At 47.4% G+C, this 56,499-nt stretch overlaps 2 protein-coding genes and 1 long non-coding RNA gene across 4 annotated transcripts; 1 reads left to right on the top strand and 2 right to left on the bottom strand.

Moving 5' to 3' along the window:
• Positions 1-6,047: 6,047 nt before the first annotated feature.
• Positions 6,048-43,663, top strand: FGD1 (FYVE, RhoGEF and PH domain containing 1). Its single transcript, XM_055563483.1, has 18 exons — positions 6,048-6,478; positions 23,787-23,960; positions 24,266-24,443; positions 24,569-25,007; positions 26,292-26,381; positions 27,057-27,205; positions 29,105-29,261; positions 29,367-29,505; positions 33,980-34,038; positions 34,172-34,318; positions 34,720-34,812; positions 34,985-35,064; positions 39,041-39,071; positions 39,578-39,679; positions 40,039-40,164; positions 40,342-40,503; positions 42,073-42,216; positions 42,723-43,663. Exons 1-18 carry the CDS (start codon positions 6,172-6,174, stop codon positions 43,026-43,028), a joined length of 2,883 nt encoding a protein of 960 aa, XP_055419458.1. The 5' UTR covers positions 6,048-6,171; the 3' UTR covers positions 43,029-43,663.
• Positions 11,178-14,361, bottom strand: LOC129638798 (uncharacterized). The gene is made up of 3 exons (XR_008708020.1): positions 14,242-14,361; positions 12,474-12,645; positions 11,178-11,555 (listed from the first exon to the last, which is right to left on the bottom strand). It is a non-coding gene; the product is annotated as an uncharacterized LOC129638798 (long non-coding RNA).
• A 205-nt stretch (positions 43,664-43,868) lies between the features above and the next one.
• Positions 43,869-48,641, bottom strand: TSR2 (TSR2 ribosome maturation factor). Of its 2 annotated transcripts, none has more exons than XM_055563484.1 (5): positions 48,500-48,641; positions 48,247-48,337; positions 45,553-45,644; positions 44,824-44,997; positions 43,869-44,596 (listed from the first exon to the last, which is right to left on the bottom strand). In XM_055563484.1, the coding sequence occupies exons 1-5, from the start codon at positions 48,581-48,583 to the stop codon at positions 44,462-44,464; spliced, it is 576 nt and encodes a 191-aa protein (XP_055419459.1). In that variant the 5' UTR covers positions 48,584-48,641; the 3' UTR covers positions 43,869-44,461. The 2 variants fall into 2 exon arrangements, with proteins under 2 accessions (XP_055419459.1, XP_055419460.1); XM_055563485.1 differs by having other exon boundaries at positions 48,474-48,591.
• Between the last annotated feature and the right edge of the window lie 7,858 nt (positions 48,642-56,499).

The following is a 56,499-nucleotide window of genomic DNA, read 5'->3' as shown; positions in this document are numbered from 1 at the left end:
CTCTCTGCAGAAAATTGATCTTATCTCGTGCTTCAGTGATAAAAGCCATCAGACATTGTTCCAAGACCCTCCTCTTCCCACCACTGACTCTCTAAACCTCCCAGTATCTGTGTTCATCTTTTGTCTCATTCCTTTCTATTACAGTGAAGGGCCTGAGGACCTCTCCTTCTCTCTGAGGCCCAGTGCCCCAGATCCCAGCCCTCCCCCCCTTTCCCTTCCATTCTTTGCTTTCTCTTCTGTGTTCCCATCCTATCCCTTTCTATGATCTCTGGGTCATTCCCAGCAGCAAACAAGCATAGTCTAGTATCTCCCGTCTTTTAAAAAAAAGTCATTCTTTGCCCCTCCTACCATCACCTGAACTCTCTGGGCTCTGTTCCCATTCATAGCCATGTTTCTAAAGGGAATTGCCTACACACCTAGCTCCACTTCAGCAGAGCAGAGGGCAGTGTTTTATTTCCTCTGACCTCAGGAAAGGTCCTAAAACAAGATACCCTCCCACCAGCACTCTATTCAATTATTCCTATTTTTTAACTTTATTTTTCATGATAATGCATTATAAATTTTAGAATATACATGTCTGTACAGTTTGAATAAATTATAGAACAAATACCTATGTACCTGTACCCATCACCCAGCTTCAAAAACAGATCATTTCTGGACTTCCCTGGTAGCTCAGCAGTAAAGAATCTGCCTGCAAATGCAGGAGTCACAGGTTCAATTCCTGGTCCAGGAAGATCCCACATGCCGTTGAGCAACTAAGCCTGTGCATCACAGCTATTGAGCCTGTGCTCTAGAGCCCAGGAACCACAACTACTGAGCCCACATGCTGAAACTACTGAAGCCCTCACACCCTAGAGCCTGTGCTCTGTAACGAGAAGCCACCACAATGAGAAGCCTGCACACTGCAATAAGGAGTAGTCCCCACTCACCACAACTAGAGAAAATCCCGAACAGCAACAAAGACCCAGCACAGCCAAAAATAAATACATAAACTTATTTTTAAAAATCATTTCTGAATGACAAAACCCACCGTGTAGCCCTCCCCAATCACATCTCCTTCCCCTCCCTGAGACAACCACAGTCATTTTTCATGCCTTGCTTTTCCGTATGGTTTTACAACATATGACTGCATCCATATATTGTATAATTTTGCATATTGTTCAAATTTATAGAAACATATTCTTCCATAACTTTTTGGAATGAGTATTAGGTTTCCTGAGTTTCATCCATGTTGATACATGTAGCTGGAGTTCATTCATTTATTTCATTGTGGTATTCCATTGTATAAACGTGTCTCAATTTATTAATCTTAGGCTCTTGTTTCTGCTTCATGTTGTCAAACAGGCTTTGGTGAACACTTGTAGTGTCTCCCAGTACACACGTGCAAGGATTTCTTTAGGGGAGAAATTCTCAAACTTTCTGGTCTCAAGACTTCCTTTACATTCTTAAAAATTATTGCATACCCCAAAGAGCTTTGATGTATTGGCTTATACCAACTGATACTTGTTGTATTAGAAATTAAAACTGAGAAAATGTAAATATATTAATTTTAAATAAGCCCACTACATTTAACAAAATTAACATTTTTATGAAAAATAACTATATTTTCCAAACCAGAAAGAATGTAGTGAGAAGAGTGGCATTGTTTTACATTTTTGCAAATCTCTTTACTGTATGGCTTAATAGAAGACAGCTGGATTCTCATATCTGCTTCTGCATTCAATCTGTTATGATATATCACATTCACATATTTGCCTCTGGAAAACTCCATGCTTGCGAGAATGATAGTAAAGAAGCAAATAACACCTTTCTAGAGTTATGGTTTTGGCACCCCCACTCCCCATCCCTGCCCTCAGGAGCCCCAGACCACACTATGGGAACTACTGCTCTGGGATAGACACCTAAAAGTGCTGGTCCTAGAGTTTGTGCATCATTCAGCTTTACTAGAAAACGCCCAACATTTTCTAGAGAGATTGTATCAGTTTACACTCCCACCAATGGTGTATCCATTCTTTATCCATTCTGGTTTTCCTAACCCTAGTTATGTCTCTCTACCTGTTTTCAGTCTCTTCGCCACCTCCTACTTCATCAAACCTCTAAAGTTGAAATTCCCCAGAGCTTGGTCATGAGTCCTCTTCCTTTCTCTTCGTTCTGTCCCAGACTGACTTCTCTCATGGTTCTTAATGCTATCTCTATACTGCCAACTCTCATTTATATCTGAAACCATACTTCTCCTCTATATACTATATACCACTATCTGCCTGACTTCTTCATTTGGCTATCTCAAGGGCAGGTAAAACTGAACTCTTGATCGTCCCCTGAAAACCTGTTCCTCTTTCCATCTTCCTCATCTCAATGAATGACCTGGCTTCACATCACTAGATCCCTGGGAGGCATCCTTGATTCCTACCTCTCCCTCCCACCCCCAAGCCACCACACCAAGCCCTTTCAATTCTAAGTATCTTTCAAATCTATCTACCTCTCTTCATCTCACAGTCTACCACCTTAGTCGCACTCACCATCATCTCTGATTGCAGTAGACTCCTAATCTTGTCTATCTCCAATTCAATTCACAGCAGCCAAAGTAATCTTTTAAATATTAACTATACCATGTAAACCCCAAGCTTAAAAACCTTCAATGTAGTGTATTTCAGCATTTGCAGGGTGTGAAGTATCTACAAAAGAGATACTATTTCACCACGATTATAAATGATACAAACTGAAACAAAAGTTTCATGAGACATGCTTACCCTTCCTACATGATCCTATAATACATTCTGATATTTTCTTTTATCAAATTGATTTCAATACCTTCTTCAGTTTGACCCACATTTAAAAGCACTGCTTCAGTACCTTTTTATTGCTCACAGAATAAGATCTGTTCTCCTTACCATGGCCTATAAAGCTCAACATAAGCTGGTTTCTGCCAGCCTACTTCTTCAACCTCACATCCCATCCTCTTGCCCTCAGCTCTCTATGCTCCAGCCACACTGGTCTTCCTACATTCCCTGAGTATATCATTTCCCTTTCTTCCCAGGGTCTTCTTACTTGCCATGGACTCTGCCTAGGACACTTTTGCCTCCAGTCTTCATAAGCTAACTCCCACTTCACTCAGCTTAAATATCAGGATCTGCCTGACTCTGAGGCTAAATTGCCCCCATATTCTCTTTCCTATCACCCTGTCCTGGCTTTTTATAGTCTTATCAAAATTCGTAATTTTGTGTGTTTGTAAGTTGTAATTATGTATTTGTTTACTTCAAGTCCTCTCCAGCACCAGACTGAAATTCTGAGGGCCAAGTTTGTTCACCATGATCTTGTTTATATCTGTCTAATTCACCACTACATAAATAGTGCCTCACAGCGTGCCTGGCCCTAAGTGTGTGCCCAAAAGGCATTCATCAAATGAGCAGAGATCTGAAGAACAGATGAAATGGAATTGGGGAGATGTGGAGAAAATTTCTTGCAGATTTAGCATATGCAAAGCCTTCAAAGCTAGTCAGACTAAGGAGCAGTCTAAGAATTTCAGCTTTGACTCAAGCATGGAGTCTGGAAAGGCTAGTGGAAGTCAGATCATGAAGGGCCCAGTTTAATTTTGCCTGTTGAGGAAGGCAGCTTTCCTCTTGAGCTGGTAGGGACTCACTAAAGGGTTCTAAACATGAGAGTAATATGATTTGGTTTACCTTTTCAAAAGTCACATTGCCTACAGTGAAGAGACTAGATGCCAGGGAACAAGAATGAAACAAGCTATGACAGTATTCAGGTTAGAAATAGTGCTGGCCTAGATTAGAGTAGTGGCAGCAGAAATGAAGAGACTACATAAATTGGGGAGATATTCAGGAGATAATAATGACAGGACTTGGTGATTGCATTGGGGGTGGAGGAGAGAAAAGAGTCAGGGTATAGCTCAGGTTTCTGTCTTAACTAGAGTCATTCACTAAGGTAAGGTCAAAGATGGACAAAAAGGCTGCAGGGAGGATGCCATGAGTTGGAGAGAAGCTGAAGCTTTAGGTGTCTCCAGGGTATTCAGGTAGAGCTGTTTATTAACCTATTGAATTCATAGGTCAGAAGAAATAGCTGAACTTGAGGTATTAATTTGGGGGTCATCAGCAAATAAATGATAGTTGAAACTGTGGGAATGACTAATAATTGTAGAAAAGAGCAGAGAGAAGAGAGCTCAGGGAACACTCTAAAGAGCACCAGCTTTAACAGTCGGACAAGGAGACTGGTAAGTAAAAAGGAGTTACCAAGGAAGGAGGAGAAAACAAGAGTGTGGTGTCACAGAAGTGGTTTAAGGAGGGAATGTTCACTAGTGCCAAATGCTACCAAGAAGTCAAGTAGAAAAAAAAAAAAAAAAGGATAACCTCTGAAAAGATTCTATTGGATTTAGTGACATGGGCCATGGTAGACCTTCATAAGAGAGCAGTATCAGGCAAATAGAGGCAGATTGGAGTGGGTTTTAAAATAAGTGGAAAGTGGGAAAATTAAGACAGTTAAGTGCAGGTGACTCTTTTGAGACATTTATAGAGAGAAGAGAGGGAGGTGATTGGAGAGGAAGATGTTTTGGTAATTATTTTTAGAAGGAAGAGACCTGAGTATGTTTAAATGCTAATAGGAAGGAGCAAAGGACAGACTCGGTAGGTTTGGTAGCAAAAAGTCCAGAACTTCCTTTTTTGGTGACTTCTGTTTACTTTATGAAGTAGGAGGTGGGGTCATCTGCTCAGGGTCAAGGATTAGATGAAGAAGGGGGATTGAGAAGAAGGGACGTTAGAAATGGCTGTTGTGGAGCATGGGAGAGGGGGCTGTCGGGAAGGCACAGAAGGGTTGTGGATCAGAACGGAAGACCTGGTAGAAGCTGGGAACCATGAGTTTATAGTGGCACAAATCTGTGAGGTTGAACAGTTTTCTCCCGCAGTGTTTAGTTGCCTGGGCACAGGCATAGAAAAGATGGACAGTTGGGCTGATTCGAGGTTGGGACGTTGCCAGGCAGATGCGACAATCCTGGGAATTGAGGCTATTGGTCAAAGGTGGCAAAATGACCACGAGGTCTGATCTGAGCTGAGTGAAGAGTATGAAAGGCAAGTCCCCTATGAGCCAAGCTCTAGAGAAACTGGAACATTTGGAAAGGTTAATAGAAAAGAGATTGAGGATGAGCAGAGAGAGACAGACCTAAGATGGGACAGAAAGGCAGATTTGGGAAGGTTGAGCCCATTGAATTGCCTATGCTGTACCAGGGGGTGATGCGAACGGCAGGCTGAGCCGGAATTTTTAAGGAGGAGGGCCTAGAGGGCGGTCGTAGCGAGAATAGAGGCCGGCCCTAGTTAGGGGGCGTGGCCAGGCTCAAATCATGAGCAAGGGGGCGGGACCGGGGCAACTGGGTCCCAGCGCCGCTGTGGCTGTGGCTGCTTCAGCGACGACTCCCGCCTTTCCACCCCCCTTCTCCAGGCTCCTTCCCGCCCGCCACTGCGGAGACCCAGGCCGAGGCTGGGGAGGACGGTGGAGCCGGGCCTAGACTATTCCCCTGCCCCCGCTGCTGGAGCATCGTCTGGAGACATTGGCTGAGGGAGAGCCCCGCAGCCCGAGCGCGCGGCACACAGGCGCGCCCCCCGCCACCGCCATCCTCTCCTCCCTCCCTCCCCTTCCCTCTCCTTTCCTCTCCTTTCCTCCCCTCCGCCCCCTAGCCTCCGCTGCGGCGGGAGGAAGAACCCTTTCCGACCAGCCAGGGGAGCCAAGATCGATTCCCATTTGGGGAGAGAGAAGAGACCCTGAACTCGGAACAGACCGGCCACTCGCCCCTGGGCCACGGAAGTGGCTCACTGCTCGCGAGAGAGCCCACGCCGAGCGCTACCCCCCGACCCTCACTCAGCCGCTGCCGCATAGACAGCGCTCCCCAGCGGGCCCCCGGCCCCGCCGAACCCACTCCCTGCGCGGGGCCGGGGCCGGCGATGCCTGGCACCGCCGCGGCGGTGGCCGCGGCTACTGCTGGTACTGCCACGGCTGCTGGCCCGGGCCCGGGCTGGGGGCTAGAGTCTCCGCAGTGGGGCTGAGCCCGCAGCCCCGCCCCCCGAGCCTGAGGCCGCTGCTCCGCCGGGCGCCGGGCCTCCTCCGCCCGTGCCTCCGCCCCAGGAGCTGGAGCCAAGCGGGGAGCCCGGGCCCCGCGCCCAGGCCCGGACCATGCACGGCCACCGAGCCCCGGGGGGCGCCGGGCCTTCAGAGCCCGAACACCCAACCGCGAACTCCCCCGGCGCCGCGTCACCGGCCTATGCTGACTCGGACCCTGGAGCCTCGGAACCCGGACTGCCGGTGCCCAGGGGCTCAGGCTCGGCTCTCGGCAGCCTCTTGGATCCCCAGTTTGCCGGACCCTCGGACACCAGCCTGGGCGTCGCTCCAGGCCCCCGGGTCTTGCCCTGCGGCCCCAGTCCACAGCACCACCGGGCCCTACGCTTCTCCTACCACCTGGAGGGCTCGCAGCCCCGGCCTGGTGAGTGATTGAGAGAGAATGGGAGCCCCAGCCGTGGGCCTGGGAGCGGGTTCTTGTTCTCAGGGCCGGCTCACTCACCACAGCCCTTCGACTGTTCTCAACCTCCAACCCCTTCCCTCGCTCCTCGGCCTTCTAATTCTTTCAACCCCAGTCCCACCCCCACCCTCAACTCCCGCCTCCTCTCTGTCCACTGTGCCCTTTCAACCATTGCGACCCCCTTCTCTTCTATCTGCTGAGGCTAATGGGAGAGGGACCACTCTAAGAAAAAAGGGTAGGATTGCAAGGCAGGAAGGGGGATTTGGTTGGAGGAACCGGGGCTTGTTTGGGGGAATGGGAGAAAAGGAGTCTCCCATTTGCCAAGCACCTACGTTGTGCCAGGCACCGGGCTGGATGCTTTACATGGGTTTTAATTTCATCTTCAGGAGCCTCCTGTGAAGTGGATATCATTAGCCCCATTTTGTAGGTGAGGAAACTGAGGCTCAGAGAAGTTTAGTAACCTGTCCAAGGTCACACAGCTAGTATGGAGACAGGATTCCAAAACAGATCTGTTTGAGTCCAAAGTCTATGGTCTTTCTGCTTCCCCAAACTGAGCTTGGAGACCATGAAAGTAATGCCAAGCCTTCTGCTTATGTGATTTTCTCCTGTACTATTCAGCAGCTCTGGAGTATGAGTGGAAAAAAAAAGAGGGATGGTGGATTGATCCAAGGTTGGGGTTTTGCCAGTGTGTATGGCAGGAGGACAAGGGAAGGAGGGAGTGAAAGGTGCTGATGAGAGAGAAAGGTGGTCTTAAGAGGTGGACCTTGGAGATCAAGTTGGAAGGAAGGGCTGGAGGTGGTGATAGGTAGGGAGATAGCAGAAAGGTGGTGATGGTTGGAGGGGGCGATGCAAAAGCCAGTTGTAGCAGAGCTGGAGAGGTGCAGGACTACAAGATTGGTTGTGAGAAGTCAGGATGCTTGAACTTGGATTTGCAGATTGGAGTGGCTCTAGGTCAAGCTGGGACCACTGACCACTGCCTGGAGAGGCCTTCATGCTGCAAAGACCTGAGTGTCTGAGGAGTCCAGCAGGGCCTCCTCTATCTGGGAACATCCCATGTGGACCTGAGCCCAGGAGCCATGGAGGAAGAACAGTGCCTTCCACTAGGCAACAATGAAGGAGCTGTTGAGCCTCTGGGACCTCCCAGGGCCCACATCCCAGGCTCCTCAGATTTAGGGGACTGTGGACCAGCACCAGGTAGCATTAGCAAAGCATATAAGTATGAGCAACTTGTGTCCCTTGCTGCTCTTGTGACCTTGAGCTAGTCGTGGAACCTCAGGGGCTCCCTCCAAATGGGCTGGAGATAAATCAGCTAACAATAGGCCTTTAACACCCTGCCTGCATGTTGCTCCTGCTGACTTTCCAAACTCCCCTTGACAGACACTGTGTGGAGCAGGTTACTCACCCACTTTATTGCAGCACCTTCTTTCAGATCCCAAAACATGCCACAAGCACTCCCACCTCAGGGCTTTTGCATCTGCTTTTCCCTCTGCCTGGCAGCTCTTCCCCCAGCTCTCCACCTGGCTTGTTTCTTACCCTTCAGGTCTCAGCTCAAATGTCAACTCCTCTGAGAGACCTTCCCTGATCACTTTAGGTAGGGGCCCTTGTGGGTGTCCATCGAAGTTGCCAGTGCACTTCCATCCTTGCACTTGGTACATATGCAGTTATCTTATTCTATGTGTCTACTTATTTATTGCCTGTCTTCCTCAACTAGAATGTGAGCTCCATGAGGGCAAGGGGATTGTATCTGTTTTGTTCATCATTGGATCCCCAGCAATGGCATAGTGGCTAGCATACAATAGATGCTTAATAAATCCTTGTTGAACAAATGCCTAAACAGATACAAAGGGGCCACATAGTAGGAGCTCAGTAATATTTGTCTAAGAGAAGAACAACTGAACTCCTGCCCTCCAGATACTCTTGGTATGGGAGTCAGTAGCTGGGCAGCATCTGGGCCCCTGGTCTCTGGCCTCTGATCAATACACAGCAGTGATTCTTCCCACTCCACCAGTCCTTCCAAATTACAATCATAATACCCATCATGAATCACTCCCCTCCTCCCCACAAAAAGCAGCACAGATTTCCTACACTCTTTTTTCCCAATGAAGTCCCTGCCTTAGTAGTTTAGTTCAGTTGCTCAGTCGTGTCCAACTCTGTGCAACCCCATGGACTGCAGCATGTCAGGCTTCCCTGTTCATCACCAACTCCTGGAGCTTGCGCAAACTCCTGTCCATCGAGTCTGTGATGCCATCCAACCATCTCATCCTCTCATCCCCTTCTCCTCCTGCCTTCAGTCTTTCCCAGCATCAGGGTCTTTTCTAATGAGTCAGTTCTTTGCATTAGGTGGCCAAAGTATTGGAGCTTCAGCATCAGTCCTTCCAATGAATATTCAGGGCTGATTTCTTTTAGGACTGACAAACAGTATTAAAAGGCCTTAGTCATTGGTGGGTGTCTTTTTCTATTTTTTCACTTCAAGATGAGAAGTGGGAATAAAAAAGGTGTCAGGGAAGGACCTGACCTCTCATTCAACCATTCCTCACTAACTCACTGTAGGACCCTGGGTGAGTGACTTCCCTTCTTTGAGCCTCAAATTTCCTCATTTATAGAATGCCATGAGGAGTCTATGAGATAGTGGTTGCAAAGCCTGCAGAATGAAATAAAATTTAAAAAAAGAAAAACCTTCTGAAGTGGAGGCGGAGGAATTACTCAGGCCCTGGCAAGACAAGCACTGAGCCATGTGATTCACAGCAGCATGGGGCGTGAGAGCCCGCCTCCCCCACTGCCTGGCCAACCCAGGAGAAGGCACAAGTGACTTGCTTCTTTCTCTACAGGACTCGCCTATAATTGGCCCAAAGAGGGCAGGGTTGGTGATTGTAGGGTGTGTGTGTGTGTGTGTGTGCGCGCGCGTGTGAGAGAGAGAGAGAGAGAGAGAGAGTCTTAAGTTTCAATTAAAGGGTTGAAACATTTTTAGTCCATATGTTAACATTTCTGTGTGCCTCCTGGCTTCCTCCCTCAGACTGCTGAAGCCTTTATAGAATCACCATCCTTAGGAGCCAGCGGTCCATCCTGGTGGTATATGTGTGTGTGTGGGGGGTGCTTTTTAAAATAATATATTAATATCTTATCCATGGGAAAGCTTTGAATTGCTTCAAAGTGCTTTGTCTTTTAGTTACCCTGATTCCTATCCAGGGGTTGGATGATTGTTTTTATGCCCATTTCCCAGGTTAATAAAATGTGAGGCCTTATTGGGTTACTGAGATAACCTCTCTGAGATACAAGAGAGTGCTTTGAGAGAGTTGGAAAGGAGTTCCCAGGTATAGGTTTGTTCATAGCGATTTGGGAAGAACCCTACCCTCTTCCTCAGCTTTGGGAATATCTTTCTAGATGCTGGTTGGGAGATAGCTTGGGACTTGACCTTAGCTCAGTTGAAAGAGTTGCAAAGCATTAAAGCCTGGTGTTAAAGTGGGTAGTGGAAGGACTGAGTTGAGGGAGGCAGCAAGAGGGGCTGGCTTCTCCTGATTTGGAGCCTAGGACATCATCTGACACACTAAAAGTTAGAATTGGAGCTGGAAAGGTCCCTTGTCACAATCTGGTCCTGGATTTCCTTAAACTAGATGAAAATCAGAATCCCTTGTTGACTTTGAAAAAGTAAATGTGATTCCCAGACTCTACCTCAGAGCTCCAGAATCTTGGGGTTGCAACCCAGGAATCAATTATGAAAACTCCCCAGGTGATTCTGATATATAGCCTAGAATGGGCACCATTCTTGACCATGGAGACTCTGAGAGGCAGTTTAGCTGTGATCCTACAGTGAGTCAGTATCATTAGGATACCACATCAGCCTCTACTCTGACGTTGTTTTCCCAGGACCCTTTTTTGGCCACCTCACCATAACTTCCAACCCTGAAGGGAGGCATGGGATCTAAGCTAAAGGGAATGAGTCAACCTCTCACCCATATAAGCACAGACACTGGGAACCTCAGTTTACCCTTTATGCCCAGCTCTTGTGAATGGCTGCCATTTGGCCATTCAAGTTGGAAGGCAGTTACAGTTCTGGGACTCTGGGACAGAGGAAACCTTGGTATCAGCAGCATCCAGCACAAGGCCTGGCCCAAAGGAAGGGCTCTAGAAGGGTGTCAGCAAGGTTTTCAGAACTAGGAGGAACATGGAGGCAGTTCAGATAGGAAGTTCAGTATGAGCAAAGGCACTGAGACATGAGGCATCCTGGGACAGGGGCTGACATTGGGAGAAGCAGAAAGATAAGGCTGGTGAAGGAACTTTATCCTGATGGCAAAGGGGAATTTTGATGTGCTCAGATATGGGTGTTTAAGAATTTTCCATGGCTGTATGTGGAAGAGTGGATGGTAGGACCCCACAAGAGTGGGATCGGAGACAGGCAGGTAGAGATTGCAGTCATCCAAGCAAGAGGTGATGGTAGTTTGGATTAGAGAAATGGCAGGTGCAGAAGGTAAGATCTGAGAGGTATTTTGGTGCTAACATGGACAGATCTTGGATGTAGAGGCTGAGGAAGAGAGAAAAGTCCAGGATGTTTCTGAGTTGTTTTCTGAAATCAACTACAGTGACCTAGTAGATAGTGGTGGGGCCACCTACTTGCAAGAGAAGGAGCAGGTTTGAGGGAAGATACTGAGGTACATTTGAAACCTGCTGCATTTGAGAGTCCTGGAGGGACACCTGGGTGGATGTGGCCAACAGGCATTTGGATGTAGGGTTGGAAAGCTCTGAAGAGAGTTCTAGGCCAGAGATGTTTGGGCGTTTTTCCACCACCAATGAGTACCACCAGCCACACAGCAGCTCATGGGGAGAGTGTACATGGTTCTGGGGGCCAGTCCCATCCTTGAAGACATAGATAGTGAAGTCAGCAGTCACCTTCAGGTGAATCATTCATTACTTGCCCAAAATTTGCCTTAGAAATGCCATTTGGGATAGGGGGAGGAGCAGTTTTTAAAGTATATTTGCATAAAGCTGAGATCCATTTCACATATACCCAGGGTATTGGCTGTTGCACAGAATGAAGGGAGTATTCCTGAAAAGCAAACCAAACATTAGTAAATCCCTGTGACTCCCTCCATGTTTTCCCTGCTGAGGGCATCCTGAGAGGCCTTAGAGGAAGGTTGCTCATGGAAAGAAGAGAGGACTCCTGAAAGGAGGGGGCGGTGGGCTCTGCTGGTGGTTTTTGGAGAGCAGCAGTTTGAGATTCCAGAGGAGTGTCTGAGAAAGGACCCAGATTTGGTTCCTAGTCACCTGGGACCTCCCAAACAAATACAACAAAGGTAGCTACAAAAAGGACTAAAAGAATTGAAGTCTCCAATTGCAGATGGTTGGCGCCCCCATTCCTCCACCCTTTCAGGTTCCTCTGCCTCTAGGGGATGGCCTGGCTGGGGCTACTTGGTCCTTCAAGGGTGAGTGGTAGCTAACAGTGCCCCAGACAGATGCCAGCCATGGCTTTCTGGAGGCCAGTTAGCTAAATGCCTTAGGCAGATGTGGAGCTGGCCAGACGCTGTCTGGGTGTGGCTAGGACCTGTCTGGAAAGAGGACAGGAAGTGTAGTCTCCTGATGCCCAGCCTGGAAGAGTTAACTGCCCTCAACTGTAGAGAGCAGTCTTCCCTGGAATAGTGAGTCCAGCCTCTCCAGGGTCCAATACCCAGTTCCTTGGACCTGGAAGGCATGACATCTCCAAAAGATACCTCAACACAGAGGACTGGAGACAAGGATGAGGCTAGCAGCAGAAGGAACTCAGCACTCCTGATTCACTATGCCCTCAGGCTTCCCTTCCCACCACAACGCCTTCATTTCCCCATATGTAACATTGAGGACCTGTTCATCACATTCGTCTGGTATATAATAGGGCATCAATAAGTTCTTGGTGAGCAGATAAGGCAGAGTGAAAGAGAGGAGGGAGGAGGACATTTCTTTATTTAACAAACGTTTATTGAGTACCTACTTTTTGCTTGGCCCTCTGAGTTGCTGGCTGGACAACAAGGCAGGCTCAGTCCCTGTCCTCGTGGAGCTCCTTTCTAGCAGGGAAGACATGACAGGTAATTCCAAGCACAGATGCTGCAGGAACAGATGAGGAGGGGGCAGGCAGGTAAAAGAGAGGACACTTGAGCTGAGATCTGAAGGATAAATAGGAGTCCAGAGGTAAGGAGAAGCAGAAAAGCTGTTCAGGCCCACGAGAATGACATGTGCCAAAGCCCCAGGCAGAGGAGAGCACTTTCGAGGAACAGACAAGAGGCCTTTGTGCCTGGAGGGTGGGGGTGGGGAAGTATTCTCTAGCTGGGCCTTACTTGTCCCTGCACTCAGGAGTTTTGGAGTTCACTCCAGAGGCAATGGGAGCCCACCACCAGGCTGCAAAAATTGAAGGGGATTGTGTTTTCATAAGCTGGTTGTGGTGTGGAGAATACCTCAGGAGGACCCTGAGGATGGGAGGGAAACCGGTTAGGAGGCTGGACTGGGAAAAATAGCCTATGGATTCCTGCCCTCCGAAGAAGTTGAGTCTACAGGACTTGGGGTCTGGCTGGACTCAAGTGAGTTGAAGGAGCAGGAGGAGTCTCAAAGAAAGCCAAATCTCTGGCTTAGGGAACTGGGTGGCTGGAGGTGCAGTTCCTGGGGTGGGGAAGCAGGAGGAGGAGCCACTAGGAGCTGGGGTAGAGCTGGGGTTTAGAATGCACTGAGTGTGAGGAGCCTGGAAAAGGGGCATCTGTGTGGCAGTGCCCAGTCAGTGTCAACTGTGTCCATCTGGGCCCCAGACTAAGGATGGGAGGGTGAGGGGCACAGGTGTGTGGCTGAGGCCCAGAGAGGGAACTGAAGGCTTTTCCCATTGCTGTTGCTGGCAGCTTTTAGCCCTCAGCGGCACTTCCACTGAGAAGGGGTTAAATCAGGGAGGGAGGGCTCCTGGAGAAAGCGGGAAGGGCGGGACTGGCAGCACAGCCCCAAGAAGCTCAAGCTGGCACAGAAGCTCTTCTGCCTGGGCCTTCTAGGCCCTTGCCACCTCCCACGCTGCTGCCTTCAACTTCACCTTCACCTTCCCTGCTCCCCCTTCTGCAGCTTCCCGGCTCGCCTAGACTGGGCCTCCCTGCCTAATGCGTTCCAGGTGTAGCCACGGCCCCCTCCCCCACCGGGGACACAGGGGAGGGGGGCAGGGAAGGTGCTGGGCTCTTTCACACTGCATCTCTCTGGGACTTCAGGACTTTGAGTCTCCAGACAGCTTCTGTCTCCGGAGAACCCCTTTCTCCCATGTCCCTGGCAGGGGCAGGCAGTGGTGAGAGCCCCCTCCCCAGCTCTGCCACTTTCTACTTTCATGTGATCCTGAGCAAATCACCTCACCCCTCTGAACGTCGGTTTTCTCATATACAAAATGGAGTTAGCATCCTCACCTCCTAGGGTGGTTAGGATTAAATGCCACAAGTAGAGCACATTGTAGCCATGTTCAACAAGTGGCCCTGGTCTGCCCTTTTTGTCCCCTTTGCCTCTCTGGGCCTGCATCTCTCAGTGTCACTGTCTCTCTTCTGACTCGCCCCACCCCTTTTTTCCTGACTCCCTCTCTAGCTGTCCGAATTTCTGGGTCTCTGTAGTTTTCCTGTCTTTGTCCGGGCTCTCTCTGTCTTTTTCCCCTCATGATTTCTCTGTGTCACCAAATCTCAATTTTGACTGGGCCTCGGGGAAGTGGGGAGGGGGGATGGGTAAGTGTTGGGGGCTCTGGGGTCACACACAGCAGGGGTCAGAGGGGCCATTCCCCAGTGGCTTTGTCCTCAAGGGGAGGGAAATCCCAGCCAGCGTGGCAGCCCCAGCACCGGGTAATTACTGCCCCCAGTGCTCCCAGCTGCAGCTCCACTCCCTTCCCTTCCTGTCCTCTTAAGTCCCCAGCCCCTCCCTGGGGGTGGAGCTACCACTCCCAGCCTTCTCTGGCCTCAGGTCCAGAGACGCTGGGAGGAGTTGGTTAGGCCCTCACAGTAATCAAGAAACTAGAAGAGAGATAGGCTGTCTGTGCTCCCTTATGGCTGTTGTGTGTGTGTGTGTGTATGTATGCACATGAGGGCACATGTGCCTGGCTGCCTAACTGTTTTTGTCTCCATGGGTCTGTTTTGTGTATATCTTAATTTTCTTGTTATTATATATTTCCACGTGTATGTTGTTATATACCCATGTGTGTCTGTGTGTGTCTCTAGGTCTGTATATGTTAAGTGTTCCTTTATTCTTGTTTTGTGTCACCTTGGCTCTGTCTGAGCCCTTGAGCCTTTTCCAGTTGTTTCTGTATGTGGGTCTCTCTGTATGTAGACTGTGTGTATGTGTTTCTGTACTAGTGCCTATCTCTGCGTGGCCCCTATGGGTCTGTATCTTGGTAGCAGTGGTTAGTGGAGGAGGAGAGCGCCTGCCTGTCTTGTGGCCTTTTCGGCCCCTTCCTTCTATTCTTTCCTATTCTTACAAACCCAGGATTCTATTCACTGTGCCCTTCAAACACATGCTTTACCGCCCCACCCCTAGTATCCAAACCTTTGCTCAGTTTTCTTCCCTTGCCTGCAGGACTGTGCCCAGTCCATCTATACATGAAAAAACACTTCCTGGATGACTGAACTCAAAATCCATTTCCTTTAGAAAGTTCTCTTCCCTCCCCCTCTCCTCAATGTGATTTCTTTCCCAATTCAGCAGACATTGAGTGAGGATGTGCTCTGTGACTCTGGACACAAACACACTTGGGATCCAATCTCAGTTCAACCACTTCCTCAAGCAAGTTATTTTGTTTCTCTGTGCCTCAGTTTCCTCATTTGTAAAATGGAGCTAATAGCATACAGAGAATACAGAACTAAAAAGCATCTTGATGAAAGTGAAAGTGGAGAGTGAAAAAGTTGGCTTAAAGCTCAACATTCAGAAAACGAAGATCATGGCATCTGGTCCCATCACTTCATGGGAAATAGATGGGGAAACAGTGGAAACAGTGTCAGACTTTATTTTGGGCTCCAAAATCACTGCAGATGGTGACTGAAGCCATGAAATTAAAAGACGCTTACTCCTTGAAAGGAAAGTTATGACCAACCTAGATAGCATATTGAAAAGAGAGACATTACTTTGCCAACAAAGGTCCATCTAGTCAAGGCTATGGTTTTTCCTGTGGTCATGTATGGATGTGAGAGTTGGGCTGTGAAGAAGGCTGAGCACCGAAGAATTGATGGTTTTGAACTGTGGTGTTGGAGAAGACTCTTGAGAGTCCCTTGGACTGCAAGGAGATCCAACCAGTCCATTCTGAAGGAGATCAGCCCTGGGATTTCTTTGGAAGGAATGATGCTAAAGCTGAAACTCCAGTACTCTGGCCACCTCATGCGAAGAGTTGACTCATTGGAAAAGACTCTGATGCTGGGAGGGATTGGGGGCAGGAGGAGAAGGGGACGATGGAGGATGAGATGGCTGGATGGCTTCACTGACTCGATGGACATGAGTCTGAGTGAACTCAGGGAGTTGGTGATGGACAGGGAGGCCTGGCGTGCTGCGATTCATGGGGTCGCAAAGAGTCGGACAGGACTGAGCGACTGAACTGAACTGAGCATACAGAGTTGTTAGGACGGTGCTATATAGGAAACAATGCCTGGAGCAGAGTAGGAGTTCAACAAACAGTTGAATCCTCATACCTTATATCCTCCACAAAAAAGTAAGCACCTTGAGTTCCAGAGAGTTCTAAAAGTTCTTGCAATCTCCTGCTTTTTTCACCAGGCATCCTAAACAGGGAAGAAGACAAGACAGAACAAAAGGCAGATTCCAGTTCAGGGAACTGCTGACAAGTATTGCATGAGCCAGCTCTCTGAAACTCCTCAGGTCCCTAGGAGACTGGGCCCTTCCAGAGGGTGGAGGAGAGACTCCAAAGCTGCTGCCCCAGGGCCATAGCATGTCAGATAGGGCAGGAAGTAAACAGCAGATGTGGAAGGGGCCTTAAGGACCATCCAACTCAGATATTGCAAAGTGGTGGCCCACAAGTTGAATCTGACTCACAAATTTCATTTGACCTACTCAGTGTTTTTAAAATTAGGAAATTTCACACAAAAGTCTGGATTTCTGATTTTCTTGAAATATTGGAAGACCTGAAAATGCAGGGGTCCTGTTACTGCAAGGGGACAATTAGATAAAGGGGAGAAGCTGCTGTCCCTGCTTTAAGTGAGGCATATGCTCTCTAGTTTTCCACCATCCTCTATTGTTGTCCCATTTTACAGAAAGGTTCTCACTTTACACAAGGATCCTCACTTTACACAAGGATCCACACTTTACAGAAATGTTTTTCACTTTACAAAAGGAACCTCATTTTACAAGAGTTCCTCCATTTTACAGAACAGTCTTGTATTTCATCAGATTCCATTTACAGATGTCATGCATTTCACAAAAGGGTCTTTATAGAACGCTCCTCACTTTATAGAATGTCACTCCACTTTGAGGAAACCTTCTCCACATTGCAGGAATGGAATATTGCAAAGAAATTGAAGAAATTTTTTCCCTTTTTATCAAAGAGACCTCCATTTTACAGAATGTTTCTCCAGTTTTCAAAAGGGAACACTCTAGGAAGCTCCTTACTTGCCAGAATGGCTCCTACTTTCCTAAAATGCCTTCACTCTGCAGAAGATGCCTCCATTTTTCTGCAGAGTCCTTATGTTCACAAGACCAGTCTACTTCAAGGAAGGACTCTGAGCTAGCCACAGGGTTCCTATAGACAGCTCCCCCTGCACTTCTCATATTTGACAGAGCTTTGTGTTGAAACTTTCAGAGAGAACATCTGCCAGGCCAAACAAGTTTGGCTGCAAAAGCAGAGCAGTGCAGCTGGGCTGGACCTCACATTCAAGGGGCTGGTGGAAAGAGGTGGGGCAGCTACCCCACCTTTATCCTCTGCTTTTTTCTCAAGCTGAGGGGCTCCCCTTCCCCACCCCCAACAGAGCTGGCTTCCCAAAGGACACTTTCTTATTTGCTGTTCTTTTCCACTCCCTCTTCTTTCCCCACCCCACCCCACCCCCAGGAATTCAGCTGTCTCAGGGGCCTATCTCACACCCTAGAGAGGCAGGGATCCGGAGGTTGCTGAGAGAAACATGCACTGGGGGTCAGGAGGCCTGAGTGCCAGGGCTGGCTTCTGCCCACAGTAGCATCTCACCAGTTCCTACAATGAGAAGCACACACATACTCTCCCCATTTTGCAGATGGGGAAATTGGGGTCCAGAGTTGTGAAGCAATCCCCCAGGTCACCAGGGAGTTAATGGCTGAGTTCCAGTCTGCAGCCCTATTAGCTGTCTTGAGATTAAGCCAAGGCTACAGCTGGGAGAAGGGAGAGGGGGTGCTGCTGGCCAGGGAAGGGGAGAACTGGGAGCTGAAATTCCCGGAAAGAGGTGAGGGTCCAGTTCCAGTGGAAAAGTCCTTGCCCTCAAACTCAGCTATGGGGTAGACCTGCTCTGCCAGTAAGCCCAGAAGCACATGCTCAGGGCACCTGCCAATCAGTGCCATGAAGTTACCAGAAACAATTTCTGGAATGATTTTGCTATTTCAGTACCAATAAGTTGTCATGAGAAAATTCCAAACTCTGTTATACTTCTTGAAACTTACGATTGCATTTGGTTTCTATATTTTAATTGAATTTGAATGGAGGATGGGGTACCATTGTCTTTTCTCTGCCACTCTGTCTCTAGTAGAAATCCCGCCCTGATCTGAGGAACTGTCAGAGAGTGGGGCTGGATTCTGTGTTCATCTGTGACTGGGTTTGCACGTGTTTCTCAGTATGTTGATAGCTTTGCGTTGGGTTGCAACCTGTGGCCCGTGGGTTTATATATCTGTGTGCATAGTTTTGTTTCTTTGTGGATGTGCAGTTCTATTGGCTTTCAAGTTCAAGCCACATTGCTGGGGGGCTGGGGGCACTATGTGCTTTCCCTTCTTTGTCTCATGGACTCCTCAAAACCAGGGGTCTGTGATTGTTATCCTATTTTCCACACAAGGAAACTGAGGCTCAGATAGATGGAGAGGCTTGCCCAGGGTCACACAGTTAGTTAGTGAGGATGTTAGGATTTAACTGAGGTCTGTGTTACTCTTGAGCCAGATATTCCTAGTGAAGGCTTCACACATCTTAATCCATGCAGTTTGGTCAGCAAGTGTGATCAAGCCACCCTTCTTTGGAATAGTCAAGTATCACAGGTTTTTAAATTGTTGACTTTTTTTTTTTTTTTTAGTAAATAAGACCAGATTCAAGGTTATACCTGAAATAATGTCACTGTCATGAGCATTCAGGCACCCACTGAAGGGAAATTGGGTAGAACCCACAGCTTGCCTCATGCCACCTCAGAGGCCTGGCTTCACCTCATTTATTAGAATCCCTTCTTGACTAGAGCTTTTGGAATTCACCCCAAAAAAGTAGATTTGAATTTCAAATGTACAACAAAAATTTTTTAGTATAGCATAATATACTTTGGGGCTTCCCTGGTGGCTCAGTGGTAAAGAACCCACCTGCCAATGCAGGAGACGCAAGTTCTATCCCTGGGTTGGGAAGATCCCCTGGAGAAGGAAATGAGAACCCACTCCAGTATTCTTGCCTGGAAAATCCATGGACAGAGGACCCTGGTGGGCTACAGTCCATGGTGGTCGCTAAAAAGTCAGACACGACTTAGCGACTAAAACAATAAACAACAGCAACAAATACATTTTTACTTTAAGTATGCATGACATATGCTTATACTAAGAAATTATTCATTGCTTATCTGAAAGTCAGACGTAACCAAGCATCCTGTATTTTATCTGGCCATCCTGTCCCTGGCCTCTCCCTCCCTTGAGCTTCCCCAGTCCCGACAGGCTGACCCCCTTGCACTTCCTGAGCCGCACTTAGCTTTTCCTGAATGAGAGTCTCTTGTCTTTGAGATTGGGAGCTCCCTGAGGGTCAGGATCAAGATTGCCCTTCGGCCTGCTGAGGGCCTGTTGGAGGGTTTGCCCCACCCCACAGCAGAGCAGGGGCTGCACCTAGGCATCCTAGGGTGCCCAGGGCACATTTCCCATTAGCAACAAGAGATGTCTGAGTGTAAGTATGTGTGCACACCCTGTGCTGCACACGTTGCATGTGGACCTGTGAGCAGCTCTGTGGTTCTCAATGGGTCTTTGCAGTTTTCCTCAGTGCCCCCCCACTCAGACCAGGGACCAAACCTGTGACCCCTGCAGTGAAAGCCTTTGGTCAAGTGACTTTCTATGGGGGCATGCCCTTTGTGGCCTCTGTTCTAATGGGTCCTGGGGGCCCTGGTAAACCCAGTGGTCAAGGGACAGTGCTGGTGGAAGACCTTGTCAGGTGTGTGGGTGTGGGTGCAAGTGTGAGAGAGAATATTATGGATTATCAACCATAAAAAATGGACTGGAAGATTTCCCTGGCAGTCCAGTGGTTAAAACTCCACTTCCACTGCAAGGTGCACAGGTGGGGTTTTTTTTATTATTAATTTTAATTGGAGGATAATTGCTTTACAATATTGTGTTGGTTTCTGCCACACATCAACATGAATCAGCCACAGGTATATATAATGTCCCTTTCCTCTTAAACCTCCCTCCCACCTCCCACCCTTGGTTGTCACAGAGCACCGGGTTGAATTTGCTGCATCATACAGCAAATTCCCACTGGTTATCTATTTTACATATGGTAATGCTTTCAATATGTTTCAATGCTACTCTCTCAATAAAGGGGTGCAGGTCTGAACCCTGGTCAGGGAACTAAGATCCCATATGTCAAACAGCTTGGCACAAAAAAATTAATTTAAAAAATGGACTGGAGAAAATCAATGCAGGACTTAAGGGGGTGGGGATGGGATTGGGGAGTGGGAAGAGCTCTGGTATCTAGGGTAGGGGAAGACCTCCCCTGGGAGCTCCCTGAAGGCAGACATAGAATTTTCACCTTCTCCAGCACCTCGTCTACTGGGATCAGAGCAGGCTCAGAAGTATTCGGGGGACTAAACTAAGCCAAGGGAAGCCAGAGAGTTCAGCATGGTCGTGAGGGGCCATAGAGAACTAGCTGGGAAGCTTCTATTTTCCCTATGGGCAATGGGGAGTTCATGGCAGGTTCTTGTGCAGATAAGTGGTATGACTTGAGCTGGAGGTCCGTTAGCCACTTACAGGGAGCAACACGTGGAGCCATGGGGGACACTAAGGGGAAACATAGGAGGAGACAGGAAAATGTAGGCAGAGGAACATGGAGGGAACACTTTGCAATAGGAAAGAGAGGGATCTTCTATCTTCTTCCCTCAGTGGAGCCCTGCCTGGTTCTTGGCCAGGCTCAGGCTCCTGAATTGAAACCCTGTTGTCATAATCTGTGGGCAGGCTTGGGGGTGTTGTTCTCACCAGCTGCACTGGCTCCTGACTTTCTGAAGCACTGGGGCACACCTCTGCCCCTGTAGGTTCCCCCTTTCCCAGCTTCCTCTTGGAAAGCAGAGTTAAGAAGTCTGGTCTCAGATCAGTCTGCTGCAAGTCTGTCACTGACTTGCTTTGTGACCTTGGGCAAGTCACTGCCCCTCTCACTGCCTTCATCTCTTTGCTAGAATCTGCCCCTCTCACCTAGGAATCCAGGGTGTCCCTGAATATATCAGTCCCATTCTGCAGGGCTGCCTGCAAGGAGGCAGAGAGAAAGGAGAGGCAAGCTCACCTGTGAGCTCCCAGGTGAAGTGGGTGGGAAGGGAGCAGAGAGTGAGCCAGAGCAGGGCCACAGAGGGTGGCATGGTTACCCTATCCCCAGGACAAACTGGAGAGAGAGAGAGGGGTCCTAACTAGAGAGGGGCTTGACCGCCCTGGATGGACTGGGTAGGGAGGGCTTACCCAGGGAGGCCTGCCTGCTTTGAGGTATGGAGACAGGGCCAGGTGAGTGCCTCCAGGCCCAAGGAGGCAGACAAAAGGTACCTGCTGGGACCCTGGCACCCGTGTGTGTTACCCTGAGAGGGGTCTGCATGGTGGGGTGTCTGGCTTTGCTCTGTGGATCTCTGGCCCTCTCAGCTGTTCTCTCTCTGTCTCTCACTTTCTCTGGCCATGTGGTCTCTCAAAGTATGTCTCTGTATGTGCCGCCCTCAAGGTGATTCATCCTCATCAACCCCACGCCCAGGGGGAGGGCAGGGCAGGACCAGGCCAGGATATGCTGAGCAGGGCAGGGTAAGCAGCCCAGCTGAGCTGAGAGGAGCACCTCCTCCCTCCCAGCCAGGGCCCTGCCTGCTATGGGAAAGGAAGTGAGGAAACTGCACCCAAAGCCAGGTACTGAGTGGGGGAGGGGGGCTCAGCCCAGGGCCTAGGGCACCTTGTTCCTTCAGGGCTGGGAGGGGACCATGGCCTGAGACCCCAGGGTCTTTGTGACTGGATTGTGGCCTGATGGAGTCAGAGACCCTGGGAACCTGTTGGAACCCTGTGGGTTGGGCTACTCCCTCCCTCCAGGACTAGGAGACCTGAAATTTCCTGCTCCTCTTTTTGCCTGTGACCCAGTAGAGTATTTCTGTGTTGTAGCTGTATGTTTTTGCAACAGAGGCTGCATGTGACACCATGACTATATAGACCAGGAGGCAAGTGTCGTGTGTATACCTGAGCCCCTAAGACCCAGGGGCTCCACGGACATGTTTGTTTTATGAGTATGTCATAGTAAGTTACGCCATGTGTGATTGTGTGTCTGTGATTTTGGGTACATGGTGGCAGGTGACTTTGTATTGTTTAGTCATTGTGCAAGGTTGTGTATGACATGGTATAATAACCCCTGATGGCTATAGTCTTGTGACTGTGTGAACCATTTGCATGTGTAAACCTGTAACACCATATCCTGGTGTGTATGACACTGTGGCCCTGAGATTGTGAGATATGGTGTAAATGGCACTGTATATCTTTGTGACTCAGTGGAACCATATTTGAGGAGTATATAAGTGGGTATACGATGGCAAGTGGTTAGGTGATTGTTATATGAGCCTATGTGTGAAACTGTAGTTTTGCCACTGTGTGACTTGTGTCTTTGTGACTGTGCATGGCCATGTTTGCCAGTGCATGTAATACTGTGAGGGTGTATGATAATATGTGAAGCTGTGACTGTGGATCTTTGTGACTATGTGTGACCAGGCTTTCAGAAGTGTTTTGGCACGACTGGATGTTTGAATTTTGTGTCCCCGAAGTTCAGTGAAACAGTGTGAATAACACCTGTGTCTCTGTGACTGAGTGAACCCATTTGTGACTGGTCATGTATGAAACTGTGACACAGGGTAACAGACTCTCGGTGGCTATGAGAGGTCATGTGACTGTGGCATGGCAAAATTGGCACCATGTGTGGGTGTGAGTTCTGGGGGCTCTTGGCTGCCACTCCCTCTCTTGTCCTGACACCTATTTGCTGCATCCTTCCCTACACGATGGTCTTTCATAGCTCTCTTCTGCCCACAGGCTGGTCACCCAGCTCGTCAAACTGCCATCCGGGGCTTGCCCTCTCTACTCTGCTCTGCTTCCTCCCTGACTTCTCTATCATCTGAAACCTGCCACACACAGATCCCTGCCACACTCTTTCCCTTAGAATGTGTCATCCCTGGGTGCAGAAGTCCCCTCACACCTCCCAGACTGAATCTTCTCACCTCAGGGTGACCATCATCTCCCCCAGGACCAAAGACAGAGGTGGGTTTAGGGACCCCACAGTGAAGGAAGAGGGACAATGCAGAAAGGCCTCACTTTACTGAATTTTTTTGCCTGGTGTCCTAAAGCTGTTCCTGTAACCTGAACTCTGTGTGCTGGCTGTGTGTGGGTGTGTGTAGGTGTGGAAATAGAGGAGAATAGTACAGATTAGTGAGAAGCTTGGATTTTAAGAAGCAAAACTTTTATTCATGAAATATAATTTCATTATTTTCAGCTATATAAAATTGTAGAAAAGGAAGTCCAGATATCCTCAGGAACTGAAGAGAAAATGTGAAGAACGGTTTAGGCTCAGCATCTCACTATGACTATATAAACAACGGAGCAAGCATGTACACAAACCATAGGCTTCTTGTGCCTGCCCCCAGCCTGGTTAAACTCCCTAGTAATGATGCCTGCTGACATACAAGAAATCAATGTACTAACCACAAAGAACTCTTGTCTATTAATGAAAACAGCTAGCCACAACCCTGGGCCTGGCTCCCCATCTGACTGCTGGAGTAAAGGTTTCCCAGAAAGACAGTGTAGCCAGGAGAGGGGTTCAGAGGAACTCGATACCACAGGTACCTGCTAAGACATAAAACTTTCCAGTCTCCTTTGGGATAATCAGTTGCTTAACACAGTTTCTCCCTTTCTGCAGGGATGCACCAGGGAAACCGGATCTTGGTTAAAAGTTTGTCCCTTGACCCTGGCCAGGGCCTTGAGCCTCATCCAGAAGGTCCCCAGCGACTTCGCTCAGACCCAGGCCCCCCCACTGAAACCCCCAGCCAGCGTCCTTCGCCACTGAAGCGGGCACCGGGCCCAAAGCCACAGGGTAAGTGGTTCCAGAGAGGGGATAAAGAAATGTCCCAGGAGAGGGGACAGAGGAAAGGAAAGGTTTGCCAGTGGCCAAGGAGAAGGCTTGTTAGAAGGACAGGAAGCACCGCAGTCTAGGAGCAGAGGGCTATGACCTAAAGCTAATGAGCACATACTGGCATCTCACCTCAGGCCAGTTCTGTGCCTGTCTCAGGCAAAGGTGCAGACCGGGGGTTTGTGGAGGGGCTTGTGGCCTGGCTGCAACAGCCAACTTCAAACTCAGCCTATTGGGATCTCCCCTCTTTATCCCATCCATCTCTCTAGTCCCCCCGAAGCCCAGCTACCTGCAGATGCCCCGGATGCCCCCACCACCTGAGCCCATCCCACCCCCACCATCACGCCCACTGCCTGCAGACCCCCGAGTAGCCAAGGGCCTGGCCTCCAGGACAGAGGCCAGCCCCAGTTCTGCAGCAGTATCCTCACTGATTGAGAAATTTGAAAGGTGAGTCCAGCTCCCAGGGGACCCTGTGGGGGGAGGGTGGGCCTGGAATAGAAAGGACAGTTGTAAGACAGGCCTCTCAGTCAAGCTCATGCCCTGCCTCCATGTGTGTCTACCACCCACCTCAGAGAGCCTGTGATTGTTGCCTCGGATAGGCCAGCCCCTGGCCCCAGCCCAAGTCCCACAGAGCCAGCCATGTTGCCACAGCCACCCCCACAGCCACCAGTGCCCCAGCTCCCCGAGGGCGAGGCATCCCGCTGCCTGTTCCTGCTGGCTCCTGGGCCCCGGGATGGCGAGAAGGTACCCAATCGGGACAGCGGCATTGACAGCATCAGCTCACCATCCAACAGCGAGGAGACCTGCTTCATCAGTGATGACGGGCCCCCTAGCCACGGCCTCTGCCCTGGGCCCCCTGCCCTGGCCAGTGTCCCTGTTGCCTTGGCCGACCCCCACCGGCCCAGCTCCCAGGAGGTTGATAGTGACCTGGAGGAGGAGGACGACGAGGAGGAGGATGAGAAGGACAGAGAAGTCCCAGCACCCCTGGTGGAGAGACAGGAGTCCGTGGAGGTATTGACCCACGTTCACCGAGAGGCAGGACTGTGTGGAGAAACCAGAAGCCTGGGTTTTACACTTGGTTCTTTCCCCAGCTCAGTATTTCTCAAAATAGGGCATTGTTTCCACTTGGAATGTTTGGCTTCCCTGGTCCCCTGGTACTAAATATCAGTAGCAGACCTGTACCGTGTCCCTGCATCACTGTAACTACAAAAATGACCATTCACAGTTCCAAGTGCCCGTGAGGAAAATTGTACCCTCATCCGAGAACCACCAGCTGGGCCTCAGTTTTTCCATCTTAAAGATGGGCATTCTGGTTGGGGATCTTTAGAGTCCTGCTCCAGCTGGACAATCCCCAGATTCAGTAGCTATGTGAGGTTGGGCAAGTCTCTGCTGCCCCACCATAATGTTAGCTTCCTTATTTGTAAAATGGAAAGTCACATCCAGAGAGACTTCCAGACAGCCGGCCTCTGGAAGGGCACAAGAACTTAGAGCCCCCTAGGAGCCTGAGGCTGTGGGACAAAAGCTCTCGGCAGCAGGAATCCCTTTCTGCGCCCCAGCAGCTAACACTGCTTCTGAGGCATCCTTGCACTTAATTAGGTCGTAGCCAGAATACCTGTGTCACCAGAACCCAGCTCAGATGTGGGAGCCAAGGTCTGGGACTCAGAAAATATGTGTCCAGTAAACAGGCAAGAAGGCCAACAGGCAATGAGTTTTATACACTTTTATTCTTTTGGGTTTTCCTCACACCCCAGGTACTCAGCAAGCCTTTACTGACAATGAACTGAGTGGGTGAATAACTAACATTTATAGTCTACTTAATCCATAGTGTGCTGTGTTTCACTTACATTAAATCATTTAGTTGACTAAATTAAAAATGGACTTAGGTCCTATTATTATCTGTATATGTAGATGAAGAGACTTAAATACAGAACATTTATACAACTTATTCAAGCTAGTAAATGGCAGAGCTACAATTTGAACCTAGCTAGGAAGTCTGACTTTCTAGCCCACACCTTACCCACTACACTATGCAGAGTGAATAGAGGGAGCAGGTGGCCTGGTGAATGAGTGGCTGAATGAGAAGTACACAGTATCAGAATTGAGGGGTGGCCTTTATGACACACAGGGGAGTTGGAGTGAAGCTGTGGGGCTTATGGCTTCAGGGATGGGAGGTACAGTTATCTTTAAGTGGCATTAGGTATAGAGCAGCATTTATGGTATTCTGAGAATTCTAGGGGTTTGGGTGAAGGTTAGGGTACAGGATGATAGACCAGCAGTTGCCTCTTCTCTCTTCAGTTGACTGTGCAGCAGAAGGTGTTCCACATTGCCAATGAACTCCTGCAAACTGAGAAGGCTTACGTTTCCAGGCTCCATCTCCTGGATCAGGTGAATGGTCCTGCAGGGGCACCAGGGCACCAGGATCTGGTAGGTGGGTGCCAAAGAGGAAGTGAGAGGGCCTGAGCCTAACCCTATCAGTGGGGCCAGAATCTAGAGGTGGTAAGGCTCCTCTCTGACCTTGACCCCCATCCTGTCCCCCTAAAGCCAACTCTGATTCATCACCCCAAGCTTGATCTTTGTATCAACCCTCATTCCTAAGCCCTAACTACAACTCTAATCCAGATCCTGAATTAACCTGGCTGTGAACCAGACTCTGACCCTCATTCTAAACCTGGCCCTATTCCTGACCCCCAAATCCACTAGAATCCCTAGGGGTAGGAATTTTTGTCTGTTCACTGCCTGGCGCACAGTAGACACTCAAAAATATTTGTTAAATGAATGGATCTAATTCCAACCTTCTCTCTGACCCTGAGTCTAATTCTTACCTTGACCTTGATCCTGACTTATTGTTCCAGTGTCTACCTCTAGATCCTAACCTTGACAACCTGAAATCAACCCCACACACAAGCCTCACTCCATTCCCTCACTCCTCAGTATCAAGATCAGTGCTGATCCCGAAGCTCCATAGAGCTGCCCACAAACACTGCCCTCACCTGCAAGCTGCTCCTTTCCCAGCCAAGCCCCAGGCCCCACTGGGCTGAGCACACATGCCCTGCCCCACAGGTGTTCTGCGCTCGGCTGCTAGAAGAAGCTCGGAACCGCAGTTCCTTCCCAGCTGACGTCGTCCATGGCATCTTCTCTAACATCTGCTCCATCTATTGCTTCCACCAGCAGTTCCTGCTGCCTGAGCTAGAGAAGCGCATGGAGGAATGGTGAGGGGCCCCAGATCTAGGCTGCCCATCTTCCTGTCCACTTGCCTGCTGAGCCCAGGCCCAATGTGTGCACTAGAGTTTGTTCCTACCTGCCCTCTCCCCTCATCGCCTTTCACAAAAAGAATCAGGCCTGAACTCTGCTTTCCAGGCCCTCTCAATCTAGAATGAAACAAGATCAGGACTCAGAAAATTACAATAGAATAGCAAAGCCCTAAAAAGTATAAGGTTAGGAGCCAAATTGGTTGGGGTCAAATTCCAGTTCTGCCACTTGCTAAATTTGTAATGTTAAGCAAGTTTCTTAAGTTACTGTGCTTTAGTTTCCTCAGCTGTGAAATGAGGGTAATAATAATGGCCTACCTTGTAGGGTTATTTTAAGGACTGAATGAGTTGATACATGTAGAGAGCTTAAAATAGTACCCAGTATATAGTTAAGTGCTAAGTTTTGAACTGTGGTGTTGGAGAAGACTCTTGAGAGTCCCTTGGGCTGCAAGGAGATCCAACCAGTCCATTCTGAAGGAGATCAGTCCTGAGTGTTCATTGGAAGGACTGATGTTGAAGCTGAAACTCCAATACTTTGGCCACCTGATGTGAAGAGCTGACTCATTTGAAAAGACCCTGATGCTGGCAAAGATTGAAGGCAGAAGGAGAAGGGGACGACAAAGGATGACATGGTTGGATGGCATCACCAACTCAATGGACATGAGTTTGGGTAAACTCCGGGAGTTGGTGATGGACAGGGAGGCCTGGTGTGCTGCGGTCCATGGGGTCGCAAAGAGTCGGACACGACTGAGTGACTGAATTGAACTGAAGTGAATGTGAGCCATTTTTTAATCAGTGCTATGATTGTTGTTGTTGTTATTCCCTGGTGGCTCAGACAGTAAAGAATCTGCCTGCAATTCAGGATACCTGGGTTCGATCCCTGTGTCAGGAAGATCCCCTGGAGAAGGGAATGGCTACCCATTCCAGTATTCTTGCCTGAACAATTCCATGGACAGAGGACTGGTGGGCTATAATTCATGGGGTCACAAACACGACTGAGCAGCCGTGTTTCACTTTCACATCAGTACTATGATAGAGCTGAGAATGGGAGGCTGTGGGAATCAAAGGGACCAAAACTAGCCTAGGGGTTAACAAAGGATTCAGTGAAGAGGTGAGATCTGAGCTGAGTCCTGAGGTAGAAAGGCAAGGTTCATAGGCAGTCTCCTGGCTTCCAGGCTCACCTCTTCCAATTCATCCTTTAGTGTCTATACCACCTTCCATAATGGTCTTTCTGAACAACAATCAGACCAGACCATTTTACTTCCTGATTAAATCATCTCCATGCTCCCCACACCCACAGGATAAAGGGCATCTTCATGCTACATGAAGTCACTTCCTACATCTCCCCAACTACTATGACCACTGAAGGCTGAACCAAGGCCACTTCTTGTTGTCTCCCCCAGCAGACTGTGACCAATGAAGGTCTGGTTCTATGTGCCCTCCAATAGACTGTGACTTTTGAGGAGTGCAACCAGGTCTGGTTACTTTGACTCCCCTACCAGACCATGACCCTCTCAGGGATCAGCAAAGTGTGGCTTATTTGTGTCACCAGAATAACCCAGTACAAGGCTGGGCACAGAATCAATAGGCAGTGTATGAAGTGGCCCTTTCAGGTAGCCCAGGACGTGTCTTCCCTTGTGCTCAGGGCAGGGCAGAGTTGGGGTGGGTGGGCCCAGGCTGTGGTCTTAGGTCACGCTGAGCCTTTCAGTCTACTTATTCTATAATATAAGCAGCATTTCCAAAGGAACAGACTGGCTGAGAAGTAGATTTCCAGGACTGGGATAAAAATAGCCTGTAGAGTGGGGGCACTGTGTGGGACAAGGATCAGCAGGACCAGGTCAGCCCCTGTTTCCACCCCAGGGACCGCTACCCACGCATCGGAGACATCCTGCAGAAGCTGGCACCCTTCCTCAAAATGTATGGCGAGTATGTGAAGAACTTTGACCGAGCTGTGGAGCTGGTCAACACCTGGACAGAGCGCTCCACCCAGTTTAAAGTGATCATCCATGAGGTGCAGGTAAGCAGTGAAGCTGAATGGGACCAGCTGAGATGGACAAGTCTGTGGGGACCTGGTCAGGGGTTTTTGGCCAGACCTGAACCCTCCTGCTTCTGCCTGTCACAGAAGGAGGAAGCCTGTGGCAACCTGACATTGCAGCACCACATGCTGGAGCCTGTGCAGCGCATCCCCCGTTATGAGCTGCTTCTCAAGGACTATCTGTTAAAGCTGCCCCATGGCTCCCCGGACAGCAAGGACGCCCAAAGTGAGTGCATACAACTGGGCCCTCCTCCCCACCCCACCCCCGCCAAAGACAACTAACAGGGTCAGCCTTCCATTGCCATGTAATTGAGATCTCAGAGTAGGACCTCCAAACTGAAAAGCCCACCTTGAGTGTCTGGAATGAGACCCCAGGATGAACCTCCAGGTTGAGGTCTCTGCCTGAGCACCTAGACAGGACATTCATGAGTCCCCCAGCCTGAAGTTTCCAACTGGAACTCCAGAGTTTGATGGGTGTACTCAGAAAAATCCCCTAAAGGGATCTCTTCCCTAGGTTAAGACCCCAAGGCTGACCCCTTGACTGGTTCTCAAATGAAGTTGTCCCCAATCCAAAATGAAGCTGAGCTTAAACCCTCAGGGACTGAGCCAACAGGCTAAGAGCCCAGACTGACCCCCTCACGCCAAGTTTTCTTTACTGAATCTCCACTGCTGAGCTCCTCAGAAAGAGACATGTCTCATCAAGCCCCTGACTTTCCATTCTCCACAGTTAGAGCTTCATTCCATACCCACCAGTCACTACCCAGAATAACCCTCCCAAAAGAACCTCCAAGTCTTTTATCAGAACCCCATAAAATCACCTCCCTAGTACTGAGTACCCCAGACTGGACTCTCTATTTTCTGCCTCCCAGATTTGGATCTCTAGGCTAAAATACCACCTCCCTAGACAAGTACTCACACATTGAACCACTAGCAAGGATTTCATTCTGATTCTTTCAATATGAGACCCACTCCTCAGGGTTACACCCCAAGAGTGCTCCCCAGAGTCTTCCCAGCTTTCTCTCCCCAGACTGTTATTTCCATTTATTCCTTCATTAACATAATAGATCATTCCTTCATCTATTTACTGAGTACCTTGGTGCTCTGTGCATTGTCCTAGGCACAGGGGATATGGAAGGTGAACAAGACAGACAAGGTCCTTGATCTCACTCAGGGAATGTGTATTCTAGTCGGGGAGATAGACAGTAGACAAAAGTCATAAATACACAGGAGAATATTAGATAGGTGCTATGTGTGATTCAGAGAATGAGAGGGTGATGTGACAGTGACTGGGGGGGCCAACTTTAGACTGGGTGACCTCTCAGAAGAGAGGATATTTGAATCAAATCTGAATAAGAAGAAGAGGAGAGCCATGTGCTGAGTAGGGAGGAGCATGTCCCAGGCAGAAGCAATAGCAGGTACAGAGTTCCTAAAATCAGCCCTCAGATTGAGTTCACCTAACTTAGTTTCCTGTTTTATACCAATCTCAGCCCTATATGAGTCCCTAGAATAAACTTCAGAGCTTGAGTTTGGCCAGCTGAACTCCCCACACTGAGCCCAAAGATGAGCCTCTCAGAAAACTTCCCAGTCCGGTTTTCTGAGGTGCTCAGAATGAGAATCTCTGAAGGACAGCCAGCCTGAGATGTGCTCACTAGGCTCCCCAGTCCAAGATCTTAAGTTGACCTCCCTATTTTTTTTTTTACCCCTCAAACTAAAATCCCCAGGTAGAGCCCCAGAAAGTACCTCCAGATCTGAGCCCCACTGAATTGTATCTCTGATTCCACAGTACCTCTCCTACTTTATATTTCCAGACTTTATATATTCCAGACTGAACTCTGGAGCCTGGACCCTAGACTGAGTTCCCCAAACCAGGCCAGCTGGAACTCCTGGCCTGAGCAGCACCCCCCGAGCCCAAGACTGAACTCTAACCAAGATCCTAGACTGCCCAGCCCAGACCAGGCCCCATCAGAGCTTCCAGATCAAACTACCAAGCTCCTAGACAAAGCTCCCCAAACCACACTCCCTAGCCTGAACCCCCAAAAGAAATCCTGGACTGAAATCCCCACACTGAATCACCAGGCAGAGCCTGTACCCACTGGACCCCTGGAAAAGCCCATCTATACCCTCACACAGGATACCTCCAGACAGAGTTCCTGATAGCAAAGTAGTCTGAGCCCAGTGGCCTCTACAGGCCTGAGCTTATATGACCACAGCTTGCCAGAGTCTTCTTCCTGCCCCCTTTCCTGGGCACTGCCCACCTCCATGACCCAGCATACTCCATGCAGAATGTGTGGAAGAAAGGGCAGCTCTAATGTCAGCTCTGCTGCCTCCTGGGGCACACAGCCTAGGGTTGCACCTCTTCTCTCTGATTCTCAGTTTCCTCATTGGACAAACAAGGCACATAAGGTTGTTATGAGGGTTGAAGAATGCTAGGCAAAGCATCTATTCAGAAGCCCAGGAAAAGGTGGTAGAACCTTTTCCCCATCCTAGGGAGCTCCTCGTCTGCTGAGGGATACAGATAGGTAAATACACGGTGAATACATAGTGTGACTGGCAGGACAGAAGGGAGCAAAGGGGAAGGTGGGAACCCAGACAGTGTCCTAACCCAGCCTGGGTACTGAGGGAAGGCTTTTTGGAGGAGGTGAGCTGAATCCAGAAGACTGAGTTGGCCAGATGAAGCAAGACAGGACATGTTTAGGGAGGTGCAAGTGGAGAAGGCTGGAGAGGTCAACAGACGCCTCTGTTGACCAAGGGCTTAGAATGCCAGGCTAAAGGACTGGGTCTTTACTCTGCAGGCATAGGAGAACCACTGACCGATTTGAACAGAGGAGTGACAGCAAGCTGTGTGTAAAAACGCGCCCTCTGACAGCTAGGGTGGAAAAGGGCTGGGAGCATGGAGACTGGCACCTGAAAGGCCTGAACTGGGTTAGGGATCACAGATCTTGAGCACCAAGACTTGGTCATTGAGAGACAGCCTCCTGGGAAAATAACACTTGCTTGGTCAACCATGTGGACTCTCTTCAGAAGCACCTGTGCATATTTTCTGAATGGGAAAATCCAGCACCATGCAAACAAGAGTGGGGTACAGTGCAGCTGGGCCTCAAGCATGGACAAGATTCATTAGTGTGTGGAGATGCATAGGGGTTTATTTCGTATTTTTTTCTGATACCTAGTCACAATAGGAAGTATGGAAATACAGGAAAGCTGAAAGAGGCAAGGAAGAAAATCATCTATGATACAAAACTCCAGAGAATAAGAGTGAGGAACATTTTGACATAATTTCTTACTGGTATTTTTTATACACGTATATTTGTGGCATTGAAATCATGTGGTATACACAAGTTTGTATCCTTTACTTTTCCTAAAATATCCTGAGCATTTCACAGATCACGAAAAATCCTACAAAAGCATCATTTGCAAAGGTTGTTTAGTATTGTGTTATATGAATGCACATTACTCTGTTTAACTGAACCCCTACAGTTGTATTATTTCTGGTTTGACATTACTGTAAACACCACTGCAACAAAGTGTATTTGTACACAGAACACATATTTTCTAAGTATAGATTCCTATCATCAGAATTATTGAGACAAAGAATAGAACTGTCTCTGTTTCTTTATATGACTTGTTTTCTGAGTATAAAAGTTAATACGTATTCTTTGTCAAAAATTTGGAAAAAGAAGACAGTGAAATCACCCATAGTCCCATCATCCAGAGACAACTTTTTTTTTCAATTTATTTAATTGGAGGCTAATTACTTTACAATATTGTAGTGGTTTGTGCCACACATTGACATGAATCAGCCATGGGTGTACGTGTGTTCCCTATCCTGAGCCCCCCTCCCACCTCCCTCCCCATCCCATCCCTCTGGGTCATCCCAGTGCACCAGCCCTGAGCAGCCTGTCTCATGCATCGAACCTGGACTGGCGATCTGTTTCACATATGATAATATACATGTTTCAATGTTATTCTCTCAAATCATCCCACCCTCGCCTTCTCCCACAGAGTCCAAAAGACTGTTCTATACATCTGTGTCTCTTTTGCTGCAGAGACAACTTTTTTAAAAAAAATTATTTATTTATTTTTTGCTGCACTGGGTCTTCCTTGCTGCAGGTGGGCTTTCTCTAGTGGTGAACAGGAGCTACTCTCTAGCTGCAGTGCTCAGGCTTCTAGTTACAGTGGTTTTTCTTGTTGCAGAGCATGGGCTCTAGGTGCGTGGGCTTTAGTAGTTGCAGCTAACCACTCTAGAGCACAAGCTCAATAGCTATGGCACATGGGCTTAGTTGTCCTGTGACATGGGATCTTCTAGGAATAGGGATCAAACCCATAAAACCCTGCATTGGCAGGCAGATTCTTTACCACTGAGCCACCAGGGAAGCTCCTGAGATAATTTGTTAAACATGGGTATATGTCCTTCCAGTTACAGGTGTAACTATTACAGTTATTTTGTTAGTGGTAATAATAATCTTAAGCTTGCATTTTACTGGCTGCCAACTATTTCATGTCCTGTGGTTCTGCTACTACTGTGGCATTAATCGAGTCATTTTCTGATTTTAAGTGATGTTGCTATGGACATCTTTGAGGCTGGCACTTTCTGGAATGGGGAGGGTGTGGTCAGGCCAGGAGGAGGTATTCAGGGAGCAGAAAAGCTCTCAAAGCCTTTTTTCTGCTAGCCCCTATCTGACCTCCCACTCTGTCTGCAGAGTCTCTGGAGCTGATAGCCACAGCAGCAGAGCACTCTAATGCTGCCATCCGCAAAATGGTGAGTGGCCCTTCTAGCCCCTGCCTTTCCTTGGCCAGCCACCTATCTCCATCCTGGGGAGTGGGAGGCTTGCAACTTGTGGACATCTGAGGGGAGGCCGGAACCTCAAACCTTGCCCTTTACTCACTACCAGGAGCGAATGCACAAGCTGCTGAAGGTATACGAGTTGCTAGGAGGTGAGGAAGACATTGTCAGCCCCACCAAAGAGCTCATAAAAGAAGGCCACATCCTTAAGCTGTCAGCAAAGAATGGGACCACTCAAGACCGATACCTCATACTAGTAAGTGCCAGGGGTAGGGGTGCAAGTGGGCCACACCACCCCTACCCCGCCATGCCACATTGACCCGGTGCTCACTCAAGGCTGTACTTCCTGCTCTCCATTCCTTCCTCTACTAATGCATTGTATTTTTACCACCTATACTGGGCATTTTTTTTCTCAACTTTACAGATTATGTAACTAAGACTTAGAGAGAACTGACTTGCCCAAGGCCAACCAACTAGGAAGTGACTCCCATGCCTAGGCTCTTTCCTTGCAACCTTTGTGCCCAATCTGGTCTGTTTACTCCATCTATTGCTTTGAGTCCCCAGCAGTAAAGCTTCAGGAGTCCTATAAGGGAAAGGAGCTGAGCCATAGGCCTTGTGGGGCCTCCACACATACATCCAAAACCTTTTCCTTCCTAGTTCAACGACCGCCTCCTTTACTGTGTGCCCAGGCTGCGGCTCCTTGGCCAGAAGTTTAGCGTGCGGGCACGCATTGATGTAGATGGCATGGAGGTGAGCACCGGGAGGTGGGAAGGGGAACCTGGCGTGGGACCTTGGTGCTGGGAGGAACAAAGATGTTCTGACTCTGACCCCAAGTGTGTGCATGTGTGCAGAGGGCGAGGGCCCTGTGGAGCTCAGTAGGTGAGCTCAGTAGTTCACCAAGCCCTTTTCTCTCTCCATCCAGCTGAAGGAAAGTTCCAACCTCAATCTGCCTCGGACCTTCCTGGTGTCAGGAAAGCAGCGCTCCCTGGAGCTCCAGGCCAGGTACTTGCCCTTGCCTATATCTTCTCTCCAGCCTCCTGTTGCCTTCAGATATGCTGAGGCATTCTAGACCTAGTGTCAGGGCACTGGCTACCTCCCTAGAGGAGAGAGTATTCCAGAGAAAGGATGGGTCCCTTTCCCCAAAGATGCTTGCTCTTCTGATGGGTTTTGTTAGAGGAGAGGGAAGAATGAGATAGTAATCCAAACATGAGTAACAGGAGCACAAATAGTTTATTGTGGATTGAGAGATTTAAGAGAAATAACAACCAAATGCAATGCCTGGTCCATGATAGGAGTCTTGTTTGAGAAAAACAGCCCTAAGAGACATTTTCAAGACAGTAGGGAAAATCCTAAACATGAACTGGGCATTAGCTACCAGGGCATTATTGCCAACTTTCTCAGGTGTGATAATGGTATACGAGGATATAGGGGAATGGCCTTTTTTTTTTTGGTGATGTATGATGATTTAGTATCATGATATCTGTAACTTATTTTTAAATGATTTATATCAGCCTATATATATATATATACACACACACATATGTATAAGATATAGCAAAATATTTTTTAAATTTGCATCTATTTAGTGAATATATATTTAATGTATTTGTGTTATCCTATCTACTTTTCTGTATGCTTGAAATCTTGCATAATAAAAAATCTTTAAAGAACAAATTTTAGAATAATTTCCAGCCATTTAACAAAGGGGCCTTCATATCCATTCTCTACGTGAATGATTATAATAATAGTTCACATTTAATGAAGACTTGCTCTTGTGCCAGAGGCACAGTTTTAAGTTAACTTTAACTTAAGTTTAAATTTAATAGTTGAACTCTCAAAACCCTTGAAGTAGCCTCTGTTGCTATCAACCCCATTTTACAGATGAGGAAACTGAGGCACAGAAGAGTTATACACCTTTCCCAAGATCCCACAGCTAGAAAGAAGCAGAGCTGGAATTGGTGATAGGGTATCGAGGCCATGGTCAGGGCTGGAGAGTGAATGCATGTGGGTAAATGATCTACTTCTGAGAGGTGGCAAAGAATTAAGAAATCAGAGTCAGAACTCTCATTGCTGGGACTGCATGGAGGCAGGAGAGAGAGATGAATGTGGGCTAGAGGGTGTCCTGGAAGATGAGAGAAGGGAGTTGGGTTTGATGCTCTGAGAGACTAAGCATCTCAGAGGCCTGAAGCCAGAAAAGTGAGAACAAAAGTGACAACAGGCACAGCCAGGGGAGGGCAGATGTGGGGCCCAGTCAGGGCTCAACAGAGCCTAAGTGACTGGGACAGGTCATTGGCTAGGATGGAAAGGAGAGGGCTGAAGAGGGATACTGGGCCCAGAAGGGTGCACCAAGCAGTGTAGGGTTTTCTCCTAGTAGCAGAGAGAAGGCATGGAGAGTTTGCTTTGCAGTTGCTTTTTTGCCCTTTAAAAAGTTGTTTTTAATGAAAATTTTCAAATAACCACAAAAGTAGAAATACAAACACTCATATGCCCACCACTTAACTGATTCTCAACTTTGGTGACATAGGAATCAACTGAGGAGCTTTAAAAAATACTGATGTCTGGGACCCACCCCTGGAGACTTTAGTTTAATTTGTCTGGGGTATAGCCTGAAGATGGGGAGTTTCAAAAGCTCCCCAAATGATTTTAATATTATGTGCACCAGGGCCTGGAGAATTCATGGACTACAGTCCATGGGGTTGTAAAGAGTTAGATACCACTGAGCGACTTTCACTTTCACTTTGCTCTGCCAGCAGGAACAAAGAAGGTGATGTTGCTCGTATGATTCAACTTGGCACCAGGGTTTAGAACCACTGACTTAGGAATCAGTATATATTTTTGCCATATAAATATTTTGCTGAACCATTTTAAAGTAAATTACAGACATGACTCTTCACCCCTATATACTTAAGTATGAACTGCTAAAAACACTATTGTGGCTCTTAAACATCAAATGCAATATTGTTTAGTGCAAAGAAGTTAGAAAATATAGATAAATAAAAAAGAATTTGTAAAAAAGAGTACAATCAGAATAAAGTAAAATCCCCTAGAACCATACCACCCAGAGACAGTCAGTGCTGATGTGTTGGCATAAACTCTTTCTGACTTCTCCTCTATTTGCATATGTATACACACACAGAAACACACAATGTTTCCTTTCCATATTTTATTATGAGTATTTTCCAAAATACAGGAAAGTTTAAATACAGTGAACACCCAAGCTCACCATGTAGATTCAAGTGTTAATATTGTGCTATATTTACTTGATCATAAATCTATCATTTCATCCACCTACAATCCGATTTTTTTAATGCATTTCACCAAGTAAATTGCAGATATCATACACCTCACCCCTAAAGACTTTGGCATGCATATCGTAAACTAGCATTCAATATTTGTTTAAGGTCTCCTCCTTTTTCTTGAGGCAAATTTTCAGAGTGAAATGCACAGGTCTTAAGTGTACCACCGATGAGTTCTGACAAATGTAAACACTCATGGCACATGTGTTTTTAAACAAAAAGGGAATGCTATGTTTATTTTATATATGTTGCTTTGAGTTAACATATTATAAACAGCTTTATCACTTATGTTGTGTGGAAGTAGTGATATATACTATCATTTCTTTTTTTAAAATCTGAGCCCCTGTTGTTGGACACATAGACTGCTTCTAATTTTTCATGGCAATAAAACAGCATTGCAGTGGATATTCTTGTAGCTAAATATTGACTCACATCCTTGATTTTTCATGAAATGATCCTAAGGATACAGTCGTATTTTCATATTAGAAAAATACTTTTGATGTCTGGAGTCATCAACAAAGGCTTCCTTTGTGGCTCAGCAGGTAAAGAATCCGCCTGCAATGCGGGAGACCTGGGTTCGATCCCTGGGTTGGGAAGATCCCCTGGAGAAGGAAAAGGCTACCCATTCTAGTATTCTGGCCTGGAGAACTCCATGGACTGTATAGTCCATGGGGTCACAAAGAGTCGGACATGATTGAGTGGCTTTCACTGGAGTGTAACTGTGGAAGGAGATTAGAGGAGGCCAGGTGGGAGTCAGCCAAGAGGCTGGCTCCTACTCCTAGTGAGCTGTTGATGGGCCTGCACCAGGGCAGACAGGAGAGTTGAGGAAGGAAGGCAAAGGGAAGGAGCAACACACTGATTGAGCACCTAGTGTATCAAGGATTGTGCTGGGCACTTTACACATCACCTCAGTTACTGCTTTAATAGCTCAGTTGGTAAAGAATCTGCCTGCAATGCAGGAGACCCCAGTTCGATTCCTGAGTCAGGAAGATCCCCTGGAGAAGGGAAATTCTCCAGTATTCTGCCCTGGAGAATTCCATGGACTGTATAGTCCATGGGGTCACAAAGAGTCAGACATGACTGAACAACTTTCACTTTCCAGTTACTGCTCAGAACAACCCAGGCCGATAATTATCATCCATTCTTACAAGTGAAGAAAAATAAACTGCCCTCCTTTCTCAAACTTGACATTCTAGCACAAACAGGGAACTATTCATGGTTTCCTGTACATTCTGTATGCTAATTCACACACTTCAACCTAATCCCCTCTATTTGAGGGCTAGCACCTCCTTGAGGAAAACATCTTTAGCAGCCCCCACCCAAACTCCAGGATGGGACAGGTTTCCTGGGCTCCTCAGCCCCATTTTCCCTCTGTCACAGCACTGATTCCCCTGTATTGTCCATGTCTGCCCCCATGAGCTCCTTCCTTGATGTAGGGTCTGCTCTGAGGCCCAGGCTCCTAACACAGGGTCTGGAAAGTATTAATAACTGTTCAATAAGTAAACTCAGGTTATATGACTTGCCTAAAGGTCACATAAGTGGTAAGTGAAGGAGCAAGAAGGTCAAACTCAGATCTTTCCAACTCCAAAACATCTGCTCTTTACCACTCCAATTGCTTTTGGTTGGCCTGCCTAACCCAACATCTTTCTTTCCCCCTGCCCCCACCACCTTCCCTACCCAAGGACTGAGGAAGAGAAGAAAGACTGGGTCCAGGTAACATCTAAGAAGGCTTTGTGGTAGGGGGCTGGAAGAGTATTAACAGGTCTTCTGGGGGTGGGGGGCTCAACCCTAATATTCACATCTGACCATAATGGGCCTGGACATCTGCCTTCCAATAAATTTTACCATCCCCATTTTACAGATAAGCAAACTGAGGTCCAGAGGTTAAGGAGAAACTACCCAGTTCTTTAGAAAGCTGGCTCCTCTGAAGGTGTAACCTCAGTGAGTTAAGCCCTGTAAAACATTCAACCCCAGACATTTGTCAGGAAGGCCTTCTGTGGCTTTTCAGCCACTGATCAATCCCCTTCCCCCATTTCACAAATATAAGAACTGAGACCTGGATTTTGGGAAGGGACTTACCCAAGGTCATACATCTAGCAAGGTATAGAGCTGGGTCTAGAATCCAACTTTTCTGACTCCAAGCTAGTTTATAGGACAGTGAGGTAAGGGTGGAAATAGATAGTTGGGTTTTGACCTCTTATTTCTTATACCTCTCCCAGGCCATCAACTCTACCCTCCTGAAGCATGAACAGACGCTGGAGACCTTCAAGCTGTTAAACTCCACAAACAGGGAAGATGAAGACACACCCCCCAACTCTCCGGTAAGAGTCCACATCCCCTCCTTCTGCACCAGGATCCCCTCCAGACCTCCAGGTGCCCACCTTACCTTGAGATACTCCTCTCCTCTTCCCAGAGAGGCAGTAGATGACTGCAGAAGCACAGGCTTCTGTTGGTAGGGTCATAGAGAAATTATTGGGGAAACTAATGCCCGAAAAGTATTGGTACAAGTGACAGGTCTTCAATAGCGCAGTGAAGTAGAGCAGAGCCAGGACTCAAAGGCAGGTCTTCGGAATCTGTCGGTTGCCTACCAATGATGATCCAAGCCTGGGCGAGGGCTGGATGGACTGGGCTGGGGAGTCTGAGTTTGACCCTCTGACTGGAGACCTGGCCCTCTCTCCAGAATGTGGATCTTGGAAAGCGGGCACCTACGCCCATCCGAGAAAAGGAAGTCACCATGTGCATGCGCTGCCAGGAGCCCTTCAATTCCATCACAAAACGCAGGCACCACTGCAAGGCCTGTGGACATGTAAGTGTTGAGAGGCAGGGGCAGAGCTATGGAACAGACAGGCTGGCAACCCAAAGGCCCACTTCTAAGAGGGCACCCTCTAAGTGGGGGGAGGCTGTGAAGTTCACTGTGGGAGTTGGTACACTGAAGGGGAAGACCCACTGGAATCAGGCTGTTCTTACCCACTTGCCACCCCAGGTGGTTTGTGGGAAGTGCTCCGAGTTCCGGGCTCGCCTTGTCTATGACAACAACCGTTCCAACCGTGTGTGCACTGACTGCTACGTGGCCTTGCATGGGGTACCCGGGAGCAGCCCAGCCTGCAGCCAGCATACACCCCAGCGCCGGAGGTCCATCCTGGAGGTAAGACCCAGGCCCCTCAACTGACCACAGGGGCCCCAGCCACTCACGCAGTGGTGACTAAGGCCTGGGCATCTCTGAAATTGTAATACCATGTGCATGTGCTGAACAAGTGACCCCAGGCTTTGAGTGAATAAAATGAGTACAAAAGTGAATCAAAGAGTAATTTTTATTTAAGTGCTTTAGATGTTTAATCTTCACAGTAACTTATCTATCAATGCTTTTCCTATTCTTGTTTTACAAAGGAGGAAACTGAGGCCCAGGGAGGTATATTTGCCCAAGTTACACAGTGAGTGGCAGAGCTGGGATTTTCTTTTAACTAACAAAATACCTTTTCTTATTACAATGGATATGTGCATTGAAGAAAGTTAGACATCATAACCAAAAATAATAAAAATACCATATTCCTTTAACCCAGGGCTACCCTGGTAACTCAGTGGTAAAGAATCCACCTGCCAATGCAGGAGACACAGGTTCAATCCCTGAGTTGGAAAGATCCCCTGGAGAAGGAAATGGCAAACCACTCCAGTATTTTCACCTGGGAAATCCCATGGACAGAGGAGCATGGTGGGCTACAGTCCATGGGGTCGCAAAAGAGTTGGACATCACTTAGTGACTAAACTACTACTACAAATTCCTTCGACCCAGAGATTACCACCATTAATGCTTATGCTTCCTATCTTTCTAGATACATGCACATACATAAACTTAAGCTTTGTAACTAAATTGAGGTATTTATTTAACATTTAAAGAAAGCTAACTCCATGCCAGGCACTCTTCTAAGCACTTTACATATAGTAACTAATTTAATCCTCAGAACAGCCCTATACGCTCTCCTTCCAAGTCATCTAGCCCATCTAGGGCTGGGATTCTGAGCCTGACTACCTTACCCACCCACCCACCCAACCCCTTAACCACAATGCTAAGTTGCTTCTGAGTATAGGGAATGCATGTGATGGAAGACTGAAAAAAAGATGAAGTGTAAATGCATAAATGACTTGAGGAATAAATGGACTGATGGAAGAATGCCTGACTGACATTTAGGGGCTCCCACTGAGAGTTACACACCCCTCCCACCAAGCCTTAGAGGCAGTAGCCATGGCCCAAATCCAGCAGATAAGCCTGGCTTTGAATTTCAACTCTCACTGGGTTGCTGCTGCTGCTGCTAAGTCGCTTCAGTCCTGTCTGACTCTGTGCGACCCCATAGACAGCAGCCCACCAGGCTCCCCCGTCCCAGGGATTCTCCAGGCAAGAACACTAGAGTGGGTTGCCATTTCCCTCTCCATGAAAGCAAAAGTGAAAGTGAAGTCATTCAGTCATGTCCCACTCTTAGCAACCCTGTGGACTGCAGCCTACCAGGCTCCTCCGTCCATGGGATTTTCCAGGCAAGAGTACTGGAGTGGGGTGCCATTGCCTTCTCCCTCACTGGGTTGACAGTGGGCAAATCACTCCTGCCACCTGAGCTTCAATATTCTCCTGAGACATGTGAATAGCAATTCCTATGCTGAGAGGGTGCTGGAGCCAAGGTAGGCCTCCTATCAATATCGGTGCCCCTCATGTCTCTGGTCACAGAAACAGGCCTCAGTGGCTGCGGAGAACAGTGTCATCTGCAGCTTCCTACACTACATGGAGAAGGGTGGAAAAGGCTGGCACAAGGCATGGTTTGTGGTCCCTGAGAACGAACCCTTGGTGCTGTACATCTACGGAGCCCCTCAGGTATGTATCCTACTCCTGGTCCTTTCAGCCACCTGGCAAAGCCAGGCTACTCTCCTTTCCTCTCAGTCCTTCACCTCTCCTTGGCCTTGGAGGATAGTGTGAACCTAAGGGGAAATCAGAAGCCCCCACCCTTATGAGACAAAGACAGGCTCGAGACAAGGAGTGATTATGGATCAACGTATGTAAGGATAAGTTGGGTGAGTTATGGGGGAAGGAAGCTGAAGTGGAGACGAGATACTGCTTAATCCAATTTGGAGTGGGCAAGATGGAGAAGAGGGCAAAGGCCTGAAAACATTATATGCTCTAAACTAGCCTAGCTGGCTTGGGGTGTGGAAGGAAAGAGGTATTTGAATCAGCCTGCAGTTCTAGCCCCAGTTCATTTTCCTATTGCTCAGTTAAACCATTTAAGGTTCTTGAGCAGGGAAAGAAAAAGAGGGGTTTAGAAGATGCAAAACCAGTGAGAAGCCCAACCCCAAGGTGACCCTAGCTCTGTCCCTGTCCCCCAGGATGTGAAAGCGCAGCGCAGCCTGCCCCTCATTGGCTTTGAGGTGGGGCCTCCTGAGGCTGGGGAGCGGCCTGACAGACGGCATGTCTTCAAGATCACCCAGAGCCACCTGAGCTGGTACTTCAGTCCTGAGACAGAGGAGCTACAGCGGCGCTGGATGGCTGTGCTTGGCCGGGCAGGCCGTGGGGACACGTTCTGCCCAGGGCCCACACTGTCTGAGGACAGGGAGATGGAAGAGGTGCCAGTGGCAGCTTCAGGAGCCACTGCTGAACCCTCCGAAGCCCCCCAGACCCGAGATAAGACCTAGAGGGTTTGTGGGTAACTGGGACCCCCTGCCCTACACTCTAGCTGCCCATGTCCAATTAAGGGCCCCAGCCCCCACCCTCCCAGCTCAGTCAATACTTGAACTCCCATCATGGGCACTTTCAATCCTGAATGCTGGGTCTCGGGTTTTTTTAATTCATCTTTTCACAAAACCTGGGCTTTTAAAAAAATATTCGTACAGTGTGGTTAATTTTTTTTAAACCCTGTCCCCCCAGGGAGGGTGGGGGCTGTTGCTAGACCTGCCTGAATTAGGCCATTTTCCCCCAACCCCTCAATACCCTACAGATCCTGCCTCCACCCAATTCCCTCCAAAGCACCAGAGGCAGGAGATCTGGATTCAAGTGCCAGCTCTGCCACAGACCCCATGGCCCTGGCCCACCCCTGCCCCTTCAACTAGTGTCTTCATATGTATGATGCTATGTGGGGTGGTGACCAGACCCCTCCTGCCTCTCCCATGGCTTACAGCTTCTACCTGGCCCCCAGGGCTACCCAGTATTTTATCGTCTAGACCCATGGCAGGGCCACTGGGCAGGACAGGGGAACACGGGGGAGGACAAAGAATACTCTGTTTTGTTTTTTAAAGAAAAATACAGTTTATTTCAAGCTTACAGAAACTTTCAGAGCGCAGCTGTGCTCCATTTGTCCATCTGTTTGTTTGTCCAAAATAACAGGTTGTTGGGGTAGGCCCAGAAACTGTTCCCTTGTTGAGCTCTGAAGCTCAGCTCCCAGAAGGATGCTTCCAAAACTACTCACAGGTCAAGCCACAAATTAAACAATAAGGTATTATTTATTGAGGTGACTTCGATGGGATGAGGTGTTTGGAAAGAGGTTGGAGGAGACAGAAAACAAAGCCCAGGTCCCCTGAGCTCACTGCCTAGACAAGGTCTTAGACATCCTGAAGGAACCTAGGGCCAGACCCTGGGCTGCAGGAAGGAAACATCCCTGGGAGGTTCAGGAGCACAGAGCTGTTCTGTGTGGGGGTGGAGGGGGGGCAGGTACCACAGCTATTTTCATATCTTCAACTAATCTCTCTTCTATTTGCAAGCTCATCTCACCACTCCTTACCCAGCAGGAATATTGGTTCTCCTGCTGGCTCTCCCCCTTCGCACATTCACCTGCCTACTATCAACCAGCATTTAGCTTCTCCTCCAGTCATTCCCACACCCACTCATCCCTCCCTCTTCACACTGGTTGCACCCAAGAGGCACTTTGCTAGGAAATCAGGCCTCATCACTCAGACCACCCCAAGTCCAAGGACCCTTGGGCTCTTCTTCCCCTGGAAGGAGCTGGACAAGGGAATGGGGAGAGGGTGGATATGGGATAACCAGTCCACAGGTCTGCAACCCTCCAACAAAAACCCTACAAACAAATCCCAAACAACTAGCATACAAGGACCCAGACCATTTCCAGCCCCATTCACTTCTTTCTCCGGACAATGGTCCAGCCATCCTCCACTATATCCTCTTCCTTAATAGTTTGGGAGTCTGGACCAGAGGGTTCAGGCTGGGGGCAGACCCCATCTGTAGCTGCCCCATCATTCGTAGCTGCAACCTAGAGGAGAAATACAAGAGAGAGCTAAATAAACCCCTAGCTATGGCCAATGGAGACCCAGGCTCTCCTAGCTTTGCCAGGACTGGCCATGTGACCTTGGGAAAATTTCCTGCCCTTTATGGATAATACAACCACCCCCCCCCCATCACTTCCCTGTGAAATTAGCTGATCTCCCATAAGTCTGAAAATATCTACATCTCCACACCCAAGAGTTGCACCCCTTTCACCTCCATCTCCTCCACGCTGTTTGCATCATCGTCCTCATCGGTCTCTCCAGCTGTCGGCAGTGCAGTGGCTCTGACCTTGCACTTTCTTTGGGTGATGAGAGAGGCCATCTCCTTCAGAGCAGCCCTATCACCCTTCTGGAAGTGGTGGAACATGGTCTGCAGCTGCTGGCTCACCTACCAAGAAAACATTCAACCAGCTTCGATTTTCTAGAGAACCTACAATACAACCAGCTCGTGTTTGCAACAAGAGTGGGGAGGGGTCTGGAATTTTCCAGAAGAGAATGGGGATCTTTCCTCCCCCAAGGAGTTCACTACTGAAGCAACCACATATGAAAGGGCTCATTAAGGGCCTGAAGTGTTGAAGGAGGCCCTCCTACCACAGAAGGCACTAGAACTGGGTTTGAAAGAAGACGTAAAAAGGGAAGGCAATCCTAGCAGGAGTAGTGATGTTAACCAGAACATTTGGAAATGCACCTGCATGGTGTGCCCCGAGATGGAGGTGACAAACAGACCTGACTGAGAATGAGACACGGAGAGAAATAATACAGGCAGGATTTGAAAGGCCTGGGAAGACTAGATTTTCCTTTAGGCAACGGGGGTCATAGCAAGTTCTTGCACAGGACTCAAGAAAAGAATGGTTACAGCCAAAAGTGTTCATCTAAAACAGACAGCTAGGGAGAAGAAAGGCTGCAGGCAGGAAGATGGTAGTTGTATCCATGACATGCTCACCTGGGGCAGACTCCCATCCTCCACAACTGTATCAAACTCGTTCATCATTAGCTCCCCGAGGAAGTCCTCCACCTCATCTAGCTCCAAGTCAGCTGAGTATGAAAGGATAAAGTCCTCTGGTCAAAGACCAGCCAACTTCATCACCCTTGCCCACTACTCTTAAGTACCTACTTGGTGGATCCACATCTGATTGGTGGGTAAAGATTGAATGAGCCTTTTATTTGCTAAAGTGTTCTACATTCCAGGTTTTAACATGATTTTTTAAAAGGAAAAAAAAAAAAAAACAAACATTAAATACCTAATTTCCAACCTCCTGCATTCTACCAAGTCCTCTATTCCTGGAGCATTCCATCCACACTCACCCTCTTTTCAGCTGGCCTATTTTAACCAGCCTCCTCCCCACATTACCTTGAGCATGTGAGTTACTCATCTCCAAGACTGTTTTCTCTTCTGCAAAGTGAGGTTAATGGTAACCTCCTTGAAGGTCTGTTATGAGAAGTCACCCAAACAATGCCTAGCACAGGCATTGTTTGTTTGGAACAATGGAAATCCATGTTCATTTCCATTACTCAAGGGCTGAAGTTTTTGAAATGTAAAGACTTCACAACTGTGGTTCCACTGACACAGGAGGCCACAGACCAATGGGATAGGTAAGAAGAAACAGATGTTCAGTACTTGCCATGATGAAATCATCACAGCCTTGACCTCAATGTCCTATTGTATGACTTTAGCTGAGACTTCCCCTCTCAGCTTCAGTTACCTTATGGGCCCATGCTCTACTTTTTCTGAATTAGAAAATAACTCAAGAAAGTCTTCCACAAAGCTCCTTGCTCTCTCTTCCCTCTGGGAGAGCTCATTTACCCCCCTCGCTTTCCCTACCATTCTAATACCCCCCAAATCAGTCTCCAACCCAGGCTACACTCCACCTGTTCCACAGGTGCTTCAGACCCTCCATATCCAAAGCCAGATTCATCATCTTACCCTCCAAACCTAATTTTCATTCTCCAGTGTTGTTCTTGTCCATGAAAGGCACCTAAGCCACCCAGTGACTAGAAACTAGAAACCTGCCCCATTTTCCCTCCCCCTCTACAGTCAAACAATTTCCTTAGAGCCATCCCTTCTTTCCCATGACTAATGCCCTAATTCAGGCCTCATCGTTCTCTAGACAGACACAGCCCTCTCCTTAGTCTTTCCCTCTAAAGTCCATGCTCCATACTGACTACTTTCTGAACTTTCTAGCCAGAAAACCCCATCCTATTAGATCCTGCTCATGAATTTTTAATCACCTAACTGCAGTGTTTCATATTCTGCTTTTAAAAAATAACTGGCCTCCTGGATTTTAAGGGACGTTATTCAAAAAAAAAAAAAAAAACTAAAGGGAAACAAAGGTAAACAGGTTTCTTTTTGGTGGTTCTTGTCCTTATCCAAGCCTTTAATATGTTAATGATTACTGTGTCTCTTAAGTAAGAGCTGAAGAAAAGAGCTTTCCTTATATAATTTGACTGGAGAAGCTTTTTCTTCACAGAACATCTAATAGAACTAGTCTTCCAAACCATGCATTCTGGCAAACGCTGGCCTAAAGGACAAAAATCAAAGGCACATAAGTCCTTCCATGTCTCACTCTTTTTCCAGGGGCTTCCCCATCTCCCATCTTCATTCTCCACCATTCCTCCCTTCCACATACCCACAAGCACACACACACATCCCTATTCTAACACGGAGCTCCCTGCCACTTTCCAAATATAACACATAATCTCCTCATACCACAGGACTTATTTCTGAGTGTTGCTCTCTCTGCCTCCCCTCCTTGTTAACTCTTTCTCATCCCTTAAGATTCAGCCCAATCACCACCACTCCCTAAAGATCTCCGAAAGACGCCTTCTCCCCCAGCTCACATTACCCAAGCATCCTGAGCTCCTCATTATTAGAACACCTATCACCCTGTCTGCAAATGCCTATTTACTTATCTGGATCTCTCACTAGATGGTAAATTTCCTTGAGAGAAAGGACTCTGCCTAATGTCACCTCCAAGACTAAAAAACTAAATAAAGAATACTGTAAAAAACCTTATTTCGTAAAAGACTCCCTGTAGGACCCTTTGTTCTTATACGACCCTCAAGACGCATCAAAGATGTAGATCTCTGCTGTCCAAATAGTCAAATGTGGTTACTGAGCACTTAAAATGTGGCTAGGCAAAAAAACAATGAGACGTGCTAAAACTGCAAAATACCCACCAGATTTTGAAAATTTAATACTAAAAAAGGATGTAAAACATCTCATTAACAGCATTTTATACTGACTACATGCTGAAATATTTTGGATCTATTGAGGTGAGCAGTTCATTTCATCTGCTTCTTTTTACTTTATTAATATGGCGGCTGAAAAATTTTAAATTACATGATGCGACTAATACATAGGATCACGCTGGTGGATACTTTTACATCCATTTTACAAATTAGGAAACTGATTATCGAGGCGGGGCGATAATACTTGTCCAGCATGATACCCTGAGTCAATGGCACGGCCAACGAGGCATTCGAACTCAGGATTCTGACTTCAAAGCCTGCGTTCATTCCACCTCGCCCTCAGGTACCAACCGACAATTGCTCAAAAAGTGCGTATTCACTAGAATCGGCGGCCGCCTCCTCCTTACGCCCCCACAGAGACAAGTCCCAGAGCCTTACATTCACTCACCATTGCGGAAGAAATACTCCTCCACTGCACCCCCGAGCCACTCAGCCTTCTCTTGGCTGTACACACCTCCGAAGCCGTTCTCCACAGCGATCTGCGAATACAGACCCAAGCCCATCACGTCAGTCTGGGAGCCCGCCTGCAGTGGCGCAGAATTCCGTTGTTTATGCCGCCCAACCAAGCCTCAGGCGGCTCGCTAAACCAACTCCTGTTCTCTCCCGGTCGCTAACCTTTATCCAGCCGCGACTCCGCTCACCTGCAAGGCGGGCCAGGCCTCCAGCGCCGCACGGACTGCCGCCCCGAAGAGCGCTCGCGAATCTTCAGCAGCGCCCGCCATCATCCGGCCGCGGACCACGTGACGCCCAGGCGGGCCAATACCTGCGCAGTACCGCCCAGACAGAAGGAGTCGAAAGCCGAGCCTGAGAATGCAGATTCGCCTTTCCGCTGACCTGGTAGCAAGACAAGAGCAATAGAAAAGTCTGTCGAGGAATCGATGACACCAACACTGTTGCTCACCTGTAATTAAATCTAAGGAAGCCAGGAGTGGAGGACCCCTAGGTCCATGAATTCAGGACACAGGGTACTGCGTAGAGAAGATGTGGGAAACTTATTAAGGATGCAGATTTCAGGCCCTTGGACAGCAATCTCAGATAGCAATGCCTACAAATCTGCATTTAATAATGTATCCAGAACACTCCACCCAACAGCAGCAGAATACACATTTTTCTGAAGTGCAAGTGGAACGTGTTCCAGGATAGACCATATGTTATGTCCTAAAGCAGCCCTCAATAAGTTTAAAAGGATTAAAACCATATAAAGATGGTTCTTCAACCACAGTGGGGTGAAATTAGAATTCAATAACAGAAAGACGTTTGTGGAATTCACAAATATGTGTATTTTAACACACTTCTAAATAACAAATGAGTAAAAGAAAAAAAATCACAAGGGAAAACGAGACATCTTGAAATAACTTGAAACTAAGGCACAGCACACCAAAATTCATGAGGTGCAGCTAAAGCAATGCTTAAATGGAATCTTATAGATATAAACATCCCTATTAAAAAAGAAAAATCTTAAATGAATAACCTGATATGCCACCTTCAGAAACTAGAAAAAGAATAGAGTAATCCCAAAGCAAGCAGAAGGAAGGAAGGAAATAAAATTGGAGAGGAAATAAATGTAACAGAAAGTAGAAAAACAATAGAGAAAATCAATAAAACCAAAAGTAGTGTTTTTAAGAAAGATCAACAAAATTGACAAAATTTTAGCTAAATTGACTAAGTGAAAAAAAAGAAGATTCAAATTACTGAAATCAGGAATGAAAGGTGACATCACTCCCAACTAGTCAAAAAAAGCCCATATATTATATGGTATCATTTATCTGAAATGTACAGAATAAGCCAATCTATAGAGACAGAAAATAGATTAATTGTTGCCTAGGAATAGGGCACGGAGAAGGCAATGGCACCCTACTCCAGTACTCTCGCCTGGAAAATCTCATGGAAGGAGGAGCCTGGTGGGCTGCAGTCCATGGGGTCGCTAGGAGTCGGACACGACTGAGCGACTTCACTTTCACCTTTCACTTTGATGCATTGGAGAAGGAAATGGCAACCCACTCCAGTGTTCTTGCCTGGAGAATCCCAGGGACGGGGGAGCCTGGTGGGCTGCCATCTATGGGGTTGCACAGAGTCGGACACGACTGAAGCGACTTAGCAGCAGCAGCAGCAGGAATAGGGGAAGGGGGGAAATGGGGCCTGATTCCTAAGGAGTATAGGGTTTCCTTTAGTGAAAATGAAAATGTTTTGAAATTAGGTGTGGTGACATCTGCTGTTAGGGCCTGAGTCCTGTCCTCCCTGCACCCCTCCCCCATTCATATATTCAAGCCCTACCCCCAAGAATGTGACTGTATCTGGAGGCAGAGTCTTTAAAGAGATGATTAAGGTAAAATGAGGCCATACAGTGAACCCTAGTCCAATATGATTGGTGACCTTAGAAGAAGAGATTATGGCCCAGCAGTTAGGACTCCAAGCCTCCACTGTAGGGGACACAGGGGGTTTTGATCCGTGGTCGGGGAACTAAGACCCCACAAGAAGTGTCAGTTCAGTTCAGCTCAGTTCAGTCACTCAGTCGTGTCCGACTCTTTGCGACCCCATGAATTGCAGCACACCAGGCCTCCCTGTCCATTACCAACTCCCAGAGTTCACTCAAACTCACGTCCATCAAGTCGGTGATGCCATCCAGCCATCTCATCCTCTGTCGTCCCCTTTTCCTCCGGCCCCCAATCCCTCCCAGCATCAGAGTCTATGAGTCAACTCGTCGCATGAGGTGGCCAAAATACTGGAGTTTCAGCTTTAGCATCATTCCTTCCAAAGAAATCCCAGGGCTGATCTCCTTTAGAATGGACTAATTGGATCTCCTTGCAGTCCAAGGGACTCTCAAGAGTCTTCTCCAACACCACAGTTCAAAAGCATCAATTCTTTGGCGCTCAGCTTTCTTCACAGTCCAACTCTCATATCCATACACGACCACAGGAAAAACCATAGCCTTGACTAGACGGACCTTTGTTGGCAAAGTAATGTCTCTGCTTTTCAATATGCTATCTAAGTTGGTCGTAACTTTTCTTCCAAGGAGTAAGCGTCTTTTAATTTCATGGCTGCAGTCACCATCGGCAGTGATTTTGGAGCCCCCCAAAATAAAGTCTGACACTGTTTCCACTGTTGCCCCATCTATTTCCCATGAAGTGATGGGACCGGATGCCATGATCTTCGTTTTCTGAATGTTGAGCTTTAAGCCAACCTTTTCACTCTCCTCTTTCACTTTCATCAAGAGGCTTTTGAGTTCCTCTTCACTTTCTGCCATAAGGGTGGTGTCATCTGCATATCTGAGGTTATTGATATTTCTCCTGGCAATCTTGATTCCAGCTTGTGCTTCTTCCAGCCCAGCATTTCTCTTTGATGTACTCTGCAAGAAGTGTGGTGAGGCCAAAAAAAAGAAAAGAGGCGATTCAGAGAGAGACACCAGATGCATGCACAAAGAGATGACCATGTGAACACACATCTGCAAGCCAAGGAAAATGGCCTCATAAGAAACCAAACCTAGCAACACCTTGATCTTGAACTTCTAGCTTCTAGAACTTTGAGAAAATAAAGTTTTGTTGTTAAAACCACCAGTCTGGAGTATTTTCTTATGGCAGCCCTAGCAAAAAAATATAGTTGCACAACTCTGAAAATATACTAAAAACCATTTAATTGTACTTTTTAAATGGGTGAAGTTTATAGTATATAATATCTCAATAAAATTGTTTTTATAAAAGAGTTATAGGTGATCCCCTCTCACAGCAAGAATGCAAACTCTGGGCTAGACTAGGTTAACAAACAGTACTGGTGCTTCTGTGTCTGGTCCTATGCTGAGTGCTGCTGGTTCAAAGGGTTTGGTCAGATGCTCAAGGAGCTTACAGCCTGGCATGCAAGATTGTCAGGACCATAGACTATGATCAGTGCTCAGGGTGAATGCAGATTTTGAAAGGACTGAGGTTGACAGAATTTTGAAAGCTGTCTTTAAGAAAAATAGTACAAATTTAGAGTGAAAGTGATTTAGATTTATCAAACAAATTTTAAAATTTACAAATTCCAATTTAAAAAAAGGAGAAGTGCCACAAAACATCCTCAAAGCTAGAAAAATAAAATATTTTTATTAATTTCCTAACTCATCTCTCTACTAATGTTTCCTTTTTTCTTTTTGGGTGCACTTTGATATCCTTCTGTAAGCAAAGAACAATTATTTTACAACATTTTCTAGAGAGAATAAAAAGAATTCAATTGAATTAAATTCCATTCAACTGATCAAAATATTTTGTTATTGGTAGTTTAGGAAAATTTCAACTTCACAGCTCATTATTAGTAATACAAAATTTGAGACTGTTGTTAAATTTGGGAAAACTTCTATATAGTTTTTTTTTACATGTGAGGTGTAAAATTCCATGATATTTTGATTGTTGTTGTACAGTGACAAGTCTTAAGTACTTCTCAAATTTACAATGCTCAACCACCAAAGACTTGAATGTGGTCTTTGCAAGTGTGAGGAGATGAGGCTTAAATTTTAGTGAAGTCGCTCAGTAGTGTCCGACTCTTTGCAACCCCATGGACGGTAGCCTACTAGGCTCCGCAATCCATGGGATTTTCCAGGCAAGAATACTGGAGTGAGCTGCCATTTCCTTCTCCAGGGGATCTTCCCAACCCAGGGATCGAACCCGGGTCTCCTGCGTTGCAGACAGACGCTTTACCGTCTAAGCCACTAGGGAAGCTAAATTTTACTAGTTCTATGATAAGTGCATCTCTGTGCAGTGCTAGAGGAGAAAGGAGCATGGGGGCCCATGTGAGTCCAGCAGAGGGGGTTCCTGATCCAGCCTTGGGGATTATGGTAAGCCTATGAGAGATAATACCTCAAAGTTTGAGTGGAATTTTGCCAGGTGATAAAGTTTGTATAGATGAGGATAGGAGTGTGTTTCTAAAAGAAACAGCCTTTAATGCTGAGGAAACTATACCAAAAAACAGAAGCAGAAAATAATGTGGTGTATGATGATAATCATGAGCACTCCCAGACTGATCATCTCAGGAAGCGTCAACTCCTACGGGGCTCTAGAGACTCATTCCTGCAGACTCACCAACTTAAATTGAGTTCAAAGAGGCCCAAACGGAAAAACTGAGATTAAGCACTTCCCAGTGACTTCCCAGAGCCTCAAACATACATAGAGAGAGTAGGTAAGATTCTAGTCACCAGTTGCAGTGTATGTGTCTTGGGTTTTCCCACATCACCAAACAATTCTTCAACATCAGCTGGGTGTCCTACAATTCAACTCAATTCTGATACTGAAGAGGAAAAGTTAAAATTTTACATAACCTTCTGCTCATTCTGCCTCTGTAACTCAGCTTGCTCCTTGCAAAGTCTGGATTACATAAGTCATGAAGTCTCAGAAAGTGGGGACTTACAGTACTAGGAACTGGAGCTTATCTCACTCACCCTTGTCCTGCTCTTTGCAATTGACCAGCCCCTGCCAACCTGCTTAATCATGCCTGTCCGTGTAAAGGTCAGGCATCCCCCTCCCCATCTTGACTGCTGTTCCCATTTGCGTAAAACTCCTTAGTTTAAACCAGCCTATTACCAGCTAGTGTTGTCCACTATAGTAGGTCTATAAAAACTCTGTAACCCCTTTGTTTGGGGCTCAGAGCTTAGAGTGTTAACTCCTCTGGGCCCATTGGTATAATAAACCTGAGTTCTCCAACTCTCCAAATGTGGTGCTTGGTTTCTTGATTACTGGTTTCTGCAACAATACTATCTACCTGGAAAGAAAGAAAGTGAAAATACCTCAGTTGTGTCCGATTCTTTGTGATCCCATGGACTGTAGCTCACCTGACTCCTCTGTCCATGGGATTTCCCAGGCAAAAATACTAGAGTGGGTAGCCATTCCCTTCTCCCGGGTATCTTCCTGACTCAGGGGTCAAACCCAGCAGGCAGATTCTTTACTGTCTGAGCCACCAGGGAAGCCTGGAGATAGTGCTAGATCATAGAAGATCCCACAGGTTAAGGGCTCAGTCACCAGACTGCCTCTCTCTGCACCCTCTCCACCGACCCCCGCCCCCCACCATGCACTACAGACACTGATCCCCAAGTTCAGGTTGTCACCTGTGCTTCTGACCCACAGGCCCAGGCCCACAGATCAGAGTCCCAATGACCCTCACCTCACTAGACTGGCTCACAGAACTCAAAGAAACATTTTACTTACTAGATTATTGGTTTATTATAAAAGGATATAACTCAGGAACAGCCACATGGAAGAGAACAAGGAGACTCCAAGCTCTCTGAGCATGAAACTCTCCTGGAATCTTCACGTGTTCATCAACTCAGAAGCTCTCAGAACCTGTTCCTTTGGGGTTTTATGGAGGTTCCAGCACATAGTACAATTGATTAGATGATTGGTCATTGGTAACTGAACTCAAACTCCAGCCTCTCTCCCCTCCTAGAGGTAGAGGGGAGGGACTGAAAGTGCCAACCCTAATCCTGTGGTTGGCTCCACAAAAAAGTCACTTCATTAACATAACAAAACACACCTTTTATCACTCTCTTCTCAGAGGAAATTCCAAAGGTTTTAGGAACTCTGTGTTAGGAATGGTTTGAGCAAGCTCTGGGAGTTGGTGATGGACAGGAAAGCCTGGTGTGCTGCAGTCAGGGGGTCTCAAAGAGCAACTGAACTGAAGACTCAATGTTGTTGCTTAGTCCTTCAGTCGTGTCCAACTCTTTGGGATGCCATGGACTGCAGTACACCAGGCTTCTCTGTCCTTCACCATCTCCTGGAGTTTGTTCAAACTCCTGTCCGTTGAGTCAGTGACACCATCCAACCATTTCATCCTCTGTCGCCTCCACCTGCTGCCCTCAATCTTTTCCAGCATCACAGTCTTTTCCAATGAGTCAGCTTTTCCCACCAGGTGGCCAAACTTCAACTTCAACTTCAGCATCAGTCCTTCCGATGAATATTCAGGGTTGATTTCCTTTAGGATTGATTTGCTTAATCTTCTTGCTGTCCAAGGGACTCTCCAATATATATTTTTATTATAAATCACAATATCACGATAGACCCACTAGAAATTCCCACATAGGGAGCCCAATTCTAGGCTCCAACAAACCAAGGCCTCTGAATGAACCCTGAGACTTTGCCTTGAGACTGAAAGTGACAAATTTCACCTTTTCTGTGCTTTGAACCCATCTAGCATTCAGCAATCTGGTGTAGACAGTATACGTTTTCTCAGAATAATGTTTTTAAATGCATAAACTAAAATATAGAGTTACAGAGGAAACCAATTATATTAAAATACAGCTACCAAAATACTATAAGCATTTATTGTAACATACTTTTCTTTTTGAGAACGCCTTGTAGTATCTTAGTTCCCCAACCAGGGATACAACCTAGGACCTAGCAGTGAAAGCACCAAGTCCTAAGCACTGGACCGTCAGGGAATTCCCAGTATATATATTTCCATATTAATGCATTAAATACCATGATCTACTAATGGTTTTTCCAGTAGTCATGTATGGATATGAGAGTTGGACCATAAAGAAGGCTGAGTGCTGAAGAATTGATGCTTTCAAATTGTGGTGCTGAAGAAGACTCTTGAGAGTCTCTTGGACTACAGGGAGATCAAACCAGTCAATACTAAAGGAAATCAACTCCGAATACTCATTGGAAGGAAAATTCATTGGAGCTGAAGTTGAAGCTCCCATACTTTGGCCACCTGATGTGACCAGCTGACTCACTGGAAAAGACCTCGATGCTAATAAAGATTGAAAGCAAAAGGAAAAGGGGGCAGCAGAGGATGAGATGGCTAGATAGCATCACCAGCTCAATGAATATGCATTTGAGCAAACTCTGGGAGATAGTAGAGAACAGAGGAGCCTGGTGAGCTACCATCCATGGGGTCAAAAAGAGTCAGACACAATTTAGTGACTGAACAACAACAACTAATAAAACAGGAGGGAAGGAGCAGGGCACAACCTTTAAAAGAATGACAGCCATTGAGGACACAACATAAGCTGGTTGGAACCAACTAGGTCCAAGATAGCAGAATAGTCGACTATCCAGTAGACCTTGAGCTTCATTATTTGCTCATTGAAACACATTAGCATGCTAAATGACTCACCCACCAGTGCCATGACAGCTCTGAGGCCAACCATGAAAGGCCAAAAAGTGGGCAGTGGCCCAGTTCCTAGAAATCCCTGTCCCTTCCCCAAAATATTTGGAATAATCCTTCAGATCATTAACCTATAAAATTACCTAGCCCATAAGAACTAACCATGCCATATTTTGGGGCCTCTCACTTTCTGAGATGGCCCACACTCTGTCTGTTTCTCCCAAGGCCATTCTCCCTTTTGAAACAGACTGCATTCTTTCTATGGAATTGTACCTCTCTAAATAAGTCTATTTCTTACTTACCACTTCATATCTCACTGAATTCTTTCTGCAATAAGATATAAAGAATCTGAGCTTCATTAAGTCCAGAGACCAGGTGTTTGATTTCAATTAAAAGATCGTGGGTTTTGGCCAGATTTGAGTCCCAGCATATAGGTTCAAGTCCCAATCTGAGTTACACAGTTTCACTAAAAGGTTAAATGACTACTATGATTTCAAATTAATGGTGAATGTAAACAATATTTTCGGAGAAGGCAATGGCATCCCACTCCAGTACTCATGCCTGGAAAATCCCA

Source organism: Bubalus kerabau, chromosome X, assembly GCF_029407905.1.
Source record: "Bubalus kerabau isolate K-KA32 ecotype Philippines breed swamp buffalo chromosome X, PCC_UOA_SB_1v2, whole genome shotgun sequence".
Classification (NCBI taxonomy): domain Eukaryota; kingdom Metazoa; phylum Chordata; class Mammalia; order Artiodactyla; family Bovidae; genus Bubalus; species Bubalus kerabau.
The sequence above is the reverse complement of the archived record's forward strand: the minus strand, read 5'-3'. Positions and strand labels throughout refer to the sequence as shown.

Bases quoted from the DNA above. Each gene is read 5' to 3' on its own strand.
- TSR2 (XM_055563484.1), bottom strand. From the start codon at position 48,583: ATGATGGCGGGCGCTGCTGAAGATTCGCGAGCGCTCTTCGGGGCGGCA. The intron at 45,645-48,246 runs GTGAGTGAATGT...TTTCATACTCAG, and splicing joins GGAGTATTTCTTCCGCAATG to CTGACTTGGAGCTAGATGAG. The intron at 44,998-45,552 runs GTGAGCATGTCA...TTTTCTTGGTAG, and splicing joins AGGATGGGAGTCTGCCCCAG to GTGAGCCAGCAGCTGCAGAC.
- FGD1 (XM_055563483.1), top strand. From the start codon at position 6,172: ATGCACGGCCACCGAGCCCCGGGGGGCGCCGGGCCTTCAGAGCCCGAA. The intron at 23,961-24,265 runs GTAAGTGGTTCC...CCATCTCTCTAG, and splicing joins ACCGGGCCCAAAGCCACAGG to TCCCCCCGAAGCCCAGCTAC. The intron at 40,504-42,072 runs GTAAGACCCAGG...CTCTGGTCACAG, and splicing joins GCCGGAGGTCCATCCTGGAG to AAACAGGCCTCAGTGGCTGC.